This window comes from Notolepis coatsorum (assembly GCF_963971535.1).
Source record: "Notolepis coatsorum genome assembly, chromosome: 2".
NCBI lineage: Eukaryota > Metazoa > Chordata > Actinopteri > Aulopiformes > Paralepididae > Notolepis > Notolepis coatsorum.
Window position 1 is genome coordinate 157,214,577 of NC_140166.1, and position 71,581 is coordinate 157,286,157.

At 44.2% G+C, this 71,581-nt stretch overlaps 13 protein-coding genes across 13 annotated transcripts; all 13 read right to left on the reverse strand.

Moving 5' to 3' along the window:
* Positions 1–8,728: 8,728 nt before the first annotated feature.
* LOC311223580 (E3 ubiquitin-protein ligase RBX1-like) lies at positions 8,729–9,022 on the reverse strand (the record flags this gene model as incomplete). Its single annotated transcript, XM_084308358.1, has 1 exon — positions 8,729–9,022. The coding sequence occupies one exon, from the start codon at positions 9,020–9,022 to the stop codon at positions 8,729–8,731; it is 294 nt and encodes a 97-aa protein (XP_084164484.1).
* A 2,836-nt stretch (positions 9,023–11,858) lies between these two features.
* LOC311222778 (E3 ubiquitin-protein ligase RBX1) lies at positions 11,859–12,185 on the reverse strand (the record flags this gene model as incomplete). Its single annotated transcript, XM_084307406.1, has 1 exon — positions 11,859–12,185. The coding sequence occupies one exon, from the start codon at positions 12,183–12,185 to the stop codon at positions 11,859–11,861; it is 327 nt and encodes a 108-aa protein (XP_084163532.1).
* A 3,090-nt stretch (positions 12,186–15,275) lies between these two features.
* Positions 15,276–15,602, reverse strand: LOC311248972 (E3 ubiquitin-protein ligase RBX1; the record flags this gene model as incomplete). The annotated part of the gene is made up of 1 exon (XM_084338219.1): positions 15,276–15,602. The coding sequence occupies one exon, from the start codon at positions 15,600–15,602 to the stop codon at positions 15,276–15,278; it is 327 nt and encodes a 108-aa protein (XP_084194345.1).
* Positions 15,603–17,709: 2,107 nt separating this feature from the next.
* LOC311222719 (E3 ubiquitin-protein ligase RBX1) lies at positions 17,710–18,036 on the reverse strand (the record flags this gene model as incomplete). Its single annotated transcript, XM_084307329.1, has 1 exon — positions 17,710–18,036. The coding sequence occupies one exon, from the start codon at positions 18,034–18,036 to the stop codon at positions 17,710–17,712; it is 327 nt and encodes a 108-aa protein (XP_084163455.1).
* Positions 18,037–20,182: 2,146 nt separating this feature from the next.
* On the reverse strand, positions 20,183–20,509 carry LOC311248318 (E3 ubiquitin-protein ligase RBX1; the record flags this gene model as incomplete). Its single annotated transcript, XM_084337989.1, has 1 exon — positions 20,183–20,509. The coding sequence occupies one exon, from the start codon at positions 20,507–20,509 to the stop codon at positions 20,183–20,185; it is 327 nt and encodes a 108-aa protein (XP_084194115.1).
* A 2,145-nt stretch (positions 20,510–22,654) lies between these two features.
* LOC311248854 (E3 ubiquitin-protein ligase RBX1) lies at positions 22,655–22,981 on the reverse strand (the record flags this gene model as incomplete). Its single annotated transcript, XM_084338084.1, has 1 exon — positions 22,655–22,981. The coding sequence occupies one exon, from the start codon at positions 22,979–22,981 to the stop codon at positions 22,655–22,657; it is 327 nt and encodes a 108-aa protein (XP_084194210.1).
* Positions 22,982–25,126: 2,145 nt separating this feature from the next.
* LOC311224392 (E3 ubiquitin-protein ligase RBX1) lies at positions 25,127–25,453 on the reverse strand (the record flags this gene model as incomplete). The annotated part of the gene is made up of 1 exon (XM_084309359.1): positions 25,127–25,453. The coding sequence occupies one exon, from the start codon at positions 25,451–25,453 to the stop codon at positions 25,127–25,129; it is 327 nt and encodes a 108-aa protein (XP_084165485.1).
* A 2,147-nt stretch (positions 25,454–27,600) lies between these two features.
* Positions 27,601–27,927, reverse strand: LOC311224245 (E3 ubiquitin-protein ligase RBX1; the record flags this gene model as incomplete). Its single annotated transcript, XM_084309150.1, has 1 exon — positions 27,601–27,927. The coding sequence occupies one exon, from the start codon at positions 27,925–27,927 to the stop codon at positions 27,601–27,603; it is 327 nt and encodes a 108-aa protein (XP_084165276.1).
* Positions 27,928–30,086: 2,159 nt separating this feature from the next.
* On the reverse strand, positions 30,087–30,413 carry LOC311223245 (E3 ubiquitin-protein ligase RBX1; the record flags this gene model as incomplete). Its single annotated transcript, XM_084308015.1, has 1 exon — positions 30,087–30,413. One exon carries the CDS (start codon positions 30,411–30,413, stop codon positions 30,087–30,089), a length of 327 nt encoding a protein of 108 aa, XP_084164141.1.
* A 2,140-nt stretch (positions 30,414–32,553) lies between these two features.
* On the reverse strand, positions 32,554–32,880 carry LOC311224033 (E3 ubiquitin-protein ligase RBX1; the record flags this gene model as incomplete). The annotated part of the gene is made up of 1 exon (XM_084308835.1): positions 32,554–32,880. The coding sequence occupies one exon, from the start codon at positions 32,878–32,880 to the stop codon at positions 32,554–32,556; it is 327 nt and encodes a 108-aa protein (XP_084164961.1).
* A 2,141-nt stretch (positions 32,881–35,021) lies between these two features.
* On the reverse strand, positions 35,022–35,348 carry LOC311223042 (E3 ubiquitin-protein ligase RBX1; the record flags this gene model as incomplete). The annotated part of the gene is made up of 1 exon (XM_084307738.1): positions 35,022–35,348. The coding sequence occupies one exon, from the start codon at positions 35,346–35,348 to the stop codon at positions 35,022–35,024; it is 327 nt and encodes a 108-aa protein (XP_084163864.1).
* Positions 35,349–37,496: 2,148 nt separating this feature from the next.
* Positions 37,497–37,823, reverse strand: LOC311224020 (E3 ubiquitin-protein ligase RBX1; the record flags this gene model as incomplete). Its single annotated transcript, XM_084308816.1, has 1 exon — positions 37,497–37,823. The coding sequence occupies one exon, from the start codon at positions 37,821–37,823 to the stop codon at positions 37,497–37,499; it is 327 nt and encodes a 108-aa protein (XP_084164942.1).
* Positions 37,824–39,972: 2,149 nt separating this feature from the next.
* Positions 39,973–40,299, reverse strand: LOC311224035 (E3 ubiquitin-protein ligase RBX1; the record flags this gene model as incomplete). Its single annotated transcript, XM_084308837.1, has 1 exon — positions 39,973–40,299. One exon carries the CDS (start codon positions 40,297–40,299, stop codon positions 39,973–39,975), a length of 327 nt encoding a protein of 108 aa, XP_084164963.1.
* Positions 40,300–71,581: the final 31,282 nt, after the last annotated feature.

A 71,581-nucleotide genomic window follows, 5' to 3' on the forward strand; every position in this document is an offset into this window, starting at 1 on the left:
CTCTCCCATAGTTTGAGGTAGGTTGAATTGTCACTTCTCGGGCGACCCCACGGGTCCCCGAGAATTGTAGCAGCAGTCCTCTATTGAAGTGTGGTTGGCCTGGTCGTGTGACCCTGTCCGTAGGCCTCGCAGGACATCACAGATACAGTCCACAGAGGACTCATTTCTTTTCTCTCTTTCAGGTCCATTCAGGGCTCTCGTCGCCCTGTAACCTGGGTCCAGGCCGATGTCTCTGTCCGGTCTAGGAGGTCTAGGAGGTCTGGGAGGTCTGGGAGGTCTGGGAGGTCTGGGAGGTCTGGGAGGTCTGGATGAGGACCTTGAGGATGCTCTGGAGCTTGACCTATCCCGGTCTTCCTCCATTTCCGAGTTCTGACCTGAGTCAGTATATTCCTTCTTGCCATTCGCTGCGTCGTCCGCTGACTCCGGGGGACCCCCCCCCCCGTCTAAGAATGCTCCTGGCCCGAAATAGGGCAGGTTCTGATCCTTCCGGTCCGAACTGTACTGTCGGTCTCCTTGGTGTATCCTAAGGAGGGAGGTCGGTTCATTCCAGGATCGCAACATATCCACTTTGATCATCTGATCCTTCATATAGCGTACAGCTCTCTCTGCCACCCCGTTCGTATTGGGCTGGTAGGGTACAGAGTATTGGGCCATTACACCCGCTTCCTCCAGTAGTTTCAGTCCTGCTCTCAGATACTGCTATTCGTCTCGATGGCACTGGTTCAGGTTTTGTCCCCCTTACCAGCGCACATTGTTCACAGGCCTTTCGGACTGTTGTTTCCGTCCACTTCCTTCTTGCACAGGGGGTCGACCCTGTGTTGTGCTTGTCAGGTTTCAGGTTTCAGGTTTTTATTTAGACTCCACAACATATACAGATCATTAATCCAGCATACATTGCTGTCAAGGATAGTAACGTAAAAGCCTCTTGACTTATTTCCATCGTTGTCCTTGGGTGTCAAGGATGCTAGAAACACACAACTCATTACAGAATTAATCACAATTATTATCTTTGCATAATAATAATGGCACAACCCTAAATTAATACAAAACAAAGCACATTTGTTGATACAATGTTCATTTATGTCGAAAGTCAGTGAGCTTCAGGAAGCACCCTCGGGGGAAGGAATTTGGGGGATGGGAGGGAGGGCGGAGAGTGGGGGGTGGGAGTTAGGGAGAGGGTAGTGGCTTAGGGTTTTGGGCGTGTGAGGCAGTCGAGGGATCCACCCCTCCTTCCGTGCACGTCGCCAGTCGTGCTCGTGGGGGGGAGGTTTGCGTGAGGATGGGGAGGGGGGGGGGGGGGAGGCCATCCATCTTATCTTCAGACAGTCAGATACTGTCCTGTCCTTGGTTGCGATGGGTACGGACGTCATAAACCAGGTCTTATCTTGACTTCTTCTCCTCGGCCTCTTTCATTGACCTCGAAACATTCCTTCTTTTCTTCCACAGACTTGAGTTACGTGGCGGGGGGGGGGGGGTGGGTTGAAACAGGTTACAATGATTCCTGTAATGCTTTAATTTAATCCAGATCTTGCATCTTCTTTGTCGCGGTCCTAATGTCCTGCGCGACCCCCAACATTATTTGACCCCTACATTGTTCATCGGCTGTATGTTGAGCGAGCCGCTTTGTCAGTTCAATGTGGGCATTTTCCAATCGTGCTACTACTTGACGGCAGCAAATCCAAATCCAAATTGCGATCGCTCCCCAACCGATCAGGAAGATGACGAGGAGATACAGATCCTCAACATCTTCAATCTCAATAGAATATAGGCATATTGATCGCCAATTATTCCAACTGTCAATTGCAAACCCGGCCTGGAATGTCCCTATCGGACATAATGGTTCGGTCGCACTTTGTTTTCTTGAAGAGAAGATTCGATCCACTGCTGCAAAACTCCAGCTTACTAGTTGATCCATTGATTGACTGAATGGGAAGTCAGGAATATTGAAGAAAAAGTAGAATGTCCACACCGTCAAGGAGGCAGTTGTAAGGCAGTTGTAATTAGGGATCCACACCGTTATTATTTGCAGCTTAGAGTCCACACCGTCGAGAGAAGCAGAAAGACAGCGCTGGTGTACGGAGATAAAGGCGGCTGCAGGGAGGAGGGTAGAGGAGGCCTTGGAGGGCAGGGAGGAGAGATAAAAAATGCGACTGCTCTCTGGGGAGGTTAGAATGGAGTCTAGAATAGTCTCGGTCCAGACTGGGTAGTTAGTTACTGTTATGTCTGGTGTTAGCTCTGGCTAGTTAGCCAGCTTGTAGATTCAGGCTATGTAGCCTTTTATAGACTCAGCTCCTGCTGATAACACCAGCCTGTATTATTACGCTGGTTCCACTTCCGTCATAGTAGCAGGACTTATGCAGGACTTATTCTGACTGTAAGTAAACATTACGTAACTTTTTAGTCGTGAGTGAACTTTCACTGCAATCACAAAAATCTACTTTAAGTGTGATTCTTTCTTTGAGTAGAACCTTCTACGTTTTCGACTGTAAGTAAACATTACGTTACCCTTTAGTCGTGAGTAAACGCTACTTCAAGCTGTTACTTATCAACCCTCTCTTGTTCCTGATAGATTTTTTTACCAATTTACTTTTGGCTGTCTGCTGCGCTCTGCAGACCATCTACGTCACCATCGTTCCAGATCTCGAACATTAGGAAGAGTCTTGGTTGGAGAGGTTCTGCCGATAAGATCAATCTTGAGTAAGGTTGACTCAAATCTGTAACTAATTCTACTCCAGAGGCACCTGACAGCAGTTATTTCAGTTAATTTTCTTTCGGCTGTTGATACCTATTTAATTAGTATGCAGCCCAACTCACTTGAACTCATGTTCTAAGCCCCGGAACCTCCAATCCGTTTTGACAGACCTATAAACCAGTGACTTGGCCGCCTAAGCACCACAGCGTCCTGTATGCTGAGGCTTCCAAGTCTCCACAAATCTGATAGGCCCGTCGGATACAGAGACCCTGATGCTCGCTCTGTCCCCCCGCGTCAAGGTGCTAAGCTTGATGAGAGTTTGCAGAGTCTCAATTTGTTACCCATAGGCGCTGGTGAGTTTACATCTCATGCAGCTGATATGGTTGGTAGGGTGCTAACCTACCAAATGGTTGCTGTCAGGAAATCCCTTCTGAATGAAATAGATTACAAATTCACTTTACTTTACTCTGGGTTTAGAGCAAGGACGGACATCTTTACATATTATACTTAAAATATATACAAAATGCATGTAGTATTCTATGTCATGTTTCTTCCTAAATGACAATAACACTATATATTATTCCTCTTGACAGATGAGCGGTATGTCAAGTGCAGTTTGCACTTTGCTTGAGTGTCATGTGTCAGGGCCCCAGAAGGTAATTTCTCCCTTTGTTGCCCTTATCCCTGCTTCCGGGATTTGAATTCCTCCCTTGTTGCCTTCCTTTCTGCTTGCTGTTCTGGGGTTAATGCGGCCCACTCGTCTGGAGGTAGGTATAGGTAATTCTTCTTCCGGGATTTGGATTCCTCCCTTCTTGCCCTCGTCTCTGCTTGCTGTTCTGGGGTTAATGCCCCCCAGTCGTCTGCAGAGAGGTATTCGATGCCGGAAGGATCCTTTTTCCTTGTTCTCTCCTTGGTTGTTTTCGGGGGAAGCTCCTGGGAGGCCCCCCTTTTGTCAGATAGCATTATGACTTGGTCATACAGCCTACACTCGATACGTAGCTGGTCTTGTGACCATGCTGCGCATCAGGCTGCCAGTAGGTTACCCCCTGGGATTCCTCCGAATAGCTTTTCAAGCAGTAAGCATGATCCCTGCATGGGTGTTCCATTCATGACTGATTCGGCTGCAACACTGTGGGATCAGTGGGATCAGTCTCTCCACCATGTTATCCCCTGGATCTTGACCGGGGGTCCTTACTCCTCTTTCCATCCGTTGCGCCATTGAGGCCCTTTCGGGGATCTCCAGTCTTTTGAGATGTCTCAACATGCGAGCTAGCTTCTCTTGTGCTAGCTTTGGTTGTGCCAGCTCCTCCTGGGCTAGCATGGGTCGCTAGCTCCGGCTACTTCGCCTGCTGTTAGCTCCTGGCTTTGTTAGCCTGTGGTGAGCTAGTTGGCTCTCGTCTGGCTAGGGCCAGCTCATGGGTGTTAGCAGTGGCTTGTTAGCCGATGGCGAGCTAGTTAGCTTCCATCTGGCTAGGGCCAGCTCATGCGTGTTAGCACTGGCTTGTTAGCCGATGGTGAGCTAGTTAGCTTCCGTCTGGCTAGGGCCAGGTCATGGGTGTTAGCACTGGCTTGTTAGCCGATGGCGAGCTAGTTAGCTTCCGTCTGGCTAGGGCCAGCTCATGGGTGTTAGCACTGGCTTGTTAGCCGATGGCGAGCTAGTTAGCTTGCAGTCCTGTGAACGGCCGTTTTGGCTTCGTGTCACGTAGCTTTGGGCTAGGTAGCCATCCAGTTCGCCTTTCTGTGAACGGCCGTTTTGGCTGCGCTTCACATACAGTATCCCATCCTCCCATACAGTATCTTTGGGCTAGGTAGCCATCCAGTTCGCCTTTCTGTGAACGGCCGTTTTGGCTGCGCTTCACATACAGTATCCCATCCTCACATACAGTATCTTTGGGCTAGGTAGCCATCCAGTTCGCCTTTCTGTGAACGGCCGTTTTGGCTGCGCTCCCCATACAGTATCCCATCCTCACATACAGTATCTTTGGGCTAGGTAGCCATCCAGTTCGCCTTTCTGTGAACGGCCGTTTTGGCTGCGCTTCACATACAGTATCCCATCCTCACATACAGTATCTTTGGGCTAGGTAGCCATGCAGTTCGCCTTTCTGTGAACGGCCGTTTCGGCTGCGCTTCACATACAGTATCCCATCCTCACATACAGTATCTTTGGGCTAGGTAGCCATCCAGTTCGCCTTTCTGTGAACGGCCGTTTTGGCTGCGCTTCACATACAGTATCCCATCCTCACATACAGTATCTTTGGGCTAGGTAGCCATCCAGTTCGCCTTTCTGTGAATGGCCGTTTTGGCTGCGCATCACATACAGTATCCCATCCTCACATACAGTATCTTTGGGCTAGGTAGCCATCCAGTTCGCCTTTCTGTGAACGGCCGTTTTGGCTGCGCTTCACATACAGTATCCCATCCTCGTCGCCAGATGTCTCTCTAAACTGCCAGACATTTTAGAGAGAGGGTTTTCTTTACTTATTTTTTTTTCTTTAATCCAATTTTGCGGGATCAACCGCTCCACCAGCAATGCCCCCACTATGCAGATGCCCTTAATTTGCCACTGTTCTCCATCGAGGGCCATACAGATCAATATCCTTTGACTGGTGTATTCTAAAGCTCGGTTCTCCGTTTTTTTTTTTTTTTTTTTTATTATTTCTAGTTTATTTTATTTTGGCTGTTATCTTACCGATCTCAGCCCTAACCCAAGGGACGCCATGAAAAGCTACAGGTCGCCTCTATATATCTCAATCACCTACTCGAGATATAAACCCGCGGCCGCTCGATATCCCCCGGCGAGGTGCTAAACTCGCCAAGTTCTCGAGTCAATTTACTATTTCTGTCTAGATTACTTCAAGTCACTGGTCTAGTTATATCCAGTTGATATGAAATGTAATCATGAAGAGTTGTTAATCTCTTCTTGTTTGAAATAAACCGAATGTATTGTCTAGGAGAACTCTTATATCATCCACTATCACCGTCCTCATTTGTGAGGAATGGTCTGTAATACTGCTCATTTGAAAGCTTGATGATCTTACGTCACCGTCACCACCATCACCGTCCTCATTTGTGAGGAATGGTCTGTAATGCTGCTCATTTGAAAGCTTGATGATATTACTTCATCGTTTAATAAGTATTACCACTGTGCTAACACGTAATCATTGTTTGCACTTCCCGGCCCCTCCTGTCCTCCTCCTCCTCCTCCGTCAGCGGAACCGACCGTCTAACCCTGCAGTGATTCAGACGGTCGAGGTCCCACATAAGACAGAGTCAGTCTGGACACAGAGACACCGGAACCCGCAAACAACACCCATCTCCATGCATAGTGTTTCTTATCAGTACATAGCATATACATATATATATATATATATATATATATATATATCTTTTAGCTGAAAAGCATTAACCAGTCAATTGATTCAATCTGTAGTACATGTTGCCAGTACAAATAGTCACCTTCAGAGGAAATCAGGGCGCGGCTGGTATTTGCTGGCATTGCTGGCAGGAATCAGTCCAAGAACTCAATGGATTATAAAAAGTCATTTTTATTTCAATGAAGTTACAGAAAAAGACTTGAGCGGAAATATCCATTACAGTTTAAAAGAAGTATAAAACAAAAACATCTCATCTGGCACGGCTTGTGCCTGGTGTCTGCAAGCAACCTCTTCAAATCTCTCATAAAAAGTCCGTTCCTTGAATGGGCAACAGTCCTTTTTATATTGATATTGTATCATATTTCCGATTGGTCTAAACACAGTGATGTCACAGGGATGTCATTTTCGTTTAGCAAACCAAAATACAATACATAATCCGTATGGACTCCTCCTCCTTTTTACTAGCGTTACTTTTAGTTACCTAGTGTTTTTTTAAGTAAGAGAAAGTCCCTTATTTCTTCAGAACAAACAACTGCTTTGTCTGTGGTAACCACGTGGTATGGTACCAGGCAGTACCGAGCGAGGCCATCCATAAGATTTCTTATCAAGACTCCTTAGAGATGCCCTCCAGAAAACAGTTTTACACATCATTTTAGTATTATTCTCTACTGACAGTTAATTATAAGCATGCCATTATGAAAACTTTTACTGTACACATTAAACATTTAATTGTTATATAGTTTTTAAGATTCTCTCTATCGTTTCAGGACTCCCTGTTTCTCTAAAACTTCACAACCTCAACCTTTAATTCCCTTCCCTTCTGTAAGGGCTAACATTACAGCTTTCTCTCCTCTGCTCAGGGCCACATTCCCCAGGTTAACTCCCCATCGGGGGCCTGCTCTCACAGACAACAGACACCTTCTATGGAGACATTAAAGGCTCAGTTTCATTTTTATAAGTAGAACCATCATTTCACTATCCTCCAGAGTTCAGTTTTTAAAGTCTATAAAAGAATATACTGGTCATATAGGAACGAATCAGGATGTCAATTTCCAAAAGTGTCGCTTGTTGTTCTGTGGCACTTCACACCCTCTCTGTCATCCTGGGAGGTCATTGTCCATCGTCAATTGAATAATTGAATAATGAAGCATATAATTACATGTGAAAAATAGGTATATACCGCTATATAGGAACGAATCAGGATGTCAATTTCCAAAAGTGTCACTTGTTGTTCTGTGGCACTTCACACTATGACAATTCATGGCAGAGCTACTACAAAGTAAATGAGAACATTCTGCATATATTCATTTTCTACATTTCCGCTTATTTTAACAAGGTATATATTTCCTACATGCATAAAGATATTCACATCCAGGTTTTTCTATTAGGTTAAGCAACTGTCTGACTGCTAGCATGTCAAGTTTGAAAGTTCTTGGAGCTTGTATTATTAATCTACATGAGTTTATATGTCTCAACTCCCATACGGCCAGGCTATATTTTGGTTGTTTTTTCCTTTGGGGGTGTATAACAATATCTATCAATTTAATAAGTTTTGCAGTCAAATATATTTATACAAGAATCCATTTCATATATGGGAGACCTTAGAGATGAGGAAAAACATGCTTGTGTTTTGTTCTACCTCCGGTAGGGGTATCTCAAAAACGAAAGCCCTTTTTGACAGTTTGTCACAGCACTAATAGGGTTGTAGACAAGAGAACAGCAAACAGCTAGTGTGACACGTCCAGAAGGCCCAGAAGTGATGATCCAGAATGTTGCACCTAGTGTCCATATTTCTGAAACTCCCACTCCCTGTTATCTAGGGGACACACCTGCCTTGTCTTCAGCCAGCGAGAGAAAACACACACCCCCCTCATCTCCCCGCATGCACCGGGCCCAGGGAACGCCCGGACCCCCAGCCCCATCACCTGAAGCGGGGCAGACATCCAGCCCAGCCCACCACAGCCAGGAAAACACACACTGTAGCAACCCTGGGAGCGTGATGGATGGACTATTTTACTGGTGTTTCATGAAGGTTTATTTTCAGTTCACAACAACATTGCAAATTTAACTAAAAGGTTGCTTTCAAGCTATCCGGAATAAAAATGGAGTAACATGGCTTAGGGATGGAATGATAATACCACCTTTTCACTGCTGATACCGATTCAGAGTACTAAACTTTCAGTATCGGCTGATATCAAGTACCGATCTTCTTCTTTCGTGTATCATCAGATGGCCAACTCCGTGTCCTGCAGCCACGCCCTCGTCTCTGGTCCTACGTCGAAAATACCAGCTTCTGAGGGCGGGCTGTAGAGGGGGCAGCCGGTGATAATATGCTCGGCAGTCTGTTCAGGCTCTCCACACTCGCATGCCGCACTGTCCATGAGGCCCCACTTCTTCATGGAAAACTTGAATCGTCTCCTTTTACATCAACTCCTGGGTCCTGGATGTATCGCTGGATACGGGAAGGCCCAGCCGACTCCCATGATCGTTTCCAGGATGCTGCCAGCCAGGCGTCTCATAGGGTTGTAGACAAGAGAACAGTCATAACGTAGGGTTGTAGACAAGAGAATAGTCATAACGTAGGGTTGTAGACAGGAGGGAAAGCAAACAGCCAGTGTGACACGTCCAGAAGGCCCAGAAGTAATGGTCCAGAATGTTGCACCTAGTGTCCATATTTCTGAAACTCCCACTCCCTGTTATCTAGGGGACACACCTGCCTGGTCTTCAGCCAGCGAGAGATGCAGTGGAAATGAAATGCGTGATTGCAGACACCCCAGGCTACAGTGCACTCCTCAGATGTGGCAGAGGCTTGGTTGGCCTGGCATTCTATACAGAGGTCCATAATGTGATTCCGGCAAATAGCGCAGTTGTCCACCACAATGTCCCAGGCCCACAGTGCCACAGCATTCCACTTTTTAACCAGTCCGCGCGAAATGGCAGAGGGGTTCGATGGCATTGATGAAGATGATGATGTCAATAACAACAATGACTCTCCATGGCCCTATCTGGGACACATTTATGAGTTTGACTGAAAAAACGGCTAAAACATATGCTGCTCTCTCAACACGTCCAGCACTAACTTGAGAACACATTCAGGTGAGCTGATGAAAATCAACTGTTCCCAAACAGCACACAAGTCAGTACACTTTTTGTCAACAGCTTTAACTAAGATAGCTGCTATCATGATGTTCCACTGTAGGCAGAAAATGAACAATATTATTGGGGTGGAGAAAAGAAAAAAAGAGGGAAAAGCAGTGGTTCTCAACCTGTGGGACAGGACCCCCAGGGGGGGTCCCCACATGATTTTGGGGCCATGGAATGTTTTGTGAGTTACATATTTAAATACATTTGGTCATTTAGCTGACACTTTCATTCAAAGCAACTTACAAATTGTGTACAACAAGTCAGTAGGAGTGGTACATATCTAGCAGCCAAGGATAAGTAGTATTGTTTGTCAGTGTCAAGCTTGAATGTTATACTCTGAGTACATACTGTAGTAGTATAGACATATTAGCATAGTTGGTAGTAGTATATACATGGTAGCATAATACTAGTAAAATGAAGTAAAACAATTCAGATATTGAAGAAGTGTGTTTTTGGTTGATAAAGTGGGCAGGTTTCAGAAGATGCAGAGTTTAGGGATAAATAATACATAAAGATAGAATAGAAAAGAAAAAGACCATTACTGCATCAAAAGTAATCAACAAACTATACTATAAAAACTGATAAAACCAAATGGTATTTTTCTTTTCTTTTGTAGAGGCTGCACCCAGCTAAACTTGCCTTCCTGGATTTTGTACATAATACAAGTTCATGTTAAAAGGATGACACAAAAAGCCAGACCGAGGGCTTGTTTCAGTTTTATAATAAACAATCAAACTGAGAATTTTTTTTCCTGCCTATTTGTTTGGTGGAAACTTGGTCACGAAGTCAAAAAAAAAAGAAGAAAAAAAAAGTAGTGCCGATGTAGCTAGCTATTTTTGCCATGTTCTTGTAGTGTAGCTTGCTACATTTCTCTGGGGATAGCTTCGATTGTAGTTGAGCTATATTTAATCGAGAGTAACTTGTAGTGTAGCTTGCTACATTTTCCAAGTAGCTTGCCCATCACTGCATTCTAGAACATTTGTGATGTCACAGTATGATGTCATAATATTTTTTTTTGTGGTGACAAACTCATTTATGATGAACTTAAAGTCTAGTTCCGCAGAGTAAAGTGCAACTTAAGCAACAAGAAAAACAAAAGGAATAATAATAATAATAATAAAAAGAAAAAAGAAAGAAACATTCCGCCATGCACTGCAATACCCTTCTGTCGCACTGCCACGCGACAGAAGGTCAACCCGTCACTATCGGCGACCGCAAATGAGATCACGTCATAAATCAATCTGTCTAGACTGTCGCGCATAACTCTGCAATGTTAGGTTGTATAGGACAATTTCAGTCTTAAATCATTTTCCACATCCAGTCTGTGCCTGTATTTAGTTTTCATGCTGGTGAGATTCAGATTCAGTTTTATTGTTGCATCTTGTCGCATTCACATACAAAAAGAGATAAATTCTTGGGTCTTGCCCCCTCGACCTACAGCATGTCAATAAAATACACAATAGAATACATAGGAAAGAAACACAATAAAAACCAGCATAATGATTTAAGAAAAAGTGACAGTGCTGAGTGGTGATATAGAAAGTGCAACAGTAGAATAAAATAAAATGTACATACAGTACTTAACCTGTTCCACCCATGGAATATTTTCGCCTAAAATATATACCTAGGTAAATGGAATATTGCTCCACTTTTACAAGGCTATTTGCATATTAATGGTATCTAGGGACATCTATGGACCTCAGGGAATGTATTCACAGTGTCAGAAATATTGTGTCTATTACTAGGCTTGCTTAAATTGCGTATTACTGCCCTCCTCAGTTCTTATACTGCGCCCACAATTGAGAAAACTTAAAGGAAAACTCCAACATTCTGGGAAACCCCCCCTCCCCTTCAGCCCAGCCCCATCACCTGAAGCGCAGCCCACCACCACAGCCAGGAAAACACACACTGTAGCAACCCTGGGAGAGTGATGGATGGACTATTTTATTGGTGTTTCATGAAGGTTTATTTTCAGTTCACAACAACATTGCAAATTTAACTAAAAGGTTGCTTTCAAGCTATCCGGAATACAAATGGAGTAACATGGCTTAGGGATGGAATGATATTACCACCTTTTCACTGCTGATACCGATTCAGAGTACTAAACTTTCAGTATCGGCTGATATCAAGTACCGATCTTCTTCTTTCGTGTATCATCAGATGGCCAACTCCGTGTCCTGCAGCCACGCCCTCGTCTCTGGTCCTGCGTCGAAAATACCAGCTTCTGAGGGCGGGCTGTAGAGGGGGCAGCCGGTGATAATATGCTCGGCAGTCTGTTCAGGCTCTCCACACTCGCATGCCGCACTGACCATGAGGCCCCACTTCTTCATGGAAAACTTGAAGCGCCCGACTCCAGTGCATAGACGGTTCAGCGAGGTCCATAGATGGCGTGGCAAATCGTCTCCTTTTACATTAACTCCTGGGTCCTGGATGTATCGCTGGATACGGGAGGGCCCAGCCGACACCCATGATCGTTTCCAGGATGCTGCCAGCCAGGCGTCTCATAGGGTTGTAGACAAGAGAACAGTCATAACGTAGGGTTGTAGACAAGAGAATAGTCATAACGTAGGGTTGTAGACAGGAGGGAAAGCAACCAGCCAGTGTGACACGTCCAGAAGGCCCAGAAGTAATGGTCCAGAATGTTGCACCTAGTGTCCATATTTCTGAAACTCCCACTCCCTGTTATCTAGGGGACACACCTGCCTGGTCTTCAGCCAGCGAGAGATGCAGTGGAAATGAAATGCGTGATTGCAGACACCCCAGGCTACAGTGCACTCCTCAGATGTGGCAGAGGCTTGGTTGGCCTGGCATTCTATACAGAGGTCCATAATGTGATTCCGGCAAATAGCGCAGTTGTCCACCACAATGTCCCAGGCCCACAGTGCCACAGCATTCCACTTTTTAACTTCAAAACGTTTCTTGCTTGCACCACTGTTCGTGCCACTTGGGGTATCAACATCCATAGCTGCTGCCATCTTGACTGATCTTGTTTTGATTTTGAGAACAGATCTTTCCTGCGTATATATATTTATATCACAAATGTTCTAGAATGTCCTATTATGACATCATACAACATTCTAGAACATTTGTGATGTCACAGTATGATGTCATAATAGAACATTCTAGAACATTTGTGATGTTACCGTATTATGTCATAATAGAACATTCTAGAACATCTGTGATGTCACATTATGATGTCATAATAGCACATGCTAGAACATTTGTGACGTCACAGTATGATGTCATAATAGAACATTCTAGAACATTTGTGATGTTACAGTGATCTCATAATACAACATTCTAGAACATTTGTGATGTCACAGTATGATGTCATAATACAACATTCTAGAACATTTGTGTTGTCACAGTATGATGTCATAATATTTGTTTTTGTGGTGACAAACTCATTTATGGTGAACTTAAAGTCTAGTTCCGCAGATTAAAGTGCAACACTTTGGCTGCCTAAGGTTAAATTCATGATATACCATAGATTGCCAGCGCTATTTGTCTATGGAGAAAGTCCCCTTCTTTGCAGGGCTATAACTTTTTAAATTCTATTGCTACATTGCCATTATTAGGGCCCATTCAAAGTCCTATATGTATTGTTCATTGTGTAGCAACGTTAAACTTTTTCATTCACATATTCATAGTAAAGTATGGTCTAATGTATAAGTATGTTTTCATCTCTTTCTGCAGCTTTCTCCAGAACGTGATATATAGCCCCAAATGCATTATATTGATGATGAAATACAGTTTGATGGCAATCAGCGCGATATAAAAAATTCCAACTAGACGTACTTCTAGAAGTTACTACACGTCATCTGATGTTGACCGGATGGGCGAGGGGGCGTTTATAATTCCGTGGGCAGCGTTATACCAATCATCTAATGTGGGTCAAATGTTGATAATAGCAGTTAGTATCGAAGACGGTAACGTTACACGCTCAAACTCACCCCAGTCTCCGCGCGCCGTTGGGCGATCATCGTAGAGTAGAAATTCTATCATTATGGGATGGCGATTTACCCGGTCCATCTCCAGCTTGTATAATGGTATATACGTCCAAATCATGTTGTTTATCGAGTTATTGGCAATCGATCGCTATGTAGCGTGACGAGCCAGAGTCACGGGACATGTACCGAGTGGCCGGAAGCAATACGGACGTCTAGCACAACCTCTATGGCACATCCTGTTTAAGCGATTGCGCCGATCGGCCACCAGATGGCGCTCCTGAACCGCCAGAGAGCTCAGTGGGTCCTGCTGGTGGATCTCAGGCCAGCGGAGGGGACATATGAATCCGATCGCAGATTTTTGAAATATTGATATAAGGACGACGTAAAGCGTCCTCCGGCAACTTGAGCATGGCCGGGAATGACGTCTAAAGACGGTTCCCGGCACCCAAAGTGTTAAACAACAAGAAAAACAAAAGGAATAATAATAATAATAAAAAGAAAAAAGAAAGAAACATTCCGCCATGCACTGCAAGACCCTTCTGTCGCACTGCCATGCGACAGAAGGTCAACCCGTCACTATCGGCGACCGCAAATGAGATCACGTCATAAATCAATCTGTCTAGACTGTCGCGCATAACTCTGCAATGTTAGGTTGTATAGGACAATTTCAGTCTTAAATCATTTTCCACATCCAGTCTGTGCCTGTATTTAGTGTTCATGCTGGTGAGATTCAGATTCAGTTTTATTGTTGCATCTTTTCGCATTCACATACAAAAAGAGATAAATTCTTGGGTCTTGTACCCCTCGACCTACAGCATGTCAATAAAATACACAATAGAATACATAGGAAAGAAACACAATAAAAACCAGCATAATGATTTAAGAAAAAGTGACAGTGCTGAGTGGTGATATAGAAAGTGCAACAGTAGAATAAAATAAAATGTACATACAGTACTTAACCTGTTCCACCCATGGAATATTTTCGCCTAAAATATATACCTAGGTAAATGGAATATTGCTCCACTTCTACAAGGTCCATTTGCATATTATTGGTATCTAGGGACATCTATGGACCTCAGGGAATGTTTTCACAGTGTCAGAAATATTGTGTCTATTACTAGGCTTGCTTAAATTGCGTATTACTGGCCTCCTCAGTTCTTATACTGCGCCCACAATTGAGAAAACTTAAAGGAAAACTCCAACATTCTGGGAAACCAGTCCATTCAACCCCCCCCCCCCCCGCGGCGCTAGACAAGAAAACACACACCCCCCTCATCTCATCTCCCCGCATGCACCGGGCCCAGGGAACGCCCGGACCCCCAGCCCAGCCCCATCACCTGAAGCGCAGCCCACCACCACAGCCAGGAAAACACACACTGTAGCAACCCTGGGAGAGTGATGGATGGACTATTTTACTGGTGTTTCATGATGGTTTATTTTCAGTTCACAACAACATTGCAAATTTAACTAAAAGGTTGCTTTCAAGCTATCCGGAATAAAAATGGAGTAACATGGCTTAGGGATGGAATGATATTACCACCTTTTCACTGCTGATACGATTCAGAGTACTAAACTTTCAGTATCGGCTGATATCAAGTACCGATCTTCTTCTTTCGTGTATCATCAGATGGCCAACTCCGTGTCCTGCAGCCACGCCCTCGTCTCTGGTCCTACGTCGAAAATACCAGCTTCTGAGGGCGGGCTGTAGAGGGGGCAGCCGGTGATAATATGCTCGGCAGTCTGTTCAGGCTCTCCACACTCGCATGCCGCACTGTCCATGAGGCCCCACTTCTTCATGGAAAACTTGAAGCGCCCGACTCCAGTGCGTAGACGGTTCAGCGAGGTCCATAGATGGCGTGGCAAATCGTCTCCTTTTACATTAACTCCTGGGTCCTGGATGTATCGCTGGATACGGGAGGGCCCAGCCGACTCCCATGATCGTTTCCAGGATGCTGCCAGCCAGGCGTCTCATAGGGTTGTAGACAAGAGAACAGTCATAACGTAGGGTTGTAGACAAGAGAATAGTCATAACGTAGGGTTGTAGACAGGAGGGAAAGCAAACAGCCAGTGTGACACGTCCAGAAGGCCCAGAAGTAATGGTCCAGAATGTTGCACCTAGTGTCCATATTTCTGAAACTCCCACTCCCTGTTATCTAGGGGACACACCTGCCTGGTCTTCAGCCAGCGAGAGATGCAGTGGAAATGAAATGCGTGATTGCAGACACCCCAGGCTACAGTGCACTCCTCAGATGTGGCAGAGGCTTGGTTGGCCTGGCATTCTATACAGAGGTCCATAATGTGATTCCGGCAAATAGCGCAGTTGTCCACCACAATGTCCCAGGCCCACAGTGCCACAGCATTCCACTTTTTAACTTCAAAACGTTTCTTGCTTGCACCACTGTTCGTGCCACTTGGGGTATCAACATCCATAGCTGCTGCCATCTTGACTGATCTTGTTTTGATTTTGAGAACAGATCTGTCCTGCGTATATATATTTATATCACAAATGTTCTAGAATGTCCTATTATGACATCATACAACATTCTAGAACATTTGTGATGTCACAGTATGATGTCATAATAGAACATTCTAGAACATTTGTGATGTTACCGTGTGATGTCATAATAGAACATTCTAGAACATCTGTGATGTCACAGTATGATGTCATAATAGCACATGCTAGAACATTTGTGACGTCACAGTATGATGTCATAATAGAACATTCTAGAACATTTGTGATGTTACAGTGATCTCATAATACAACATTCTAGAACATTTGTGATGTCACAGTATGATGTCATAATACAACATTCTAGAACATTTGTGATGTCACAGTATGATGTCATAATATTTGTTTTTGTGGTGACAAACTCATTTATGGTGAACTTAAAGTCTAGTTCCGCAGAGTAAAGTGCAACTTAAGCAACAAGAAAAACAAAAGGAATAATAATAATAATAAAAAGAAAAAAGAAAGAAACATTCCACCATGCCACGCGACAGAAGGTCAACCCGTCACTATCGGCTACCGCAAATGAGATCACGTCATAAATCAATCTGTCTAGACTGTCGCGCATAACTCTGCAATGTTAGGTTGTATAGGACAATTTCAGTCTTAAATCATTTTCCACATCCAGTCTGTGCCTGTATTTAGTTTTCATGCTGGTGAGATTCAGATTCAGTTTTATTGTTGCATCTTGTCGCATTCACATACAAAAAGATATAAATTCTTGGGTATTGCCCCCTCGACCTACAGCATGTCAATAAAATACACAATAGAATACATAGGAACGAAACACAATAAAAACCAGCATAATGATTTAAGAAAAAGTGACAGTGCTGAGTGGTGATATAGAAAGTGCAACAGTAGAATAAAATAAAATGTACATACAGTACTTAACCTGTTCCACCCATGGAATATTTTCGCCTAAAATATATACCTAGGTAAATGGAATATTGCCCCACTTCTACAAGGCTATTTGCATATTATTGGTATCTAGGGACATCTATGGACCTCAGGGAATGTATTCACAGTGTCAGAAATATTGTGTCTATTACTAGGCTTGCTTAAATTGCGTATTACTGCCCTCCTCAGTTCTTATACTGCGCCCACAATTGAGAAAACTTAAAGGAAAACTCCAACATTCTGGGAAACCAGCCCATTCAACCCCCCCCCCCCCGGAGCTAGACAAGAAAACACACACCCCCCTCATCTCATCTCCCCGCATGCACCGGGCCCAGGGAACGTCCGGACCCCCAGCCCAGCCCCATCACCTGAAGCGCAGCCCACCACCACAGCCAGGAAAACACACACTGTAGCAACCCTGGGAGAGTGATGGATGGACTATTTTACTGGTGTTTCATGAAGGTTTATTTTCAGTTCACAACAACATTGCAAATTTAACTAAAAGGTTGCTTTCAAGCTATCCGGAATAAAAATGGAGTAACATGGCTTAGGGATGGAATGATATTACCACCTTTTCACTGCTGATACCGATTCAGAGTACTAAACTTTCAGTATCGGCTGATATCAAGTACCGATCTTCTTCTTTCGTGTATCATCAGATGGCCAACTCCGTGTCCTGCAGCCACGCCCTCGTCTCTGGTCCTGCGTCGAAAATACCAGCTTCTGAGGGCGGGCTGTAGAGGGGGCAGCCGGTGATAATATGCTCGGCAGTCTGTTCAGGCTCTCCACACTTGCATGCCGCACTGTCCATGAGGCCCCACTTCTTCATGGAAACCAGAAGCGCCCGACTCCAGTGCATAGACGGTTCAGCGAGGTCCATAGATGGCGTGGCAAATCGTCTCCTTTTACATTAACTCCTGGGTCCTGGATGTATCGCTGGATACGGGAGGGCCCAGCCGACTCCCATGATCGTTTCCAGGATGCTGCCAGCCAGGCGTCTCATAGGGTTGTAGACAAGAGAACAGTCATAACGTAGTGTTGTAGACAAGAGAATAGTCATAACGTAGGGTTGTAGACAGGAGGGAAAGCAAACAGCCAGTGTGACACGTCCAGAAGACCCAGAAGTAATGGTCCAGAATGTTGCACCTAGTGTCCATATTTCTGAAACTCCCACTCCCTGTTATCTAGGGGACACACCTGCCTGGTCTTCAGCCAGCGAGAGATGCAGTGGAAATGAAATGCGTGATTGCAGACACCCCAGGCTACAGTGCACTCCTCAGATGTGGCAGAGGCTTGGTTGGCCTGGCATTCTATACAGAGGTCCATAATGTGATTCCGGCAAATAGCGCAGTTGTCCACCACAATGTCCCAGGCCCACAGTGCCACAGCATTCCACTTTTTAACTTCAAAACGTTTCTTGCTTGCACCACTGTTCGTGCCACTTGGGGTATCAACATCCATAGCTGCTGCCATCTTGACTGATCTTGTTTTGATTTTGAGAACAGATCTTTCCTGCGTATATATATTTATATCACAAATGTTCTAGAATGTCCTATTATGACATCATACAACATTCTAGAACATTTGTGATGTCACAGTATGATGTCATAATAGAACATTCTAGAACATTTGTGATGTTACCGTATGCTGTCATAATAGAACATTCTAGAACATCTGTGATGTCACAGTATGATGTCATAATAGCACATGCTAGAACATTTGTGACGTCACAGTATGATGTCATAATAGAACATTCTAGAACATTTGTGATGTTACAGTGATCTCATAATACAACATTCTAGAACATTTGTGATGTCACAGTATGATGTCATAATACAACATTCTAGAACATTTGTGATGTCACAGTATGATGTCATAATATTTGTTTTTGTGGTGACAAACTCATTTATGGTGAACTTAAAGTCTAGTTCCGCAGAGTAAAGTGCACCTTAAGCAACAAGAAAAACAAAAGGAATAATAATAATAATAAAAAGAAAAAAGAAAGAAACATTCCGCCATGCACTGCAAGACCCTTCTGTCGCACTGCCATGCGACAGAAGGTCAACCCGTCACTATCGGCGACCGCAAATGAGATCATGTCATACTGTAAATCAATCTGTCTAGACTGTCGCGCATAACTCTGCAATGTTAGGTTGTATAGGACAATTTCAGTCTTAAATCATTTTCCACATCCAGTCTGTGCCTGTATTTAGTGTTCATGCTGGTGAGATTCAGATTCAGTTTTATTGTTGCATCTTGTCGCATTCACATACAAAAAGAGATACATTCTTGGGTCTTGCCCCCTCGACCTACAGCATGTCAATAAAATACACAATAGAATACATAGGAAAGAAACACAATAAAAACCAGCATAATGATTTAAGAAAAAGTGACAGTGCTGAGTGGTGATATAGAAAGTGCAACAGTAGAATAAAATAAAATGTACATACAGTACTTAACCTGTTCCACCCATGGAATATTTTCGCCTAAAATATATAACTAGGTAAATGGAATATTGCTCCATTTCTACAAGGACCATTTGCATATTATTGGTATCTAGGGACATATATGGACCTCAGGGAATGTATTCACAGTGTCAGAAATATTGTGTCTATTACTAGGCTTGCTTAAATTGTGTATTACTGCCCTCCTCAGTTCTTATACTGCGCCCACAATTGAGAAAACTTAAAGGAAAACTCCAACATTCTGGGAAACCAGCCCATTCAACCCCCCCCCCCCCCCCCCCGGAGCTAGACAAGAAAACACACACCCCCCTCATCTCATCTCCCCGCATGCACCGGGCCCAGGGAACGCCCGGACCCCCAGCCCAGCCCCATCACCTGAAGCGCAGCCCACCACCACAGCCAGGAAAACACACACTGTAGCAACCCTGGGAGAGTGATGGATGGACTATTTTACTGGTGTTTCATGAAGGTTTATTTTCAGTTCACAACAACATTGCAAATTTAACTAACTAGGTTGCTTTCAAGCTATCCGGAATAAAAATGGAGTAACATGGCTTAGGGATGGAATGATATTACCACCTTTTCACTGCTGATACCGATTCAGAGTACTAAACTTTCAGTATCGGCTGATATCAAGTACCGATCTTCTTCTTTCGTGTATCATCAGATGGCCGACTCCGTGTCCTGCAGCCACGCCCTCGTCTCTGGTCCTGCGTCGAAAATACCAGCTTCTGAGGGCGGGCTGTAGAGGGGGCAGCCGGTGATAATATGCTCGGCAGTCTGTTCAGGCTCTCCACACTTGCATGCCGCACTGTCCATGAGGCCCCACTTCTTCATGGAAACCAGAAGCGCCCGACTCCAGTGCATAGACGGTTCAGCGAGGTCCATAGATGGCGTGGCAAATCGTCTCCTTTTACATTAACTCCTGGGTCCTGGATGTATCGCTGGATACGGGAGGGCCCAGCCGACTCCCATGATCGTTTCCAGGATGCTGCCAGCCAGGCGTCTCATAGGGTTGTAGACAAGAGAACAGTCATAACGTAGGGTTGTAGACAAGAGAATAGTCATAACGTAGGGTTGTAGACAGGAGGGAAAGCAAACAGCCAGTGTGACACGTCCAGAAGACCCAGAAGTAATGGTCCAGAATGTTGCACCTAGTGTCCATATTTCTGAAACTCCCACTCCCTGTTATCTAGGGGACACACCTGCCTGGTCTTCAGCCAGCGAGAGATGCAGTGGAAATGAAATGCGTGATTGCAGACACCCCAGGCTACAGTGCACTCCTCAGATGTGGCAGAGGCTTGGTTGGCCTGGCATTCTATACAGAGGTCCATAATGTGATTCCGGCAAATAGCGCAGTTGTCCACCACAATGTCCCAGGCCCACAGTGCCACAGCATTCCACTTTTTAACTTCAAAACGTTTCTTGCTTGCACCACTGTTCGTGCCACTTGGGGTATCAACATCCATAGCTGCTGCCATCTTGACTGATCTTGTTTTGATTTTGAGAACAGATCTTTCCTGCGTATATATATTTATATCACAAATGTTCTAGAATGTCCTATTATGACATCATACAACATTCTAGAACATTTGTGATGTCACAGTATGATGTCATAATAGAACATTCTAGAACATTTGTGATGTTACCGTATGATGTCATAATAGAACATTCTAGAACATCTGTGATGTCACAGTATGATGTCATAATAGCACATGCTAGAACATTTGTGACGTCACAGTATGATGTCATAATAGAACATTCTAGAACATTTGTGATGTTACAGTGATCTCATAATACAACATTCTAGAACATTTGTGATGTCACAGTATGATGTCATAATACAACATTCTAGAACATTTGTGATGTCACAGTATGATGTCATAATATTTGTTTTTGTGGTGACAAACTCATTTATGGTGAACTTAAAGTCTAGTTCCGCAGAGTAAAGTGCACCTTAAGCAACAAGAAAAACAAAAGGAATAATAATAATAATAAAAAGAAAAAAGAAAGAAACATTCCGCCATGCACTGCAAGACCCTTCTGTCGCACTGCCATGCGACAGAAGGTCAACCCGTCACTATCGGCGACCGCAAATGAGATCATGTCATACTGTAAATCAATCTGTCTAGACTGTCGCGCATAACTCTGCAATGTTAGGTTGTATAGGACAATTTCAGTCTTAAATCATTTTCCACATCCAGTCTGTGCCTGTATTTAGTGTTCATGCTGGTGAGATTCAGATTCAGTTTTATTGTTGCATCTTGTCGCATTCACATACAAAAAGAGATACATTCTTGGGTCTTGCCCCCTCGACCTACAGCATGTCAATAAAATACACAAAAGAATACATAGGAAAGAAACACTATAAAAACCAGCATAATGATTTAAGAAAAAGTGACAGTGCTGAGTGGTGATATAGAAAGTGCAACAGTAGAATAAAATAAAATGTACATACAGTACTTAACCTGTTCCACCCATGGAATATTTTCGCCTAAAATATATAACTAGGTAAATGGAATATTGCTCCATTTCTACAAGGACCATTTGCATATTATTGGTATCTAGGGACATATATGGACCTCAGGGAATGTATTCACAGTGTCAGAAATATTGTGTCTATTACTAGGCTTGCTTAAATTGTGTATTACTGCCCTCCTCAGTTCTTATACTGCGCCCACAATTGAGAAAACTTAAAGGAAAACTCCAACATTCTGGGAAACCAGCCCATTCAACCCCCCCCCCCCCCCCCCGGAGCTAGACAAGAAAACACACACCCCCCTCATCTCATCTCCCCGCATGCACCGGGCCCAGGGAACGCCCGGACCCCCAGCCCAGCCCCATCACCTGAAGCGCAGCCCACCACCACAGCCAGGAAAACACACACTGTAGCAACCCTGGGAGAGTGATGGATGGACTATTTTACTGGTGTTTCATGAAGGTTTATTTTCAGTTCACAACAACATTGCAAATTTAACTAACTAGGTTGCTTTCAAGCTATCCGGAATAAAAATGGAGTAACATGGCTTAGGGATGGAATGATATTACCACCTTTTCACTGCTGATACCGATTCAGAGTACTAAACTTTCAGTATCGGCTGATATCAAGTACCGATCTTCTTCTTTCGTGTATCATCAGATGGCCAACTCCGTGTCCTGCAGCCACGCCCTCGTCTCTGGTCCTGCGTCGAAAATACCAGCTTCTGAGGGCGGGCTGTAGAGGGGGCAGCCGGTGATAATATGCTCGGCAGTCTGTTCAGGCTCTCCACACTTGCATGCCGCACTGTCCATGAGGCCCCACTTCTTCATGGAAACCAGAAGCGCCCGACTCCAGTGCATAGACGGTTCAGCGAGGTCCATAGATGGCGTGGCAAATCGTCTCCTTTTACATTAACTCCTGGGTCCTGGATGTATCGCTGGATACGGGAGGGCCCAGCCGACTCCCATGATCGTTTCCAGGATGCTGCCAGCCAGGCGTCTCATAGGGTTGTAGACAAGAGAACAGTCATAACGTAGGGTTGTAGACAAGAGAATAGTCATAACGTAGGGTTGTAGACAGGAGGGAAAGCAAACAGCCAGTGTGACACGTCCAGAAGACCCAGAAGTAATGGTCCAGAATGTTGCACCTAGTGTCCATATTTCTGAAACTCCCACTCCCTGTTATCTAGGGGACACACCTGCCTGGTCTTCAGCCAGCGAGAGATGCAGTGGAAATGAAATGCGTGATTGCAGACACCCCAGGCTACAGTGCACTCCTCAGATGTGGCAGAGGCTTGGTTGGCCTGGCATTCTATACAGAGGTCCATAATGTGATTCCGGCAAATAGCGCAGTTGTCCACCACAATGTCCCAGGCCCACAGTGCCACAGCATTCCACTTTTTAACTTCAAAACGTTTCTTGCTTGCACCACTGTTCGTGCCACTTGGGGTATCAACATCCATAGCTGCTGCCATCTTGACTGATCTTGTTTTGATTTTGAGAACAGATCTTTTCTGCGTATATATATTTATATCACAAATGTTCTAGAATGTCCTATTATGACATCATACAACATTCTAGAACATTTGTGATGTCACAGTATGATGTCATAATAGAACATTCTAGAACATTTGTGATGTTACCGTATGATGTCATAATAGAACATTCTAGAACATCTGTGATGTCACAGTATGATGTCATAATAGCACATGCTAGAACATTTGTGACGTCACAGTATGATGTCATAATAGAACATTCTAGAACATTTGTGATGTTACAGTGATCTCATAATACAACATTCTAGAACATTTGTGATGTCACAGTATGATGTCATAATACAACATTCTAGAACATTTGTGATGTCACAGTATGATGTCATAATATTTGTTTTTGTGGTGACAAACTCATTTATGGTGAACTTAAAGTCTAGTTCCGCAGAGTAAAGTGCACCTTAAGCAACAAGAAAAACAAAAGGAATAATAATAATAATAATAAAAAGAAAAAAGAAAGAAACATTCCGCCATGCACTGCAAGACCCTTCTGTCGCACTGCCATGCGACAGAAGGTCAACCCGTCACTATCGGCGACCGCAAATGAGATCATGTCATACTGTAAATCAATCTGTCTAGACTGTCGCGCATAACTCTGCAATGTTAGGTTGTATAGGACAATTTCAGTCTTAAATCATTTTCCACATCCAGTCTGTGCCTGTATTTAGTGTTCATGCTGGTGAGATTCAGATTCAGTTTTATTGTTGCATCTTGTCGCATTCACATACAAAAAGAGATACATTCTTGGGTCTTGCCCCCTCGACCTACAGCATGTCAATAAAATACACAATAGAATACATAGGAAAGAAACACAATAAAAACCAGCATAATGATTTAAGAAAAAGTGACAGTGCTGAGTGGTGATATAGAAAGTGCAACAGTAGAATAAAATAAAATGTACATACAGTACTTAACCTGTTCCACCCATGGAATATTTTCGCCTAAAATATATACCTAGGTAAATGGAATATTGCCCCACTTCTACAAGGCTATTTGCATATTATTGGTATCTAGGGACATCTATGGACCTCAGGGAATGTATTCACAGTGTCAGAAATATTGTGTCTATTACTAGGCTTGCTTAAATTGCGTATTACTGCCCTCCTCAGTTCTTATACTGCGCCCACAATTGAGAAAACTTAAAGGAAAACTCCAACATTCTGGGAAACCAGCCCATTCAACCCCCCCCCCCCCCCCCGGAGCTAGACAAGAAAACACACACCCCCCTCATCTCATCTCCCCGCATGCACCGGGCCCAGGGAACGTCCGGACCCCCAGCCCAGCCCCATCACCTGAAGCGCAGCCCACCACCACAGCCAGGAAAACACACACTGTAGCAACCCTGGGAGAGTGATGGATAGACTATTTTACTGGTGTTTCATGAAGGTTTATTTTCAGTTCACAACAACATTGCAAATTTAACTAAAAGGTTGCTTTCAAGCTATCCGGAATAAAAATGGAGTAACATGGCTTAGGGATGGAATGATATTACCACCTTTTCACTGCTGATACCGATTCAGAGTACTAAACTTTCAGTATCGGCTGATATCAAGTACCGATCTTCTTCTTTCGTGTATCATCAGATGGCCAACTCCGTGTCCTGCAGCCACGCCCTCGTCTCTGGTCCTGCGTCGAAAATACCAGCTTCTGAGGGCGGGCTGTAGAGGGGGCAGCCGGTGATAATATGCTCGGCAGTCTGTTCAGGCTCTCCACACTTGCATGCCGCACTGTCCATGAGGCCCCACTTCTTCATGGAAACCAGAAGCGCCCGACTCCAGTGCATAGACGGTTCAGCGAGGTCCATAGATGGCGTGGCAAATCGTCTCCTTTTACATTAACTCCTGGGTCCTGGATGTATCGCTGGATACGGGAGGGCCCAGCCGACTCCCATGATCGTTTCCAGGATGCTGCCAGCCAGGCGTCTCATAGGGTTGTAGACAAGAGAACAGTCATAACGTAGTGTTGTAGACAAGAGAATAGTCATAACGTAGGGTTGTAGACAGGAGGGAAAGCAAACAGCCAGTGTGACACGTCCAGAAGACCCAGAAGTAATGGTCCAGAATGTTGCACCTAGTGTCCATATTTCTGAAACTCCCACTCCCTGTTATCTAGGGGACACACCTGCCTGGTCTTCAGCCAGCGAGAGATGCAGTGGAAATGAAATGCGTGATTGCAGACACCCCAGGCTACAGTGCACTCCTCAGATGTGGCAGAGGCTTGGTTGGCCTGGCATTCTATACAGAGGTCCATAATGTGATTCCGGCAAATAGCGCAGTTGTCCACCACAATGTCCCAGGCCCACAGTGCCACAGCATTCCACTTTTTAACTTCAAAACGTTTCTTGCTTGCACCACTGTTCGTGCCACTTGGGGTATCAACATCCATAGCTGCTGCCATCTTGACTGATCTTGTTTTGATTTTGAGAACAGATCTTTCCTGCGTATATATATTTATATCACAAATGTTCTAGAATGTCCTATTATGACATCATACAACATTCTAGAACATTTGTGATGTCACAGTATGATGTCATAATAGAACATTCTAGAACATTTGTGATGTTACCGTATGATGTCATAATAGAACATTCTAGAACATCTGTGATGTCACAGTATGATGTCATAATAGCACATGCTAGAACATTTGTGACGTCACAGTATGATGTCATAATAGAACATTCTAGAACATTTGTGATGTTACAGTGATCTCATAATACAACATTCTAGAACATTTGTGATGTCACAGTATGATGTCATAATACAACATTCTAGAACATTTGTGATGTCACAGTATGATGTCATAATATTTGTTTTTGTGGTGACAAACTCATTTATGGTGAACTTAAAGTCTAGTTCCGCAGAGTAAAGTGCACCTTAAGCAACAAGAAAAACAAAAGGAATAATAATAATAATAAAAAGAAAAAAGAAAGAAACATTCCGCCATGCACTGCAAGACCCTTCTGTCGCACTGCCATGCGACAGAAGGTCAACCCGTCACTATCGGCGACCGCAAATGAGATCATGTCATACTGTAAATCAATCTGTCTAGACTGTCGCGCATAACTCTGCAATGTTAGGTTGTATAGGACAATTTCAGTCTTAAATCATTTTCCACATCCAGTCTGTGCCTGTATTTAGTGTTCATGCTGGTGAGATTCAGATTCAGTTTTATTGTTGCATCTTGTCGCATTCACATACAAAAAGAGATACATTCTTGGGTCTTGCCCCCTCGACCTACAGCATGTCAATAAAATACACAATAGAATACATAGGAAAGAAACACAATAAAAACCAGCATAATGATTTAAGAAAAAGTGACAGTGCTGAGTGGTGATATAGAAAGTGCAACAGTAGAATAAAATAAAATGTACATACAGTACTTAACCTGTTCCACCCATGGAATATTTTCGCCTAAAATATATAACTAGGTAAATGGAATATTGCTCCATTTCTACAAGGACCATTTGCATATTATTGGTATCTAGGGACATATATGGACCTCAGGGAATGTATTCACAGTGTCAGAAATATTGTGTCTATTACTAGGCTTGCTTAAATTGTGTATTACTGCCCTCCTCAGTTCTTATACTGCGCCCACAATTGAGAAAACTTAAAGGAAAACTCCAACATTCTGGGAAACCAGCCCATTCAACCCCCCCCCCCCCCCCCCCCGGAGCTAGACAAGAAAACACACACCCCCCTCATCTCATCTCCCCGCATGCACCGGGCCCAGGGAACGCCCGGACCCCCAGCCCAGCCCCATCACCTGAAGCGCAGCCCACCACCACAGCCAGGAAAACACACACTGTAGCAACCCTGGGAGAGTGATGGATGGACTATTTTACTGGTGTTTCATGAAGGTTTATTTTCAGTTCACAACAACATTGCAAATTTAACTAACTAGGTTGCTTTCAAGCTATCCGGAATAAAAATGGAGTAACATGGCTTAGGGATGGAATGATATTACCACCTTTTCACTGCTGATACCGATTCAGAGTACTAAACTTTCAGTATCGGCTGATATCAAGTACCGATCTTCTTCTTTCGTGTATCATCAGATGGCCGACTCCGTGTCCTGCAGCCACGCCCTCGTCTCTGGTCCTGCGTCGAAAATACCAGCTTCTGAGGGCGGGCTGTAGAGGGGGCAGCCGGTGATAATATGCTCGGCAGTCTGTTCAGGCTCTCCACACTTGCATGCCGCACTGTCCATGAGGCCCCACTTCTTCATGGAAACCAGAAGCGCCCGACTCCAGTGCATAGACGGTTCAGCGAGGTCCATAGATGGCGTGGCAAATCGTCTCCTTTTACATTAACTCCTGGGTCCTGGATGTATCGCTGGATACGGGAGGGCCCAGCCGACTCCCATGATCGTTTCCAGGATGCTGCCAGCCAGGCGTCTCATAGGGTTGTAGACAAGAGAACAGTCATAACGTAGGGTTGTAGACAAGAGAATAGTCATAACGTAGGGTTGTAGACAGGAGGGAAAGCAAACAGCCAGTGTGACACGTCCAGAAGACCCAGAAGTAATGGTCCAGAATGTTGCACCTAGTGTCCATATTTCTGAAACTCCCACTCCCTGTTATCTAGGGGACACACCTGCCTGGTCTTCAGCCAGCGAGAGATGCAGTGGAAATGAAATGCGTGATTGCAGACACCCCAGGCTACAGTGCACTCCTCAGATGTGGCAGAGGCTTGGTTGGCCTGGCATTCTATACAGAGGTCCATAATGTGATTCCGGCAAATAGCGCAGTTGTCCACCACAATGTCCCAGGCCCACAGTGCCACAGCATTCCACTTTTTAACTTCAAAACGTTTCTTGCTTGCACCACTGTTCGTGCCACTTGGGGTATCAACATCCATAGCTGCTGCCATCTTGACTGATCTTGTTTTGATTTTGAGAACAGATCTTTCCTGCGTATATATATTTATATCACAAATGTTCTAGAATGTCCTATTATGACATCATACAACATTCTAGAACATTTGTGATGTCACAGTATGATGTCATAATAGAACATTCTAGAACATTTGTGATGTTACCGTATGATGTCATAATAGAACATTCTAGAACATCTGTGATGTCACAGTATGATGTCATAATAGCACATGCTAGAACATTTGTGACGTCACAGTATGATGTCATAATAGAACATTCTAGAACATTTGTGATGTTACAGTGATCTCATAATACAACATTCTAGAACATTTGTGATGTCACAGTATGATGTCATAATACAACATTCTAGAACATTTGTGATGTCACAGTATGATGTCATAATATTTGTTTTTGTGGTGACAAACTCATTTATGGTGAACTTAAAGTCTAGTTCCGCAGAGTAAAGTGCACCTTAAGCAACAAGAAAAACAAAAGGAATAATAATAATAATAAAAAGAAAAAAGAAAGAAACATTCCGCCATGCACTGCAAGACCCTTCTGTCGCACTGCCATGCGACAGAAGGTCAACCCGTCACTATCGGCGACCGCAAATGAGATCATGTCATACTGTAAATCAATCTGTCTAGACTGTCGCGCATAACTCTGCAATGTTAGGTTGTATAGGACAATTTCAGTCTTAAATCATTTTCCACATCCAGTCTGTGCCTGTATTTAGTGTTCATGCTGGTGAGATTCAGATTCAGTTTTATTGTTGCATCTTGTCGCATTCACATACAAAAAGAGATACATTCTTGGGTCTTGCCCCCTCGACCTACAGCATGTCAATAAAATACACAAAAGAATACATAGGAAAGAAACACTATAAAAACCAGCATAATGATTTAAGAAAAAGTGACAGTGCTGAGTGGTGATATAGAAAGTGCAACAGTAGAATAAAATAAAATGTACATACAGTACTTAACCTGTTCCACCCATGGAATATTTTCGCCTAAAATATATAACTAGGTAAATGGAATATTGCTCCATTTCTACAAGGACCATTTGCATATTATTGGTATCTAGGGACATATATGGACCTCAGGGAATGTATTCACAGTGTCAGAAATATTGTGTCTATTACTAGGCTTGCTTAAATTGTGTATTACTGCCCTCCTCAGTTCTTATACTGCGCCCACAATTGAGAAAACTTAAAGGAAAACTCCAACATTCTGGGAAACCAGCCCATTCAACCCCCCCCCCCCCCCCCCCCCCCCCCCCCCCCGGAGCTAGACAAGAAAACACACACCCCCCTCATCTCATCTCCCCGCATGCACCGGGCCCAGGGAACGCCCGGACCCCCAGCCCAGCCCCATCACCTGAAGCGCAGCCCACCACCACAGCCAGGAAAACACACACTGTAGCAACCCTGGGAGAGTGATGGATGGACTATTTTACTGGTGTTTCATGAAGGTTTATTTTCAGTTCACAACAACATTGCAAATTTAACTAACTAGGTTGCTTTCAAGCTATCCGGAATAAAAATGGAGTAACATGGCTTAGGGATGGAATGATATTACCACCTTTTCACTGCTGATACCGATTCAGAGTACTAAACTTTCAGTATCGGCTGATATCAAGTACCGATCTTCTTCTTTCGTGTATCATCAGATGGCCAACTCCGTGTCCTGCAGCCACGCCCTCGTCTCTGGTCCTGCGTCGAAAATACCAGCTTCTGAGGGCGGGCTGTAGAGGGGGCAGCCGGTGATAATATGCTCGGCAGTCTGTTCAGGCTCTCCACACTTGCATGCCGCACTGTCCATGAGGCCCCACTTCTTCATGGAAACCAGAAGCGCCCGACTCCAGTGCATAGACGGTTCAGCGAGGTCCATAGATGGCGTGGCAAATCGTCTCCTTTTACATTAACTCCTGGGTCCTGGATGTATCGCTGGATACGGGAGGGCCCAGCCGACTCCCATGATCGTTTCCAGGATGCTGCCAGCCAGGCGTCTCATAGGGTTGTAGACAAGAGAACAGTCATAACGTAGGGTTGTAGACAAGAGAATAGTCATAACGTAGGGTTGTAGACAGGAGGGAAAGCAAACAGCCAGTGTGACACGTCCAGAAGACCCAGAAGTAATGGTCCAGAATGTTGCACCTAGTGTCCATATTTCTGAAACTCCCACTCCCTGTTATCTAGGGGACACACCTGCCTGGTCTTCAGCCAGCGAGAGATGCAGTGGAAATGAAATGCGTGATTGCAGACACCCCAGGCTACAGTGCACTCCTCAGATGTGGCAGAGGCTTGGTTGGCCTGGCATTCTATACAGAGGTCCATAATGTGATTCCGGCAAATAGCGCAGTTGTCCACCACAATGTCCCAGGCCCACAGTGCCACAGCATTCCACTTTTTAACTTCAAAACGTTTCTTGCTTGCACCACTGTTCGTGCCACTTGGGGTATCAACATCCATAGCTGCTGCCATCTTGACTGATCTTGTTTTGATTTTGAGAACAGATCTTTTCTGCGTATATATATTTATATCACAAATGTTCTAGAATGTCCTATTATGACATCATACAACATTCTAGAACATTTGTGATGTCACAGTATGATGTCATAATAGAACATTCTAGAACATTTGTGATGTTACCGTATGATGTCATAATAGAACATTCTAGAACATCTGTGATGTCACAGTATGATGTCATAATAGCACATGCTAGAACATTTGTGACGTCACAGTATGATGTCATAATAGAACATTCTAGAACATTTGTGATGTTACAGTGATCTCATAATACAACATTCTAGAACATTTGTGATGTCACAGTATGATGTCATAATACAACATTCTAGAACATTTGTGATGTCACAGTATGATGTCATAATATTTGTTTTTGTGGTGACAAACTCATTTATGGTGAACTTAAAGTCTAGTTCCGCAGAGTAAAGTGCACCTTAAGCAACAAGAAAAACAAAAGGAATAATAATAATAATAAAAAGAAAAAAGAAAGAAACATTCCGCCATGCACTGCAAGACCCTTCTGTCGCACTGCCATGCGACAGAAGGTCAACCCGTCACTATCGGCGACCGCAAATGAGATCATGTCATACTGTAAATCAATCTGTCTAGACTGTCGCGCATAACTCTGCAATGTTAGGTTGTATAGGACAATTTCAGTCTTAAATCATTTTCCACATCCAGTCTGTGCCTGTATTTAGTGTTCATGCTGGTGAGATTCAGATTCAGTTTTATTGTTGCATCTTGTCGCATTCACATACAAAAAGAGATACATTCTTGGGTCTTGCCCCCTCGACCTACAGCATGTCAATAAAATACACAATAGAATACATAGGAAAGAAACACAATAAAAACCAGCATAATGATTTAAGAAAAAGTGACAGTGCTGAGTGGTGATATAGAAAGTGCAACAGTAGAATAAAATAAAATGTACATACAGTACTTAACCTGTTCCACCCATGGAATATTTTCGCCTAAAATATATACCTAGGTAAATGGAATATTGCCCCACTTCTACAAGGCTATTTGCATATTATTGGTATCTAGGGACATCTATGGACCTCAGGGAATGTATTCACAGTGTCAGAAATATTGTGTCTATTACTAGGCTTGCTTAAATTGCGTATTACTGCCCTCCTCAGTTCTTATACTGCGCCCACAATTGAGAAAACTTAAAGGAAAACTCCAACATTCTGGGAAACCAGCCCATTCAACCCCCCCCCCCCCCCGGAGCTAGACAAGAAAACACACACCCCCCTCATCTCATCTCCCCGCATGCACCGGGCCCAGGGAACGTCCGGACCCCCAGCCCAGCCCCATCACCTGAAGCGCAGCCCACCACCACAGCCAGGAAAACACACACTGTAGCAACCCTGGGAGAGTGATGGATAGACTATTTTACTGGTGTTTCATGAAGGTTTATTTTCAGTTCACAACAACATTGCAAATTTAACTAAAAGGTTGCTTTCAAGCTATCCGGAATAAAAATGGAGTAACATGGCTTAGGGATGGAATGATATTACCACCTTTTCACTGCTGATACCGATTCAGAGTACTAAACTTTCAGTATCGGCTGATATCAAGTACCGATCTTCTTCTTTCGTGTATCATCAGATGGCCAACTCCGTGTCCTGCAGCCACGCCCTCGTCTCTGGTCCTGCGTCGAAAATACCAGCTTCTGAGGGCGGGCTGTAGAGGGGGCAGCCGGTGATAATATGCTCGGCAGTCTGTTCAGGCTCTCCACACTTGCATGCCGCACTGTCCATGAGGCCCCACTTCTTCATGGAAACCAGAAGCGCCCGACTCCAGTGCATAGACGGTTCAGCGAGGTCCATAGATGGCGTGGCAAATCGTCTCCTTTTACATTAACTCCTGGGTCCTGGATGTATCGCTGGATACGGGAGGGCCCAGCCGACTCCCATGATCGTTTCCAGGATGCTGCCAGCCAGGCGTCTCATAGGGTTGTAGACAAGAGAACAGTCATAACGTAGTGTTGTAGACAAGAGAATAGTCATAACATAGGGTTGTAGACAGGAGGGAAAGCAAACAGCCAGTGTGACACGTCCAGAAGACCCAGAAGTAATGGTCCAGAATGTTGCACCTAGTGTCCATATTTCTGAAACTCCCACTCCCTGTTATCTAGGGGACACACCTGCCTGGTCTTCAGCCAGCGAGAGATGCAGTGGAAATGAAATGCGTGATTGCAGACACCCCAGGCTACAGTGCACTCCTCAGATGTGGCAGAGGCTTGGTTGGCCTGGCATTCTATACAGAGGTCCATAATGTGATTCCGGCAAATAGCGCAGTTGTCCACCACAATGTCCCAGGCCCACAGTGCCACAGCATTCCACTTTTTAACTTCAAAACGTTTCTTGCTTGCACCACTGTTCGTGCCACTTGGGGTATCAACATCCATAGCTGCTGCCATCTTGACTGATCTTGTTTTGATTTTGAGAACAGATCTTTCCTGCGTATATATATTTATATCACAAATGTTCTAGAATGTCCTATTATGACATCATACAACATTCTAGAACATTTGTGATGTCACAGTATGATGTCATAATAGAACATTCTAGAACATTTGTGATGTTACCGTATGATGTCATAATAGAACATTCTAGAACATCTGTGATGTCACAGTATGATGTCATAATAGCACATGCTAGAACATTTGTGACGTCACAGTATGATGTCATAATAGAACATTCTAGAACATTTGTGATGTTACAGTGATCTCATAATACAACATTCTAGAACATTTGTGATGTCACAGTATGATGTCATAATACAACATTCTAGAACATTTGTGATGTCACAGTATGATGTCATAATATTTGTTTTTGTGGTGACAAACTCATTTATGGTGAACTTAAAGTCTAGTTCCGCAGAGTAAAGTGCACCTTAAGCAACAAGAAAAACAAAAGGAATAATAATAATAATAAAAAGAAAAAAGAAAGAAACATTCCGCCATGCACTGCAAGACCCTTCTGTCGCACTGCCATGCGACAGAAGGTCAACCCGTCACTATCGGCGACCGCAAATGAGATCATGTCATACTGTAAATCAATCTGTCTAGACTGTCGCGCATAACTCTGCAATGTTAGGTTGTATAGGACAATTTCAGTCTTAAATCATTTTCCACATCCAGTCTGTGCCTGTATTTAGTGTTCATGCTGGTGAGATTCAGATTCAGTTTTATTGTTGCATCTTGTCGCATTCACATACAAAAAGAGATACATTCTTGGGTCTTGCCCCCTCGACCTACAGCATGTCAATAAAATACACAATAGAATACATAGGAAAGAAACACAATAAAAACCAGCATAATGATTTAAGAAAAAGTGACAGTGCTGAGTGGTGATATAGAAAGTGCAACAGTAGAATAAAATAAAATGTACATACAGTACTTAACCTGTTCCACCCATGGAATATTTTCGCCTAAAATATATACCTAGGTAAATGGAATATTGCCCCACTTCTACAAGGCTATTTGCATATTATTGGTATCTAGGGACATCTATGGACCTCAGGGAATGTATTCACAGTGTCAGAAATATTGTGTCTATTACTAGGCTTGCTTAAATTGCGTATTACTGCCCTCCTCAGTTCTTATACTGCGCCCACAATTGAGAAAACTTAAAGGAAAACTCCAACATTCTGGGAAACCAGCCCATTCAACCCCCCCCCCCCCCCCGGAGCTAGACAAGAAAACACACACCCCCCTCATCTCATCTCCCCGCATGCACCGGGCCCAGGGAACGTCCGGACCCCCAGCCCAGCCCCATCACCTGAAGCGCAGCCCACCACCACAGCCAGGAAAACACACACTGTAGCAACCCTGGGAGAGTGATGGATAGACTATTTTACTGGTGTTTCATGAAGGTTTATTTTCAGTTCACAACAACATTGCAAATTTAACTAAAAGGTTGCTTTCAAGCTATCCGGAATAAAAATGGAGTAACATGGCTTAGGGATGGAATGATATTACCACCTTTTCACTGCTGATACCGATTCAGAGTACTAAACTTTCAGTATCGGCTGATATCAAGTACCGATCTTCTTCTTTCGTGTATCATCAGATGGCCAACTCCGTGTCCTGCAGCCACGCCCTCGTCTCTGGTCCTGCGTCGAAAATACCAGCTTCTGAGGGCGGGCTGTAGAGGGGGCAGCCGGTGATAATATGCTCGGCAGTCTGTTCAGGCTCTCCACACTTGCATGCCGCACTGTCCATGAGGCCCCACTTCTTCATGGAAACCAGAAGCGCCCGACTCCAGTGCATAGACGGTTCAGCGAGGTCCATAGATGGCGTGGCAAATCGTCTCCTTTTACATTAACTCCTGGGTCCTGGATGTATCGCTGGATACGGGAGGGCCCAGCCGACTCCCATGATCGTTTCCAGGATGCTGCCAGCCAGGCGTCTCATAGGGTTGTAGACAAGAGAACAGTCATAACGTAGTGTTGTAGACAAGAGAATAGTCATAACATAGGGTTGTAGACAGGAGGGAAAGCAAACAGCCAGTGTGACACGTCCAGAAGACCCAGAAGTAATGGTCCAGAATGTTGCACCTAGTGTCCATATTTCTGAAACTCCCACTCCCTGTTATCTAGGGGACACACCTGCCTGGTCTTCAGCCAGCGAGAGATGCAGTGGAAATGAAATGCGTGATTGCAGACACCCCAGGCTACAGTGCACTCCTCAGATGTGGCAGAGGCTTGGTTGGCCTGGCATTCTATACAGAGGTCCATAATGTGATTCCGGCAAATAGCGCAGTTGTCCACCACAATGTCCCAGGCCCACAGTGCCACAGCATTCCACTTTTTAACTTCAAAACGTTTCTTGCTTGCACCACTGTTCGTGCCACTTGGGGTATCAACATCCATAGCTGCTGCCATCTTGACTGATCTTGTTTTGATTTTGAGAACAGATCTTTCCTGCGTATATATATTTATATCACAAATGTTCTAGAATGTCCTATTATGACATCATACAACATTCTAGAACATTTGTGATGTCACAGTATGATGTCATAATAGAACATTCTAGAACATTTGTGATGTTACCGTATGATGTCATAATAGAACATTCTAGAACATCTGTGATGTCACAGTATGATGTCATAATAGCACATGCTAGAACATTTGTGACGTCACAGTATGATGTCATAATAGAACATTCTAGAACATTTGTGATGTTACAGTGATCTCATAATACAACATTCTAGAACATTTGTGATGTCACAGTATGATGTCATAATACAACATTCTAGAACATTTGTGATGTCACAGTATGATGTCATAATATTTGTTTTTGTGGTGACAAACTCATTTATGGTGAACTTAAAGTCTAGTTCCGCAGAGTAAAGTGCACCTTAAGCAACAAGAAAAACAAAAGGAATAATAATAATAATAAAAAGAAAAAAGAAAGAAACATTCCGCCATGCACTGCAAGACCCTTCTGTCGCACTGCCATGCGACAGAAGGTCAACCCGTCACTATCGGCGACCGCAAATGAGATCATGTCATACTGTAAATCAATCTGTCTAGACTGTCGCGCATAACTCTGCAATGTTAGGTTGTATAGGACAATTTCAGTCTTAAATCATTTTCCACATCCAGTCTGTGCCTGTATTTAGTGTTCATGCTGGTGAGATTCAGATTCAGTTTTATTGTTGCATCTTGTCGCATTCACATACAAAAAGAGATACATTCTTGGGTCTTGCCCCCTCGACCTACAGCATGTCAATAAAATACACAATAGAATACATAGGAAAGAAACACAATAAAAACCAGCATAATGATTTAAGAAAAAGTGACAGTGCTGAGTGGTGATATAGAAAGTGCAACAGTAGAATAAAATAAAATGTACATACAGTACTTAACCTGTTCCACCCATGGAATATTTTCGCCTAAAATATATAACTAGGTAAATGGAATATTGCTCCATTTCTACAAGGACCATTTGCATATTATTGGTATCTAGGGACATATATGGACCTCAGGGAATGTATTCACAGTGTCAGAAATATTGTGTCTATTACTAGGCTTGCTTAAATTGTGTATTACTGCCCTCCTCAGTTCTTATACTGCGCCCACAATTGAGAAAACTTAAAGGAAAACTCCAACATTCTGGGAAACCAGCCCATTCAACCCCCCCCCCCCCCCCCCCCCGGAGCTAGACAAGAAAACACACACCCCCCTCATCTCATCTCCCCGCATGCACCGGGCCCAGGGAACGCCCGGACCCCCAGCCCAGCCCCATCACCTGAAGCGCAGCCCACCACCACAGCCAGGAAAACACACACTGTAGCAACCCTGGGAGAGTGATGGATGGACTATTTTACTGGTGTTTCATGAAGGTTTATTTTCAGTTCACAACAACATTGCAAATTTAACTAACTAGGTTGCTTTCAAGCTATCCGGAATAAAAATGGAGTAACATGGCTTAGGGATGGAATGATATTACCACCTTTTCACTGCTGATACCGATTCAGAGTACTAAACTTTCAGTATCGGCTGATATCAAGTACCGATCTTCTTCTTTCGTGTATCATCAGATGGCCAACTCCGTGTCCTGCAGCCACGCCCTCGTCTCTGGTCCTGCGTCGAAAATACCAGCTTCTGAGGGCGGGCTGTAGAGGGGGCAGCCGGTGATAATATGCTCGGCAGTCTGTTCAGGCTCTCCACACTTGCATGCCGCACTGTCCATGAGGCCCCACTTCTTCATGGAAACCAGAAGCGCCCGACTCCAGTGCATAGACGGTTCAGCGAGGTCCATAGATGGCGTGGCAAATCGTCTCCTTTTACATTAACTCCTGGGTCCTGGATGTATCGCTGGATACGGGAGGGCCCAGCCGACTCCCATGATCGTTTCCAGGATGCTGCCAGCCAGGCGTCTCATAGGGTTGTAGACAAGAGAACAGTCATAACGTAGGGTTGTAGACAAGAGAATAGTCATAACGTAGGGTTGTAGACAGGAGGGAAAGCAAACAGCCAGTGTGACACGTCCAGAAGACCCAGAAGTAATGGTCCAGAATGTTGCACCTAGTGTCCATATTTCTGAAACTCCCACTCCCTGTTATCTAGGGGACACACCTGCCTGGTCTTCAGCCAGCGAGAGATGCAGTGGAAATGAAATGCGTGATTGCAGACACCCCAGGCTACAGTGCACTCCTCAGATGTGGCAGAGGCTTGGTTGGCCTGGCATTCTATACAGAGGTCCATAATGTGATTCCGGCAAATAGCGCAGTTGTCCACCACAATGTCCCAGGCCCACAGTGCCACAGCATTCCACTTTTTAACTTCAAAACGTTTCTTGCTTGCACCACTGTTCGTGCCACTTGGGGTATCAACATCCATAGCTGCTGCCATCTTGACTGATCTTGTTTTGATTTTGAGAACAGATCTTTCCTGCGTATATATATTTATATCACAAATGTTCTAGAATGTCCTATTATGACATCATACAACATTCTAGAACATTTGTGATGTCACAGTATGATGTCATAATAGAACATTCTAGAACATTTGTGATGTTACCGTATGATGTCATAATAGAACATTCTAGAACATCTGTGATGTCACAGTATGATGTCATAATAGCACATGCTAGAACATTTGTGACGTCACAGTATGATGTCATAATAGAACATTCTAGAACATTTGTGATGTTACAGTGATCTCATAATACAACATTCTAGAACATTTGTGATGTCACAGTATGATGTCATAATACAACATTCTAGAACATTTGTGATGTCACAGTATGATGTCATAATATTTGTTTTTGTGGTGACAAACTCATTTATGGTGAACTTAAAGTCTAGTTCCGCAGAGTAAAGTGCACCTTAAGCAACAAGAAAAACAAAAGGAATAATAATAATAATAAAAAGAAAAAAGAAAGAAACATTCCGCCATGCACTGCAAGACCCTTCTGTCGCACTGCCATGCGACAGAAGGTCAACCCGTCACTATCGGCGACCGCAAATGAGATCATGTCATACTGTAAATCAATCTGTCTAGACTGTCGCGCATAACTCTGCAATGTTAGGTTGTATAGGACAATTTCAGTCTTAAATCATTTTCCACATCCAGTCTGTGCCTGTATTTAGTGTTCATGCTGGTGAGATTCAGATTCAGTTTTATTGTTGCATCTTGTCGCATTCACATACAAAAAGAGATACATTCTTGGGTCTTGCCCCCTCGACCTACAGCATGTCAATAAAATACACAATAGAATACATAGGAAAGAAACACAATAAAAACCAGCATAATGATTTAAGAAAAAGTGACAGTGCTGAGTGGTGATATAGAAAGTGCAACAGTAGAATAAAATAAAATGTACATACAGTACTTAACCTGTTCCACCCATGGAATATTTTCGCCTAAAATATATAACTAGGTAAATGGAATATTGCTCCATTTCTACAAGGACCATTTGCATATTATTGGTATCTAGGGACATATATGGACCTCAGGGAATGTATTCACAGTGTCAGAAATATTGTGTCTATTACTAGGCTTGCTTAAATTGTGTATTACTGCCCTCCTCAGTTCTTATACTGCGCCCACAATTGAGAAAACTTAAAGGAAAACTCCAACATTCTGGGAAACCAGCCCATTCAACCCCCCCCCCCCCCCCCCCCCCCGGAGCTAGACAAGAAAACACACACCCCCCTCATCTCATCTCCCCGCATGCACCGGGCCCAGGGAACGCCCGGACCCCCAGCCCAGCCCCATCACCTGAAGCGCAGCCCACCACCACAGCCAGGAAAACACACACTGTAGCAACCCTGGGAGAGTGATGGATGGACTATTTTACTGGTGTTTCATGAAGGTTTATTTTCAGTTCACAACAACATTGCAAATTTAACTAAAAGGTTGCTTTCAAGCTATCCGGAATAAAAATGGAGTAACATGGCTTAGGGATGGAATGATATTACCACCTTTTCACTGCTGATACCGATTCAGAGTACTAAACTTTCAGTATCGGCTGATATCAAGTACCGATCTTCTTCTTTCGTGTATCATCAGATGGCCAACTCCGTGTCCTGCAGCCACGCCCTCGTCTCTGGTCCTGCGTCGAAAATACCAGCTTCTGAGGGCGGGCTGTAGAGGGGGCAGCCGGTGATAATATGCTCGGCAGTCTGTTCAGGCTCTCCACACTTGCATGCCGCACTGTCCATGAGGCCCCACTTCTTCATGGAAACCAGAAGCGCCCGACTCCAGTGCATAGACGGTTCAGCGAGGTCCATAGATGGCGTGGCAAATCGTCTCCTTTTACATTAACTCCTGGGTCCTGGATGTATCGCTGGATACGGGAGGGCCCAGCCGACTCCCATGATCGTTTCCAGGATGCTGCCAGCCAGGCGTCTCATAGGGTTGTAGACAAGAGAACAGTCATAACGTAGGGTTGTAGACAAGAGAATAGTCATAACGTAGGGTTGTAGACAGGAGGGAAAGCAAACAGCCAGTGTGACACGTCCAGAAGGCCCAGAAGTAATGGTCCAGAATGTTGCACCTAGTGTCCATATTTCTGAAACTCCCACTCCCTGTTATCTAGGGGACACACCTGCCTGGTCTTCAGCCAGCGAGAGATGCAGTGGAAATGAAATGCGTGATTGCAGACACCCCAGGCTACAGTGCACTCCTCAGATGTGGCAGAGGCTTGGTTGGCCTGGCATTCTATACAGAGGTCCATAATGTGATTCCGGCAAATAGCGCAGTTGTCCACCACAATGTCCCAGGCCCACAGTGCCACAGCATTCCACTTTTTAACTTCAAAACGTTTCTTGCTTGCACCACTGTTCGTGCCACTTGGGGTATCAACATCCATAGCTGCTGCCATCTTGACTGATCTTGTTTTGATTTTGAGAACAGATCTTCTTCTTCTTCTTTAGAATTTCCGGCAGTGTAGACGCATCGTGGCGTATTACTGCCCTCCGCAATTCTTTTGATGAGCTCTTCTTCTTCTTCTTAGATCTTTCCTGCGTATATAAATTTATATCACAAATGTTCTAGAATGTCCTATTATGACATCATACAGCATTCTAGAACATTTGTGATGTCACAGTATGATGTCATAATAGAAAAGTCTAGAACATTTGTGATGTTACCGTATGATGTCATAATAGAACATTCTAGAACATCTGTGATGTCACAGTATGATGTCATAATAGAACATTCTAGAACATTTGTGATGTCACAGTATGATGTCATAATATAACATTCTAGAACATTTGTGATGTCATAATAGTACATTCTAGAACATTTGTGATGTCACAGTATGATGTCATAATAGAACATTCTAGAATATTTGTGATGTCACAGTATGTCATAATAGAACATTCTAGAACATTTGTGATGTCATAATAGATGGAGCACTTTTTCATCCTAAATCTAACCAATCGAACTTTCACCCAGAGTGAAAATTATGTAATTTGCAGATGTGGGAACGAGAATCTTTTTCTAGCCACTTCTCAGCCTTCACCATACATACGGCCTATAATAAGTTAGTTATGATGTCGTAAAAAACAATATTGAGTTAAATCATGGGTCAAAATCTACCAGCGAACACCATAAACAGAAACAGCTTTCGAACACAATAAGTAGAGAGAGGGTTGGGGGCCGTAGATTGTGGCCTTTCACCTAGGTGTGGACTAAGCTATTGTTTGGGGCAACCAAAAGGAATTCTTCCACACTTTCTGTCCTGGGAATTTCATCCCCCCTCCATCAGCTATAAACTGAACATTGTGTCACCTGACAGCCACACTTTGATAGCCTGACAGTTCCCACTGATGCCCATTTAATATATTACCCTTTGATATCCAAGCTGTTTGTAATCTAAGGGTTCCTCAGAAGAGGGATGCCTCGTGAGATATATCAGAGGCTTGGGAACTGGGAATACAGCAGGGAAAGGGGGATGAAATGCAATAGTAAAACGTTTGAAAGGAAGATTCGGTGACACTATTCAATAACCCAAATGTGTTTAGAGCTATTTCCAGACGTCCCCCAACGAGTGTTTGTCACGAGGTCATGATGCGCTCTGAAAAAAACATTTATTGATCACAGGTTTATTGTAGGAGTGACACGTGACGGCTGACGGTGAATTATATTTGCGACAATCACGCTATTGCAGTGGCCATTTGAATTATACCTCTCAGTGTTTAACCTGAAGTGTCAGACTGTCTGATCCTCAAAGGAGTAATGTGAAGCTATCGCATGCGCTAAACAAGGGCTATTGTTCAGTCGTCTGGCAGAAACCCACGCTTCCTGAGATATGATAGATCAGCCTAGTTAATTTGTTTTTCCGCGCAATTTATAATATTCATCCTTGCAGATGACTAATTTTCACAGCGCTCTTGCCTTTTTCTAAAGAAGCAATTACCTGGCGTTCCTAGTATCTGTCATGTCCCAGGCAGTAATAGATTAAACTAATTTCTCAACTGACCTTGATTGTAGAGGCTTATGCGTTTTAAGTGTTGCCGCAATCATACAGTCCCTCTATGTATCCGTTAATGAGGTACCAACAGCTAATTATGCAAATGAGCTGTCACAACAGGAGACCGATACACACGTTGCCGGTAATGTTATTCTCTTCAGTGTGACGTTTTGTAGCAGCCATTTAGAACAAATGCACGCTCATCAGATAGGCCTAATTGTCAAGAACTCCACACCTTATAAATCACGTTCTCCTCCCCAAAATATAATGGTTTAATAGATTCTCTAAACTTGCAGTTAGAAAAGTTCCATGTCCTCAAGGAGCCGATTTGAGGTGGAATTTACAATCCATACGTCAGGGAATAAAAAGGAAAGAGTGGAAAATAAAAAGGAACCAGGCCTTCCCCAGGACATTGCACCATTTCTTGACAAGATGGTACTGAGTCACAACTAGGGGGTGGTCTGTGCCCCCCACCCCAGGAAAGCAAACAATTGGCAATAAAGAAAGCCATCTGCTGTAATTTCCTGCAACTTAAAAACATAATATCAATAAAATAGCAAACAAAAGTTCCAAATTCGTTATTTGTTTAACCCCCTGAGGTCTAGAGTTTGTAGCTCCACCTTCTCAGAATATTCTCTTTTTTTTTGTTACATAATGTAAAATTACAGATTCATACCTTCAAAATAAGCCATCAATTGTCAAATTTGAGACGATAGTTTTCAATCAAAGTCCTATCAAACATTCTGTTAAAATCCTAACTACTTTTCAGGATAGGACTAGAACTTGATCCAAGTTCATTCAGCTATCTGATGAGAGAACTACACTCCCAGAATTCAATGTGATCATTGTCACTAGAACCATTTCACACCTGGAGCAAAGGCCCAGTCATTCCTTTGTTATTCCAGTGAATGGACCCAGCAGGAGGCCTAGCCTAGCGACAAGCGGCCACTACATAGTTGGGTATTGAAAAAATGCTCATATCCAAAAGTATTAGAGAGAGAGAGAGAGATAGAGAGAGAGAGATGGTATTTACAGTACTGTACCATATCAAAAAAAAATAAGCAAACCAATAACAATTTGTGGTTGTATTTCTCTAGAATGACTAGAAGACCTTCTGGGGTGGACGCCAAGCCTGTTCACACAACAGCAGGAACTTGCTGCACAGCCGCATGAATTTATTTTCATTGATGAGGCTGGATTCAACCTAAGCCAAACAACACACATTCAAATCCAACCCTAACTAACCTTACTGTCATGCACTTGTCCTAATATACTAACCTACACTGTAGCACTCAACACTTTGATGAACATTGTTAGTTACTCAGCTGATAGAGTTGTGCCCTTCCTGATGACTTGTCGTACAGAACTTGTAAGTCGCTTTGGATAAAAGCGTCAGCTAAATGACTAGATGTAAATGTTATGTGTAAATGTGTAAATGTAAATGTGTGTGTGTGTGTGTGTGTGTGTGTGTGTGTGTGTGTGTGTGTGTGTGTGTGTGTGTGTGTGTGTGTGTGTGTGTGTGTGTGTGTGTGTGTGTGTGTGTGTGTGTGTGCGTGCGCGCGTGTGTGAAAGTAAGACATCCTTGACTTAGTAAACTCACTGACAGCACGTGTGGCAGATTTATATCCAGCTTTTAATTTGATCGTTTGTTTGTGTGTTTCTGTGTGTGTGTGTGTCTGTAAATGACTAGATGTAAATGTAATGTGTAAATGTGTAAATGTAAATGTGTGTGTGTGTGTCTGTCTGTCTGTGTATGTGTGTGTGTGTGTATGTGTGTGTGTGTGTGTGTGTCTGTGAAACATGTCTTGTACTCATTTACCTCACTAAATACAGCAATGTGTAACTGTAGATTTCAAGAGAGAGAGAGAGAGAGAGAGAGAGAGAGAGAGAGAGAGAGAAAGAGAGAGAGAGAGAGAGAGAGAGAGAGAGAGAGAGAGAGAGAGAGAGAGAGAGAGAGAGAGAGAGAGACATTTATAATAATTATATTATTAATTCGTTTTTTTACACACACACACTAATAACATGATCATAACCAAACCAATTTCAAATGTATCATCAAGTACAAAATAGATTTGATCATAATATTTATGAGAATGCATGTTTTTTCACACTACAGGAGGAGTATGTCACAGGATGTAGTATTCCTTCTAGATGGTTCTGACGGCACAAGGAATGGATTCCCAGCTATGCGTAATTTTGTTGAGAGAGTGGTGGAGAAACTCAATGTGGGAGAAAACAAAGACCGCGTCTCTGTGGTCCAGTACAGCAGAGATCAAGAGGTTCATTTCTATCTGAACACATACACCACAAAAGAGGATATTCTTGCCATTTGCATTTGTGGTTGTATTTCTCTAGAATGAGAGAGAGAGAAATGAGAGAGAGAGAGAGAGAGAGAGAGAGAGAGAGAGAGAGAGAGAGAGAGAGAGAGAGAGAGAGAGAGAGAGAGAGAGAGAGAGAGAGAGAGAGAGAGAGAGAGAGAGAGAGAGAGAGAGAGAGAAAGAAAGAAAGAAAGAAAGAAAGAAAGAAAGAAAGAAAGAAAGAAAGAAAGAAAGAAAGAAAGAAAGAAAGAAAGAAAGAAAGAAAGAAAGAAAGAAAGAAAGAAAGAAGGTGTGTGTGTGTACATGTCCACGGATGTGCGCTTGCCATAGTGATTGATGACACTTCACAGGCATGTCTTTAGTATAGGTTAGAAAGCAACCTGGGCCCTGTTTCTCGTACCTGGTTCAACTAAGTCGATCAAGATGTCATTATCCAGATTCAGTTAACCCGATGTTTGAAGCCGGGATTTTCCTGTTCCTCGAAGGTGGATTCAGTCTCGTTAACTCGATTCAGACTTGAGACCCAGGCTAAGTGCGCGCGGCCGCTTCAGGTGAAAAGCCAGCACGTATCGATGGCAGAGATCCGAACGGCATTGATTGATTAATTGATTTAAAACTTTATTGACAGATTGCAATACGGCTCAATCGCCTCGCCGACAAGTTAAATGCGTTATCTATAGGCTAATTTTAAGTCCCTCATTACCTCAATCAATCAGATTATATTTCTTTAAACTTGCCTGCTGGATTGAATAATCAAATGAGATCTTGCTAGCGAAAATAATTAGTTAAACAGTTATCCAGAATCACGATACGGCTCTCTTACCCATTGATTGATGTATAGTCGATCTTTAACTTATCTCCACTGTGGTCTAACGGGTTGTTCTTTTGACTTTCACGCAGACGACCGGGGTTCGAAACCCTAGTCTTTTCCTTCTTTTTGCAATATAGGAATAATTCAATTTGGTGCACGTTGAGAGCTATATAAAGAATGACATCCTCAATGCATGTAGATTTATAATATTTTAACTTAAAACCAGGCTACTTTGGCGTATAATCATTAATATTATATTCAAAAAAATTATATTGGAAACACGGGGTTTCGAAGACCGGTCGCTGGGTTGGCAGGCTTGAGCACTACCGCTGCGCCACTGTGCCAGATGGGATAAATTCATTGTTTATACATTAATGAACGAGAGACCCGTGTTTAGAATATTCTTTATTTTGAATGAAGTTTTATTTCTTTATCCTCATTCATTAATGTGACGTCAACGGCTCATTCAATTTCTCAAATCCGTCAAACAGCGCATCTCATCAGACATCTTAATCCCAGTTACAATTAAAATAACCACGTCATAATGTGTACATCGCACCGAGCGAGCGCCACGGTATATATAACGTGCATTATTTAGGACTGTGTGAATTTAGTATCAGCATTTTGGGTCTATTTTACATTTCAAAAGCCCCCTCTGGAAGAATGGAGCACAAAAACGTAATTCAGAATGGTATAATGCAGATCGTAGACTGTGGGAATAATTTCAGGAAACGGGCTGTCACTTTTTTGCGGGGGCGTGGCGATGGTTCAGGCTAACTTGAACTTAAACTCTGCTTTCGACCAGGCTCAAACTTTTGGATCTGTTGTCATGGTGATTTGGAAAATCCAGGTACGGGGAATCGGAAAGTCCGGCTTAGGTCAGACTTACCCGAAAGTTATCCGGCTAACTCAGTTATCCAGGTACGGGGAACGGGGCCCTGGGTTCTCAGAGAGAGAGAGAGAGAGAGAGAGAGAGAGAGAGAGAGAGAGAGAGAGAGAGAGAGAGAGAGAGAGAGAGAGAGAGAGAGAGCTCCCGTCTGGTAGAGATTTGGGCTCTACTGAGCCTACCTTTCTAGTTGAAACGTTGCAATTTTTACATCATGCGTAAGCTGTCAACTAGCGAGATGCGTTGTTACAGAGCTGGTTACAGAGCTGGTCCACACTGCTATTATGAAATTACCCGAAATTTATGTAAGCTTGTCAACTAAAGCGGTCCGTGTTTATTAATAATAATAATAATGACTTGGATTTATATAGCGCGACAGCGCGGGTGAGCGAACTCGTCACACAGCAGCCAGTGATCATTCATACCTCGTATACACAGACGCACTCTGCCATACAGTAGTTAATGTTAAATCAAGCCCATTTGAATTGAGAGAGAGCGAGAGTGTGTGTGTGTATGTAAGCTTTTTTTTTCTTTATCTGAGAGAATGTCCGCGAATGTCCTCAGACTCCTCAGTCCTCACGCAGGAGAGGAGAAACGACTGCAAAAAGTCGAGTCCCGTGGATATTATTGCAACAGATAATTCATACATTATTATGTTTAGAATTTGGATGGGGGGGTAGGCTCTGATACCAGTCTCACGCCTCTGCGGGGGTGTAACACCTATTCACAGCGCACACGCCGCTATTGTGTGTGTGCGCGCGTCCATGTATGTGCGTTTCGTGACGCGATTGTAGTTCTTATCGCAAATGGAGATTATTACAATCATGCCATCTAGCAAGAATTAAACGTATTTACAAGTCGTATTAGGTTTAGCAAGTTGGGGGACGTATACCTTACATGTCAAAGCACTAGAAATGGCAATTTTTCTATTTTTATCGATTTATGAAAAGATGTCCTTTTTGAGCATTTAAGAGGGATTCTAATTTCTTTTGTTGTCCGCCGACGGGTTCAAAGCTCCAGCGTGACCCCTAAGGTATAGTGTAACGTTTGGGCCTTTTGCTCTCACTTAGAAGTAAAAGTCCTAGCACCACCCTGGAGTATTTCACCCTTTTCCTCTCTTCTAATTGGTCCTGATTGATAATTAACGCCTGCTGTGTATAGTTGACTCTCATTTATAATGCTTACCTGTTGTGTTCTCTCATTGTCAGTTCTTCTCTGTCGACAGGCGTGAGTACTCTACCAAGAAGCATTTGTTATCGCTCATGTCGGGAGCATAATTGTGACACCACATTGGCGTCATGCTTAGCCTATTTTGTATTCATGTTATTGTGATTAGGGCTGCCGAGGTATTGATTTTGTCCTTACCGCACAAATTAGCGAAGCCCTTCAAACCGCTGCGGTAACCGCAATAATTTTTTCTTTAAAAAAAAAAATGTAATGTTAAAATAATTGGTTCCTAAATAAACTTTTCTAATGCATTTATTTCTTTAGTAGTCTATTCTTTATAGCCTCTAGTCCAGGGGTCTCAAACTTGCGGGCCAATTACAATTGCGGCCCGCTGGATGATATTTTGCGGCCCCCTACTTGACATCAAAGTTTAGTGTTAGTGCGGCCCGCGCGCAACTTGTTGCCGAGTCGTTGTGCGAGTTGGATGTTTTATTTATTTTATCATTTGTAGGCTACCATAGCGCAGGCTCATGACAGCAACGTTACGTTAGTGACTTGGTTGAAACGTGATTTCGGAGTGATACCAAGCGGAAAGAAAATATATCCAGTGCGTATGGCAGGCATTCTCGAAATTATCCGCTGTCTCCTCTGCAAGCAGTGCTCTGCCTGTCTGTGTCTGTCTGGCTACTCTGGTCCAATCACATTCAATGTCCCGTCAGCGTTAGATTTACGTACGGAATTCTAAGGACACGCTTGATCAGCTTGGAGTTACGTACGGAATTTTTTGACAAATATTTCGCTGTTTTCCCCGTGTGGATTTGTGTGTGAAGCTTCTTCTTCTTAGAGGTCTATCAAAAATAAACAAAAGCAAAAGTATAATCCACAATAGTAAAAACGATCCACACACACACACCTCTCAAATTGTGTTTCATAAATCATAAAAATACGCTTGATCTGCTTAGATTTACGTACGGAATTCTAAAAACAGCTTGATCTGCTTAGATTAGAACAACTGCCTCTTTGAACTGCTGCGGTCAGGCAAGCGATACCGGAGTCTTAAGGCGAGCACAGAAAGACTCAGAAGAAGCTTCTATCCCCAGGCCATCAGGCTGCTCAACGAACAATAAACACTATGCAACAACCATCAAATGCACACAGCACACACATCCACACGCACACACTCACTTTAAACAAACAACTCACTGCAGCACCCACTTTACACACTTTAGAACACCTAAACACACTTTACACTTTATATTTATTGGTAAAGGATTTGCACTACAACTCGTACACCTTACTGTAAATTGTACCTAAATTGTACCTCATCCCATTTATGCTCTGCACTATATAGTATTGTATATTAGTACATTGCATAGTATATTGTATATTGTATGGTAACTCAGTTACTTCTTTTCGAACATTGTACATATGTATATACTGAACACTATGACCTCTATTTTTACTTCTATTTTACATGCTATACTATTTTATTTCATACTTATCTTGTCTAACACAGTCTCTTGAGCGTAACAGTAAGAAGCATTTTGTATAAAAGTATTCTGTACTTCTGTATGACAACTATTAAAGAAACTTGAAAGAAACAACAACACTGATTTTGATGGATTTTTTGTTTTTTGTAAGGGTCCCGCCTCCACATGTGGCTCCCTTTGTGTGTGTGTGTGAGCAAGAGAGAGAGAGAGTTCTATTTCGTTATGGCTTCGCTCAGCACCAGTTGCATAATATCTCGCTTCAGTGGATATGCACTGAATACATTTCAAAATGTACCTTTACATACCAACATCCATCTGACCACACCCCCATCTGCTGCCTACATAAGCAGGGGTGGGGCCACACACTCATCTCCTTCTCAAATTTCATCCACAAGGAAGTGCCTGTATACACCACTTGACGTGGAGAAAATATTAGTCTGAGGAAAGGAAAACAAGAAGAACAAGGAGATACGTTGACATTATATCTTTATTTTCTCTCTCACTATTTTCGAGAAAATACAGCGATATTGTCTTTGTCACTGGAGTGTCTGGAAGATGATGATCATTCTGTGTGACCTCCACCGGCTTTTCGTATTAGGGGCTCACGCCGCTGACATGCTCCCCATCTACAGTCCTCCTTGCTACGGCTGGATGGGTTTGGCCCTCCGGCCACACAGCTGGACTGTGGGAAGCACCGACTGTTGTGAGAAGCGGTTGTTTCCAGGATGGGTACGTACTGTTTTGCTTGCGAGCTCTGGTTGTTGTTGATGCTGTGGGGGTTAGCTGACAATTTACGAAACGCCGACTCCAGGCTGGGGTCCTCTGCTCGGCTTAAACGGCGGTCGGAGGATCTTGGTCTGACGCCCATGATGGTCAATCTAGTGGGCCGCGACCAGGTACTGGTGATCCCAGGATTCTCGAGCGGATGCTTCTCTATCCCGTGCAGGCCCCACCTTTCATATAAAAATTAAAGTATACCCTAACGAGGAAATGTGGGCATAGGATCTTCTTTATCGGGAGTTCCATGCTCAAAGTCGGCTGCAGCCCGAAATGGGAACTGTGCTGGCCCCGCTGTATGTCTGGATCACCGTTGAAAAACTGTTCTGACATTCTTTTTCCTTTCCTTCTTAGGGGAGGGACTTGGACAGCGGCCTGTCTGAAGTGTGGCTTGTTATGTCATTGTGTACAGTTCAGGTGATAGCTGCTTAGCTGGCGTACTAGTTTGTGGACTACTGTGTTAGCCAGTCAGCTGTTAGCTGCGGCGCTAGCCCGCTGTGTTACCAGGCTAGTAAACGTTAGCTTGTTGCTATCAGTCGGATAGCTGCTTAGCTGGCGTGCTAGTTGTGGCCTACTGTGTTAGCCAGTCAGCTGGTAGCTGCGGTGTTAGCTCGCTGTGTTTACCAGGTTAGTAAACGTTAGCTTGTTGCTATCAGTCGAACGGCTGTTAGCTTAATGCTACACTGTTGAACGTTTTCTATGACTATAACATGCCTTAAACACTCTGACTACGACGTCATCTTTGACAGAGGATGTTAGTCGAACCTACACCGGGAGCCCTGCCAGCGAGGACTGCGTCAAACATGGAGAAACGTAGCGGCTGGGTGGCGCAACGACATTACCCTCATCACCAACACAGGGATGCTGTGTTCAACTTCGGTGCCCCGTTAGCCAGATTGCAGTTCTCTTGGCCTGCATTCAGGGTAGGAAGGTCCCGACCGGACTTTAAACACTTCTTCTTTCCTTCCCTTCTAAATGTTTTGTAATAACGATGTTTTCCAAAACGGGTGTTGCTGCAATACATTGAGGATACAACGCGTGTTGTGTGTGAATTGTCTTGTCACTGGTATAGCTTCTCTCTCCATAGAAATCGGGTTGTTGTTTACATGTGTAAAAATGATCTGGTTAGTTGTGATGAGAACATGTGTGTTCATGTAACGTGAACTCACAACTAAGGGGGTTATTTAACCTATAAAGCTATGCTTAGTGACATGTGATTGAGGAATGAATTCTTTTCTCAGCCTGTAATGACAATGAACAGTGTGTTCACATATTAACAGGGTTACCTGTTCAACTTGGTCGTATCAAGGGTAAGGAAGGAGGGGTGATCCCCCCGGTTTCCCTGGGGCTTCCCCACCCTCCTTTCAGACATGTTGTTTACAATATATTGTGTCACTGTGTTTGTGGGGATACGATGTAACCCTCAGCTTGATTGCTGGGGTTGTGCTTTCCACTTGAGAAACTATATTTTCCTAAAGAAAAAATTGTTTGGTCACTTATCATGTGTGCTTAGCAAGGCCTGTGGCCAATACATAATCGAGGATTCTGTATTCTCTCGTTATGAAAAACGGCGTTCCTCTGTAGCAAGAGTGTACTTTTGCCATTTTTTGTTGTGATGAAGGGTTGTGTGTGTCTTGTGATCTACAACTGGGTTAGGTTTGGCCACAGAAGCACATGTGTAAGTCTGGTACCGGGGCTCTTAAGGGGGCCCTCTCTATTCTGTGTTTTTTCCTTAGTACAAATCAGATAGCAGGTTAGCACATGAGCTATGTGAAGCTGTTAGATACTTCATGTAGCAGACTATGACTGTGGCATGCTCTATTTGTCATTATATCGTATCATGGGTGTGGGGTCGTAAAGGGGTGAACTGGTAATCCTTACCTCCCCTTTTCTGATTGGTCAGGGGTTAAAACCTCCTGTCCTTCAAGGTTCCTGTCACGTTGCTGTTCGGCACGTTACAGGGTAAGAGGGGGTGGGGGGGTTCCTGGTCCCACGCCCTGGAAGATTGGAAGAAGAATTCCCCCGCCATAGAGTACGTCACTGAGCGCGTCTCTGTTGGTAAGACTTCCGTGGGTTGTTCAGGTCCATGTTATGGATCTGTTTCAGGGAGCTGTCAGAGCTCCTCCTCACGAAGCTCCTCCTCGGGCCTTCTGTGAGTTCGGACTCTCCTTCCCTGTGAGGGAGCCTCCTCAGAGTTCAGAGCCTCCTCCTCAGATTGTCAAGGTGAGTATAACTTCAAAAAGGAGTTCTGCTCTATTGTGTGTGTATTCAATTCAATTCGATTATTGAGTGTGTATTGGTTCAGTGCCTCCTCCTCGGAGAGCCCTAAACCCAAATATTACATAGCTCAATGTTGCAATATATTCTTTTCAATCTATACAGCTCGCGTGGGAAGTCTCTCTGGGGATTTCCGTCTCCTCCCTATGGTGAGGGTGGTGGGATGTAAAAATGTAAAAAAAAATTACCCTCAGCTGCGTCACGTGGGATTCATGTCAGTCTGTGTTTCTTTCTTTTTAGAATAAGAAGAGGAAGGTACATGAAGCACGATGGCTCTGTGTCGTTCTCCCAGGCGACTTGGAGGAACAATGTTTGGTGTCTTGCTAGACTATCCATTGATGTGTTTGGGTCTCGACGCATACATAGTGCTGGCTCGGTGTGTTTCTGTTAAGGAATCACGCAGGGGCTAAGTGCGCCTTGGTTGCAGCGTTTTTATAGGGCAACTGGGATGGAGTTTTGTCTCTTCCGAGCGCCAGTTTACTAGGTTGTCTCGATGAATTCTCGTTCATATCTGGGGGATGTTAACGGAATAGATCAGAACATAGGTAGAGGGGTCTCACGCCCTTGGGGTGGGCCACTGAGCACGGTCCAAATGGGACCGTCTGGGTGGCGCCCTCTTTTCATGTTTTAGATCGACACGCATACCTACCCCCTCTTCTGGAGTGGGCATGTCGGCGTGGTTAGGACACGGGACTGGTCTGGTCGCGCTGGTCCAGGTCAGTTAAACCCGTTGTCCGCCGGGGATGCAGATCTGCTGTTCTGGTACCCTGAGGGACTTGTGCTTTTTTCGGGGGAAAAAATGCCGGGTCGGCACGGGTGTCACAGGGTTAGGCGTTATGGAGACCCTTTGTTGGGTACATGTTGTACTCTGCACTATCGTAATGGCTTACGGCCATACCAACCTGTACACGCCCGATCTCGTCCGATCTCGGAAGCTAAGCAGGTTCGGTCCTGGTTAGTACTTGGTTGGGAGACCGCCTGGGAATACCAAGTGCGGTGTGCTTAGGGCTGGTTCTCCATTATTTTCGCTCCTCTCTCACGCGTGGCGAAGAGGGGGCTGTTGGGGTGGTCTTTTGGACCTCCTCTGGTAACCCTGTGCTTCCAGAGCCGCCGGGCCCAGTCCGAAGTAAAGTTTCGTTGATACCGCAGGCCTGGGTTAACCCTTTTTTGGAAACTGGAACACTTGTGCTGCAGTATAGCTGGTGTATACCCGCAGGTGTGTTTTGGAGTTTTTCTTGAGGGGTTATAGGAACAACCACCGTCTGTACCAAGAGGGTGGTTGATTCCCTGGTATGTTGGGGCAGTGTCAACTCCCGGGTTACCCGGTTGAGTGTGCCCCTGCACGTTCATGACGTCTGCCAATCATGTCAGCCTTCTCTGCCTCGACCCCTCTGGGTGGTTTTTTTTTAATGGAGGCTTTGTCATGGTGATCAACAACGCCAGCATACGCCCCTTCCGCCGGGGGGGCTGTTTTCAGCTGACTCCGTTGGCGCCTGTCTCGTCCGCAGTGCTCCAGGCTCAGGTTACAGCCTGCTGCCTGGTTTCCCCGGTGCGCTGCCTGCTTCCGTTGGTTAACCTTTTTTGAGTGCTTACGGCCATGCTGACTGCCTGTGTTTCAGAGTCAGTGTGCCAGGCGGTGTGCTACAGCCTTGCCACGGGGTTGGGTTGCTCTTGACCCTGTGATTTTGGGGGCAGTAACAAGGTTTGTTCCTTCCGTTCGTTCCCGGGTGGCATGCGGGTTGTGCGTGTGTGTAGTCGTGGGGTCAAGCCACGGTCTGCTCACCCTGTGTGTTGGGTTGCTTGAGTTCCTCTTCGCACGGTCGGATCTGTCTCCCTCCCGTAAGCCTCCAATAGGGGGGGTATCCTCCATTAGGGAGGGTCGGGGGGCTCGGTCCTCCTCGGTCTGATGGTTGTGGGGGGCCTCAGCGGGGTACATTTGTCAGGCTATGGCTCCCGCTCAGCTCCTGTTATGGCTTCATAACGAAATAGAACGTAAGGTTATGTATATAACCAAGTTCTATGAGTTATGGTGCGCTCAGCACCAGGACGCCGCTGCGGCCCTTGATCTTTCATTGTGGTGAAATTTGTTGGGAAGGAGATGAGTGTGTGGCCCCACCCCTGCTTATGTAGGCAGCAGATGGGAGTGTGGTCAGATGGATGTTGGTATGTAAAGGTACATTTTGAAATGTATTCAGTGCATATCCACTGAAGCGAGATATTATGCAACTGGTGCTGAGCGCACCATAACTCATAGAACTTGGTTATATACATAACCTTACGATAGTTCTCCAACTTGTGTGAGTTGCAGTGATCTCCTGGTTGTTCCCCACCTAGGTTATCTAACTATTGCACCGCTGCAACTAACACTGGCCTGGCCTGCTTCTAAGTTCAGTGGCCTGACTGCATAAAATTAAATAAAAAATGTATATATTTTTTTTTTATATTTTTTTTTTTTTTGAATTATCTGGCGACCCCCCCGCGGCGGCTCGCGACCCCCACTTTGGGAACCACTGCTTTAGATATGGTACAATATATATTCTGACAAAGTTTTGGGAATAAAACATAAACTATTTCAAAAAATTTCCAACCTGACTTTCAACCAATTCGGTAGAATGGCCCATATACTTGGATGGCCGGGAATGTGTTAAGATGTCAATAAGAGTAATTTACACTAACATTGGCTACTAAAGATTAGAGCTGCAATGTCAGCTACCAAATGTTACAAGTAACACTAATGTGAATCAAAGATGGTCTTTGATTGACAGTAGCTGCAACAGTTGGTAGCTAATATTAGCTAAACATCTTGGTAGCTAATGTTAGCACTAACACTAGCTAACGCCAAAAGATGATGTGTTAAATGTTTCGTATTGCAGAGCCATCTTTAATACAGAACCCCATTGTTTGAATTAACCTGCATACTCAATAGGGTCTTGTCTCGTAGCAAAGCAAACAAGGAAACAAAGTCTCCAAACAAAGGATTAGATGTATGAGGATCATGGTCTCACATGTGGTGGAGGTAAATAATTAGTGTCAGTAGGAGAGAGAGAGTTAATCCACCCTCGAACAACCCCCTGGCATCCTGGGGCATCTCTCAGAGACGAACACTCCCCACCCCCTCCTCTCTCTCTCGGTGGGTCTGTCAGTCTCGTCGCTGGGAATACAACAGGAGTCTATCAGACTGGAATTGAGTGCACTCCATGAAAGATTAGACAACAGGTCGATATTCGACATCCTTAAGGATGAGCCTGCTAACTCAAACAGAAAGAACAGGAGCACCTTGATATACAACGGAGCCGAGTGAGGATAGACCACATCATGCCAGCAGTGAGGCTGTAGCGAGTCTCTTATCACACTGGCAACAGAGGCCTTGCTTGGAATGTTGGTGTAGTTCTTTCCTCCAACATGGCTGCCTGTGCCCCACTGATAACCACTCTACTCTCAAATGGAAAATGCCTAACTTATGTGCAGTGGTAGAGAAGGTAAAACACTTGAAAACCTTGATATCACTGTTCCACTTGTTTATAAGATCCAGTAATAAGACAAAAATGTTTTACGTTTGTGTTGATATATTTACATTGAGTCATTTAACTGACACTTATCCAGAGCAATTGTAAGGGACCAAGCAGCCAGAAGAGGACACAGTGGTGTAGGCAAAAATAAGGGGTTTTATTTGCCCGAACAAAGGGTTAAAAAATACATAATTTCCAAAGGAATATAAATGGGCCCAAATAATAGAAGGATAAAACAGACCAGAACTGAAAGGAAGCCCACTCACAAATGAGAACTCAAGCTATATGGGTCCTGGTCAGGCACATTAACCTATTAATATAATTCATATTTTACTAAATAATATCTTTATGCTCCTTTTGTAGGCTCAGAGGCCATCCGTATCCTGGACCAGCTCAGAAGAGGGAACCCACTGGTGAAATGTTTTACAAGCAAAGTTATTACTGTCTATCTGTATGTCATGTATGTCATATATGTCCTGATGAATTTAAAATGGGGGACCCTGATGTAAACAAGATGAAAGTATTTCTCTGGTCTGCATCCCCTTAACAATTGTGTGTATTGAGCTGTACTGTATTGTACCCATTCTGCAATCTAATAATAAAGTTTTCAATCAATCAATTCAGGCATATGTCAACTGTGAGGACCCTGTCGTCTGAAACAGAAACAGCTGCATTTCAACATGAGATATACAGGTGTGTATGATTGTTTTTTTTGTATTGTTTCATGTGGTTAGTGAGCAATCATTGTCTAATAGTGAACTCAACCCCAACAATAGCCTGTTCAAGCTGCTGCGTTCAGGCAAGCGACTCTGCATACATGCAGCAAGAACAGAGAGACTCAGACTCAGCTTCTTCCCCCAGACAATCAGAACACTGAACACTGATCTCTCCACACACAAGCACACATGAACACACACACCACACATCCTGCACTCTCTATTTTGGTGCTATGTATAGTCACCTTTAGAGTAAAGTGTGCCTATTCATTAATACTGTGTAGTCACCTTTAGAGTAAAAGCATGCCTATTCATTAATGCTCTCAAATACAAACGCACTACAGGTCACTTTAGGAAAAAGCAAAGGTCACTTTAAAAAACATAAATGTATGTTTTTGTATAGTATAGTTACATATAGCATAACTATATTGTATAGTAGTGTATAGGACTCATTACCTTTAATTCGTAAGCTTAGTGTAGAAGGGTGGATTATGTAAGGGATAATGTATAGCTACGAGGTCATCGTCGCAAAATAATTGACCGACACGGAGTTTAAAATACAGAGCCGCCTCAGCGAGGTGTTTTAAACGTCAGTGAAGGTCAATTATTTTGCGATGATGACCGAGTATAGCTATACATTATCCCGCTTATTACATGGCTAACTTACTAACAATATACCTAATTCATTTGACAAATCGCAGTTGTTCTGTGGCTCTGTCAGACCAAATAAAGTGATTATTATTATCGCGGGCAGCCCGGCAGGTGTGTCTGATTGGCTGCACTGAAACAGTGTGTGTCAGTGGGGCTTGATTACTCCAGCTGCGAAAAACAATAATCACCGCTGTCGGGGGCTATTGACCAATCACAAGCAAGCATTTCGGCGAATGTGAAAACACCATGTAATAACCCTACTTAGTGAGGGTGATATTCTACTGGCACCGGATAGTAGGAATCCAGCAGAGCTAAGTCCAACTGGGCCCCCGACTGCAGTGTTGGGGTACTAGGCTTAAGGTTAACAAAGGTGGCATATAGGGCCTTAGGATTTACCAACCTAGGACTTGCATACTAGTCCTTCCCGCCTCTTAAGGGCAATACTCAGTAATCCCTAATCACCCACACTCCCCCTAGTACGCCCCACACCCCATCACACCCGGTGGAAGTAGTGGTTGGTATAATTCTCCCCAAAGCAGTACCATACCTTTTTTCTGTAGGAGACCTGAAATTAGTACCTACCCCGCTTAGTGGCATACAGGGTATCAAAAGATGTTAGACAGTGATGCTCTATTAAATCACACACACACACACAGTGAATCCAATTATCAGACTCTCCCTTTACTTGTAAACAGTCAAAGCACAACAGGGGACATGTTGGAAAAAAGCGGTACCCAGTACTCGCCAGGATTACACTCTCTGCGCTCTGTTCATTTCATGGCCCTCAAGTGGAGTCAGCGTTTAGTGTCATGGGCAACATCCTGCATGCTAAAGCTGCCAACACCAGTGTGGAAACATACAAGTCTTATCAGTCCATCAAGTCAGTGGCGGCTGGTCCATAGGGGGCGCTAGACTGCCACCCCCCCTGGTTAAAAGAAGAAGAAAGAATTATTTTGCGTGTCCTATTCGCGTCTCTACAATTCGTAGCCACATTTCTGCAGACCCCTCTCTGATTGGTTGAGGCCATTTCTGCAGAACCCTCTCTGATTGGCCGAGCGCGCGCATGCGCATGAGCCGCGACAAGCTCCTCTAGCCAGGAGTCGAAACTCTGTTAAGCTCCAGAGAGAGAGGCTGAAAACCCACAGTTCTTGACCGACGGATGGGAGCCGAATCCCGGATCCGAGTTTTCTGATGAATAGCCCCAAAACATGGAGGTCGCAAACGCAATTTATACGCATGGAAGTATTGATTACGCCATAACGAATCATTAAAAAAATATACCGTTAACTGGAATATGTTGTGTGTGCCTTTACACATATGTTGGATAGGATTATGTAATTGGTTTGCCATTAAAAAACAATAATAATCGCTCGCCGGCTTCGCTGACCAGAGCTCGCTCAGATTCAAAGTTTTAAGCCTGGAACATACATGTTTCGGAACCAATGTGTAACTAGTAATTAATTAACCCAGTTAATGCCTTAAGAGAAAGAGTCTGGTGGTCAATTGCTACGGAAATGTTGTGTCTTACTAATAATAACTAATTCCTTGGTCAATAGAAGTCTCTGTGATACTTTCTGAATATGATTTGGGAACATCAAATGGGCAGGCCGCGAAATAACAACGTTACAATGTACAGTTTCTGACAGCTGGCTGTGTTGTGAAATGTGCATAACGTTATGAATAAACCGCGAAGTCACGCGAAATAACGTTATACGCGAATCTGGTTACTCATTTCCAATCAGAGAGGGGCTTCGCCCAACCAATCAGAGAGGGGTCTGCAGAAATGGAGCTCAACCAATCAGAGAGGGGTCTGCAGAAATGCGGCTACGAATTGTAGAGACGCGTCCTATTCATCCCCCGGCCGCGTGAATACTTTCCCCAAGGCAGTTGTCCTTCCGCGTTCGGTTTACACGGCCTGATACAACTGCCTTGGGGAACGTATTCACGCCCCCCGGCTCCTAGCGGCCTAGCCCCCTCTAACCCCTTTTCATGGGCGCTCGATCTCAGCTCCACGGTCAGTGCGCAACTCACAGGGCAAATACATACGTACGTGTAAATAAATACGTACGTACAACATAACACAATCAAATAAAATATCCGAGGGCACTTGGTCTAGTGCCCGAAGTAGTCACTCTATTGGCTGAGAGTGGCACGTGACATGGCCTTGAGGGGCTACTAGGAAATACGCTCTGCTAGTAGTTGTCTGGTTGTCTGCTAGTAGTTAGCTGGTTCGGTAACAACAACAACAACAACAACAACAACAACAACAACAACAACAACAACAACAACAACAACAACAACAACAACAACAACACCAACAACAACAACAACAACAACAACAAGCTATATGGCTAGCTGGATGCAGTCTGGGCAGTGGACATGGACATCAACAGTCTGGACAGTGGACATATGTGACCGAGTCCAGTGATTGTGCCAACATGTTCTACATTTTCATTTTCCAGATTGTGAAAGTAAGCTTTCAAATGATGTGTCATACTTTGAAATCTGAGAATGATATTATTGTGATGTGCTAATTTTAAATCTTGTAGGAGTCTTTTTTTCCCAGGGACTGAAGCAGAGAAAACAGCTCTCAAAGATTTGACACCCACGCCAGGTTTCTGCTGGGCGTAAACAATACCTCCCAGCCACACCTCTCCCCTGAATAGTATTAACATAATTAAGTGCTGTGACAGCCATGCTGTCATGACAGATCAGATACAAAATCAAACATTTTGTATTGTAGTAGTAATATAACTACTAGTCTGAATAATGTATATTTCAGTTATTGAATTTAATTGAAAACTTTTATTTATTAAATTAAATTGACCTATTTGTTTACACTGCTTGTGTTGTTTTTACTACCTGTACCCCCCCTTGCAGTATGATAATAGTATGTAATAGCAGTAGTATGATAATAGTATGTAATAGAAATATTATCATTGCATGACAAATCACCAGACAGAGATATCAAATCAATTCAAGAGGTTTATTCGTCACATACATACCAGGGCATACAGTGAAATGCGGGTGGTCATGCCTGCATCGATTGTGCAATAATACTAATAATAAAATACATAAACAGGTAATAAGAAGGCATAAGATGTGCATGATAAAAATAGACATGCTAATACAATATACAGTTTCAACTCTGTCATTGTGCTATAATACTATAATCTAAACTATACAAGAACCACATCGGTTCTTTCCTTTAAAGTGACCTTTCCATTTAGTTTAAAGAGAATTATTTTTCATTCATCGCATACATACCAGGGCATACAGTGAAATGCGGTTGGCCATGCCCACTACGATTGTGCAATAAAACAATAGTAATAATAATACAAATATAATGTACATGTACCGGTACACAACAATACAATTCTTCTATGTCCCTATGCTATACTAGTACTACTATACTATCAAGTCAAGTCAAGTCAAGAATGCAATAATAAGAATTCAATAGGATGAGAATGCGACATTGTGCAATAATACAAGTAATAAGAGTAAGACATTTTACATAAGAGTAAGCTTTTACTATACAAGAACCACTCCTGTTCTTGTTTTATTTTTTTTAAAGTGACCTTACATTGTGAGCGTGTGCAGCATGAGTGTGTGTGTGTGTGTGTGTTCATGTTAAAGTGACTGCTATTACAGTGTGTGTGTGTGCTCATGTGTGCTCTCTACATCCATGTGTCTTCTCCATGGTATCTAACATCGTACAGTCTTGTTCTGAGGTGCTCTAGACGTTGGGAGCGGGCATGTAATGTATTTTGCGGCATCAGAACAGTATTGTCTTATCTCCTTAAAAAGATATTCCTATCGGTCGTTGTCGAGTCCGGGTGGGGGGAGGACTGGAAAACCAGAGATGGTTGGGTAGCGTTTTGGGTCTTTCAGCAGCTGAAACTTGAATGGATCAGGAGCAGTGTAATTTCGCCGTCACCATGCCAGGACTGTTGGCATCGAAGCTGTAATAGAATAAACAACACATTTAAAATATGTGAGAGAGAGAGAGAGAGAGAGAGAGAGAGAGAGAGAGAGAGAGAGAGAGAGAGAGAGAGAGAGAGAGAGAGAGAGAGAGAGAGAGAGAGAGAGACACACACAGACAGACAGACAGACAGACAGACAGACAGACAGACAGACAGACAGACAGACAGACAGACAGACAGACAGACAGACAGACAGACAGACAGACAGACAGACAGACAGACAGACAGACAGACAGACAGACAGACAGACAGACAGACAGACAGACAGACAGACAGACAGACAGAGGAGCAAGTGTAGTAATGTGTGAGAGAGAGAGAGAGAGAGAGAGAGAGAGAGAGAGAGAGAGAGAGAGAGAGAGAGAGAGAGAGAGAGAGAGAGAGAGAGAGAGAGAGAGAGAGAGATGGTAGTGGAGCAGGTGTAGTAAAGCAACACTATCTAATAAACACTAATACAATAAATAATTACCTGAAGGCCTGGTACCCTCACCAGCGGGGTCCCCATGGGCGGCAGGCGGTCACACGTCACGGTCTTCACCGACGCCTCCCTCACGGGATGGGGGGGGACGTGTCGGACCAACGCAGTGGGGGGCAGCTGGACGGTCCATGCTGCCCGGTCTGCCATGCACATCAATGTGTTGGAATTGAAGGCGGTCCTCCTGGTCCTCAAGCGGCTCGGCCACTTGGTGGTGGGCGAGCACGTCTTGGTCAGCGGCGTATATCAACAGACAGGGTGGAGTACGCTCCATCCGTCTGCACCGGGCGGCGTTCGAGCTCTGGCTGTGGGCGTCTCACAATCTGCGCAGCCTGAGGGCACTCCACATCCCTGGCAGGGAGAATGTGGGCGCAGATGTGATGTCGTGGGGCGGTCCTCGTCACGACGAGTGGGGCCTACGTCCAGACATAGTCAGACAGGTCTCGGACCGCTTCGGGGAAGCCTCGTGGATCTGTTTGCGGTGGATCTCTCTCAAGCACACGGGTCTCTGTGGCAGTTCCCTGTGCTGGGCCAGTGAGTCTGGAGAGGATGGACCCTTCTGTGGTCGACACCATCCGGAACGCGCATGCTCCCTCCACTATCGCGGTTTACGCGGGTAGGTGGCGTATTTTCCAAGAGTGGTGTAAGGTGGGGGGCTGGGACCCGGTGTCCTGCCCCCTGGACGCTGTCTTTACCTACCTTCAGTCTATTTTTGATAAACTGTCGGCCTCGACGGTGAGGGTATATGCTGTGGCTATATCCTCTTGTCATGAGGGGTTTGAGGGCGTCACGTTGTTCAGCCACCCTCTGGTGAAGCGTTTCCTGCTTGGAGCTCACGCCTTAAGTCAGTGAAACGTTCTCTGTCTCCGAGTTGGGACCTTCAACTGGTCCTCCGCCGGTTGTCCGAGGCCCCGTTTGAGCCTCTTGAGCGGGCGTCTTTGGAACAGCTGTCTTTCAAGACTGCTTTCCTGCTGGCCATCACCTCCGCTAAGCGCGTGGGTGAGCTTTGTGCTCTCTCTGTGCGGACTGAGTGCTTGTCTATTCGTGTCAATAGCGGTGCGACTCTGAGGCCTAATCCAGTATTCGTGCCAAAAAATATCCGGAGCTCTTTTCGCTCCAGGGATATTGTGGTTCAGGCGTTTCATCCGCCTCCTCACGCTGATGAGTTAGAGGCGAGCCTTCACCTGTCGTGTCCAGCCCGGGCTTTGGGGGTTTACCTCAGCCGGACTCAGGACTTCAGGGCTACCGATCAGCTCTTTGTTTGTTACGGTGGCTCTCGCGCTGGTAAGGCACTGTCGAAACAGCGCCTGTCACATTGGTTGTGCGAGGGCATTGCCCTTTGCTACACGTTGGCTGGGCTGGCCCCCCCTTTGGGGGGTCAGGGCGCACTCCACTCGTAAGGTGGCGGCCTCTGCCGCCTTGTCCCTTCGTTAGGTTTTACCTCATGGACATGACTGGGGGTTCTGTCTCCCAGGCGGTTCTGAGGTCTGGAACCTCCCCTGCGTCCCGCCTTTCGGTGGGTTAGCAGGGATGTGTGGGTGTGTGCCACGAGGTGATGTGTCACACATGGTCCCGCCTGTGCTGTGCGTTTTAGGGGTTCTAGTTCCCTCTTTTTCACACTTGGGTGGAGTTGACTGCCGCCCCCTCTTCACTAGGAAGGGGGGGTGACGGGACTCCCCTCCCCCCTAGTGGTAGGGCTTGCGGTTCCTCAGGGGATACATTTGTCGGGCCTCGCATCCGCTCTGCCCCATATCTCGATATGGCGAAGAGCGGGACGCGATTGCCAGTACGAGTATATAACGATAGGTTATGTATATAACCTAGTTATATGAGTACTGGCTGAGCGTCCCGCTCTTAGCGCGCCCTGAGGTCCCTTGAGGGGGTTTTTCCCTGATGGAAAACTTTTCCAGAGGAAGGGCGAGTATGACCACGCCTGGTGACTTATAGGAGGTCACTGGGGCGGGGCCTGGTCAAGTGCAAGGGTGCTTTGTTTTCCTTCATGTAGTACAGTAGGTACAGGAGATGAGGTATATCTTGATATGGCGAAGAGCGGGACGCTCAGCCAGTACTCATATAACTAGGTTATATACATAACCTATCGTTTTGTCAGTGTCTTTGTTTTGCATTGGACATAAAAGCAAATACACACACTAACCATACAGACCCTCTTCTGCACCTTTGTTTACATTGTTTATTTTTCTCAGTTTTATATTCAGAGTTAATTATATCTAGGGATGTCCATTATTATCGGCCTACGAATTATTGTAATTTATTTTTCTTTTTTACATTTATTTAACCTTTATTTACCCAGGCAAGCAAGTAAGAACAAATTCTTATTTTATGTATTGTGAAAAGTATGCATAAAGTATGCATAATGTTCCACGACCCTGCATATATCGGTATCGGTTAATATCGGTATCGGAAATTAAGAGTTGGACAATATCGGTATATCGGTAAAAAAGCCAATATCGAACATCCCTAATTATATTTACACCGTTTATTTGTTCTCATATTTTCACATTCAGATCTACTTTTGTTGCCTATATTTATGTCTTTCTACTATCACCCTGCCCATATGTAGCTACCCCCCCCCCCCCATGCTGATGCCCAAATGTCCCCAAAGGGATCAATAAGGAAATTATCATATCTTATCTTATGCATGTATCATCAGTCAGACACATACATGTGCGTGCACACACACTAGTGGCCATAGGATAAACTTATAAAGTTGCTGAACGTCTCAGTTTTTCCATCTTCTTTTCCATTTTTCCAAACATAATTCCAACCTTTTTTTTGCAAGTTAGTCCTTGAAGGTGTGCAAACAAACCATGTTCATGTCCCCATTCTGAAAAGTAACTATTCACAAAGTAGAGCGCTGCGCTTCTATCAACACTGCAAAATTATATTCCTACACCCTGGATGCGGTGCATTCCTCACACATTATGGTGTAATATCTGAATGCAGATAGGTGAGCGCAGTCATCCATATACAGTACATCTTGATATTAAACTTCTGGCTCCAAAAACCTCACATCAAACAGGGGGGGATGATACAAACAAACAGGTGTGAGGCCTTGAGACAATCGACTCCCTGTGAGACGATTGTCCTCTTCTCCTCCGAAACGACGGCTTCCACCTGTCGGACACAAAGCAGCATAATTAAAGATTCATAACCGCTATTCAATGCTGCCTTTGTCCTCGCTTGCCGGGGGCACAAAGGACAAGCGAGCGCGGGAGGTGGGCGAAGGGGGAATATCATATTTGTATGAATTCTGAACCTATGACATGTAAACAGTGCGAGTTACTCGGATACTCCATTGAATGCAAATGGGAGTTTTAGAGGCTTTTCTATTTTGTTTTCATCCCAAAATTGGATTTGGTACGGAGCGGGGAGCCATTCAGCCGGGACCACCCGCATGTGTGGTTATTACCTAATCCTGTCTATTTCAGCGTCAGTGTCGTGATGATTATTTATTTTACACACACACACACACACACACACACACACACACACACACACACACACACACACACACACACACACACACACACACACACACACACACACACACACACACACACACACACACACACACACACACACACACACACACACACACACACACACACACACACACACACACACACACACACACACACACACACACACACACACATACCGGAGCAGCCGGGGTATGGTGAATCAGATCGGTAGTGTTTGGAGATTTATTTGGAGTTTCTGCAGTGCGTTGAGAAGTTGAGGTTTTCTCATTTGCCACGCAGGTCATCCAGGAGCCACTCGGATGAGAAGAGCACCACGTGAGAGAGACCTATACTGTCCCCACACTGTATCACTCACTTTCAGGAGTGTCATTTTCCTGGATTGCGATCTATATTAAATGGGCAAAAATAAAACTAAATTGAATGGGGCACGGATACACTGACATCATTAGGTGTTGCTTGGCCCTCTGGGGATAAGCCACCTATGTGTTTGTATCAAACTCAGCCTCTGTCTCTCTCTGTACCCGTTTCAATGCTGGAACACATACGTCAAGGAACTCTCGTCACCCTCTCTTTCATTTACCCGCAAACGGAACTGTTAGGACTTGCAGGACTTAACACCAGAGATCCTCGATGTGGTGGTCCAAAACACCAATTTAGAGGGACGGCGGGTGGAGGGAGGTCGACACCACAGCAGTCGATTGTCAGACCCCCGCTCCTACAACAGGCCGCAGTTGGGTACCATCCTGGTTGAGAGCTTCCAGGCGTGTCCAAAGTGTCACGCATTGTACCCCACCAGTGAGCCCCGAGAACTGGCACCAAAAGTCTGACACCAAGCAGAGCATAGAACGCTGGTATTCTGACGAGAATATATCGACCTGAGCAGAGGTCAGGAAGGAGAACACCGTCTGTAGGCCTATATCGGCCTCCTGTTGCTGGCCGGTGTGGTCAGGTCTCGTTTGTAGTCCTTTATAGTGCGTTGACTACAGACGTCACAATTAAGTGATAAAATCAAAATACTGGCTCTAACACCCTGTCTGGTTTCACATCTTCTACCCACAACAGAGCCCAGAGAATCGCCAATAATTCTGTGGAAAACACAGAGCTCCCATCCCTCTTCAGCAGTGTAAAGTACCCCTGTGTGGAGAGTTGCCTGTTGGTGTGATCTGATGTTCTGCTGAGCCTTTCATGAAATTGGCTGACCAGGTCAGACTGTGTTGTTACGAGATCTCTATTGACTGTAATTATTGAAGATTTTGTGTGAGTAGGGGAGGGGATAGTTGTCACACTTTTTACTCTAGTGTGAATTGCTCATCATCAAAACATCTTTCAATAGTCATTCCTACATTAAATTGAAGCTTAAGATGTTGGCTTGAAATGTGTATCCCTCTCACTTTCCAACGTATTGTAACAAAGAGTTAATCACCTATCAAAGACACTCTGACACATTGTGACAACCAACCCCATCATGGTGAAGGTGAACTATGGGGTTGGTTGTCACCATGTGTTTTATTGGGGAACATCTTAAAAAGAAGACAAGAAGGCAGAACAACATTCGAAAGTTTTAATACATTGACAAGTTGACAAATACATAAATTAATTAATGCATCTTAACATGGACATAAACAGGAACACATCTTTAGGCCATCCTATATAACAAAATAAGAACAAAATAAATGGGCCTAACAATAATAGCATACACAACTACTTGTTACAGTCAGGGCCGCCTCAGGGGGTGTGCGAGCAGTGCGGTCGCACAGGGCCTCGCGGGAAGGGGGGCCTCGCAAAATAAAAAATAAAGAAAAATAATATATTTTTTTTTTTTTTTTGCGATGCCCCCCCTTCCCGCAAGGCCCTTTTTCATCACAGACCTAAAATCTAGTTTTGCTTATATGCTTATATATTTCACATTAGACATGTTTGTAGAATGTGTCTGACTTGTTCCTGGGTCTGCAGTGACATACTCACTATTGGAGCTCTGGGGCTCTGCAGCAGACATACTATTGGTTTCAACGAAGGGAGTGGTTACTTACATCATGTGTAGTACGCCGGCGTGAGTCAGCTGCGTTTGACTATTTCGCGCGTGCAGCTTTTGACTATTATGCTTAGTTATGCCAGCCAAGACGAAGAGGTCGGTCATTATCAGTCGGTCGGTCACCAAGGAACATTGACGAAAGGCCTCTCACTGGCGGGACTGTTACGACCCTGGCTCATGGGCACGCAACCTATGTGCAAACCAACACCAAAACCCCGTGCTCTAACTCAAAGTGCTACTATCTCAAGGAACTACTACTGTAACTGTAAACTAAAGTACTAATGCAACCCAACGGACAAGGACTAGAAGAATGTAACAGCTCTTTCTCTAAGCACAGACTCTGCATGTGTGTTACTAGGTCTGCCTTTAAAGCTCCCCAGCAGGTAACCAATCAGCACTAATTGGCTAATTGGCAGGCCTTACCTGCATGCCCGGTGACACAGGAGTGATCAGGCCTCTAGTACATAACAGGGACAAATGGCCGGAGCCTTGTCATGATGCAGTCGGGATATAGCCATGATGATGTCGGCTAGTAGCTAGCTTAGCTAAAGGCTAACTAGCGTTAGCTAACCTAGAGACAGCGCATGCAGCCAAGATGAAGAGGATGGTCGTTTGGCAGATGAACTTCGTCAACTCCACGCGGTTGTCTCCATCCTCTTGGACGTTTGGTGAGTTTTTAACCTATTCTATTAACTCTATTCTATTCCCGCCGTGGACATCTCTCTCTCTCTCTCTCTCTCTCTGGAGCTAAACTGGCCGACTAGCTGTTGTAGTACTACTAGTAGCTAACGGTGTGTGGCCTGGTGTCAGCACCTGTATGTAGCCGCATAGCTTGCTTCTGCGTTAGCTAATGGTTAGCGATAGCCTGGTTGAGCTAACTGTTAGCCAGTTAGCTGTTTAGCTACGACGTTAGCTGCCAGCTGCGCTCGGCTGGGAACGTTCGTTTGATGCTATCAGTTAGCCTTGAGTTAGCTGTTAGCTTGTGCTACGACCATTGACATTAGCCGTGAGAATAGCAGGGGGTTCTGGCACTCTGACTACGACATCATCTTTGACAGAAGATGTAGTCGGGCCTGCACCATGACATGAGGCTCTGGCCATTAGTGATGTGACGATTCATCGATTTGCATCGGTGCGCCGGCATACACGTTCACGATGCAAGTGCACCGGTGGAATAAGTCCGCGTCGGCAAAATGTCAGGCTGAACTCGCGATGCATCTTGTTGTAGCGTCTTTGCATCGGTCAAAAACCGATGCATTGATATAATTTCCTCTCATCCACTTGTCAGCAGTGCACTGTGACTGCACACACACACAGCAGATACTATTGCTTTGCTACTACATAAGGCGAGAGCCGCGTCACAGTTATCAACAAACAGTGGAAGTCGAGGAGACATGAATAGAATTGCTCAACATGCTAACGCTAGTAGCCTCTGGCTAACGCCAGTTAGCCGTTCAGCTAACGCTAAACTAGTGTCTAACTAAAGTGACTCTGCAACACCAGTAACATTAGTGAGGAGGGGGGGGGGGGTATATTGAAGACGCTTGACAACAGGGGTTCAAAGATAACTTCACATTTATTGGTTATTCATTTCTTAATTATATCGCTTCATGCAATCCATCCAGCCTGGCTCCGTGATGTTGACATAATGCTACGGTCGGAAAGTACTATAGACGCATCCTAGTGACCTAGTCTAGTGTGTGACATCATCAACTGTCAACGGGGCAGCTCAGACGGGGAGGGGCTCTCTCTCTCTCTCTCTCTCTCTCTCTCTCTCTCTCTCTCTCTCTCTCTCTCTCTCTCTCTCTCTCTCTCTCTCTCAGATTCAGATTACTTTATTCACCATATTGTACAGGTACAAATGGAACGTGATTTGACATTTCAGTGCATGATTATTCACAAATAGGAACAACAAAATAATAATAATGATAAATAAATCTTGTGTGTTTTTAGCTAAAGTGGATAGAAAAGACAGTTTATGCAAAAGTCTTCTTAGGCACCCAAGAGTTTTTATATAAATAGTCTTACAGTAGATTCTTTTATTTTTAATAATAATATAAGCTGCATATAAGGAATACAACCAAATCCTCTGTCATACCATAAAATTGTATTATTTATTATTATTATTATTATTATTATTATTATTATTATTATTATTATTATTATTATTATTATTATTATTATTATTATTATTATTATTATTATTATTATTATTATTTTGCATCGTGTTGAATCGCATCGTATCGCCCCGAATCGCATTATGTTGAATCAAATCGTATCGAATCGTATCGTATCTCAACAGGGGGTGAATCATATCGCATCGCATCGCCCGGTGCTTCAAATGTATCGTTAATGTATCGTATCGTTGGCACCGTATCGAGATGCACATCGCATCGGCCTCAGTGAGGAGATGCACATCCCTACTGGCCATAGCTTATTTTTGTCCCGACAGCGAGAGGCCTTTCGTCAACGTGGAGACCTGTGTTGCGGCCTTTCGCCCTGCGTTCCTTGGTGCAGGTAAGATTAATGAAAATGTCATGACATTACCCCACTCTTCCTTCCTTCCCCTCCCGAATGTTTTGTTAATAACGATGTTTTTTTCCAGGCAAAACATATGTTACTTCACAACATTTGGAGATACGACATGTGCTGTGTGTGAATTCATTGTCTTGGTTGTTTGTGTAGCTTGGGTAGCGTTGGGCCGTTGGCCAAAGCTGTGTGTGGCCTGGTGTCAGTAGCCTACCTGGCTAGCCTTTAGCTGTCGGCCATTGGCTCCTTGCTGCTTTGTTTTCTCTGGTATAGACCCTCTTCTCTTTGGATTTAAGTGTTGATCTTTGTCCTTTTGGATCTATGTATATTCATGTTGCCTTTGTGAAGTTATCTTTTCCTTCTGTTTTGTTCTTTCATTAAAAGTTGAATATCCTTTAGGGGGTCATCTTTGCTTATCTCTCTCATACATGCTCTCTCTCTAACACACATGCTCTCTCTCTCTCTCTCTCTCTTTCTAACACACACAGTCTGCCTATGGCGGCCTTTCTCGATGGCTAGGCTGTGCTCGCTGAGTCTGTACCTAGTCAAGGATCTTCAGTCACAGTGCTCAGGTATTCTGCCACTGTGTACTCTCTGTTTAGGGCCAAATAGCATTTCAATTTCTTTCCAATGTGTCTCTCTCTCTGTACACTGTATATTGACTGTAGAACGGGAGCTCTCTCTCGCTCTCTCTCTTGCTATATGTTGACTGTATCATGCCCAGCCTCGGGCAGCGCTATTATTTACGAATATGTTGACTGTATGAAAAAAAAAAAAAAAAAAATATATATATATATATATTTTTTTTGTTGTACCTTTGGGGGGGGGGGGGGGGCCTCGCGTTTAAATCACGCACAGGGCCTCGTATTTCTCCCAGGCGGCCCTGGTTACAGTGATGGCAACTTAAACTTAGCAGAGGTTGTGTGCCATGGACACTGGTTGCACATCAGTTTATCTCTTTATTTCATGTTGCTCCTTAGGTCATTGACGGTTGTAGTTAAGTCAGTTGCTATATGAATCCAAAAATGTGGTGAATCGGTTGAGTGAATGACCATTACTGTTATGTCTTTTTTAAAAGGTTGCCCCAGCTCCACCCGCAGCTCCACCCGCAGCACCAGCCGCAGCTCCACCCCCAGCGCCACCCGCAGCGCCACCTGCAGCTCCACCCGCAGCACCACCTGCAGCTCCACCCGCAGCTCCACCCGCAGCTCCACCCGCAGCACCACCTGCAGCTCCACCCACAGCGCCACCTCCAGCTCCACCTCCAGCTCCACCCGCAGTGCCACTCGCAGCACCACCTGCAGCCCCAACTATATCTCCACCATCTTCTCCAGAGATGTACATGGTGTAGGAGCAGGATCATTTGTAAGTCTTCTAAAGGTGGAGATAAAGGTGTTTTGAGCAGTGTTGACCAGTTGGGCTGCTGCTTAAGCAATTTTTTTTATTAATTTATTCAGATTTTTTAGAGTTACCCTCAATGACCTGCTCCGGGAAATGGAGACCAGGGTGGAGAGGTTGATGGGTGGAAGCAACAACCAGGTCAACGTAGTGCGGGACAGTATCCTGGATTGCGGAATGCGTGCCTTCCGCCGCCGCAGATTCAGGCCTGATTGCCGTATAGATGTTATTTTGATCGACTCTGTCGGCCGCGGTGAGGGGGCGGTCGATCAGGGTGGACCGACTCTGGAGTTCCTAAGGCTCCTAATGAGGGAACCAGGGGCGGGGCTAGGGGGTGGCTACTTGGGCTCAAGCCCTGAATGTTTTCTGAAAAGCCCAGAATTTTTTTTTTTTATTATATATATATTTTTTTTGACAATTAATATCATTGTTACATGAAAATATGTTTGCACCAGATTTAGCAGAAGCTAATTTCCATCTGTAGTCTGTCCAGCTGCTAACTGTATTTGAGTGAGTTAAGTCTTGGTGTTATGGTAGACTCAGACCTAAGCTTTAAATCACAATCAACAAGTTGACAAAAACATAATTCTTCCACCTTAGAAACATAGCTAATTTATAAATTTATAAATCAAAAGGACGCTGAAAACCAGATCCATGCCTTTATCTCATGCCGACTCGACTACTGTAATGCACTCCTTACCGGCCTCCCGAAAAAATACGATGATAACTATTTTATTGCAATGCACTATTGCATTATTTTATTCTATTTTACTAACTATTTTATTGCACTGCACTATTTTACTTTTGTATCAGTGATAATCAAACCGTAAACAATGACGCTTATTAACACTTTCAGCGCCAGATGGCCAGCGCCTTTTAACATGGGGATAGGTGGCTGTGTTTGCAGGCCTAAAGCTATATTATATATTATAGCTATGGATCTAATAATATAGTCGATTGTCATTGAGTTTCTTCCAGTCAAGATGCAAAAAACAGATAATTTTTCCATCCATACATTTCCGTTTGATACCGTCGTGAATATGAGTGTAGTTTCAGTGTGGTCTGGTGTCATTTCCAAAATGACAGACACCAAGCCACATCGTTTCAAATGGAGTGCAATAGCGGCCGCAGGGTGTTAGGTGGCGGTATTGGACTTTTGAGATCTCAGAC